At 48.7% G+C, this 71,767-nt stretch overlaps 1 protein-coding gene and 1 long non-coding RNA gene across 2 annotated transcripts; both read left to right on the forward strand.

The window, feature by feature from the left end:
* The first annotated feature begins 4,539 nt into the window (after positions 1–4,539).
* On the forward strand, positions 4,540–35,666 carry LOC140189919 (uncharacterized). The gene is made up of 4 exons (XM_072246265.1): positions 4,540–5,497; positions 20,650–20,699; positions 21,215–21,273; positions 31,404–35,666. Exons 1-4 carry the CDS (start codon positions 4,722–4,724, stop codon positions 32,412–32,414), a joined length of 1,896 nt encoding a protein of 631 aa, XP_072102366.1. The 5' UTR covers positions 4,540–4,721; the 3' UTR covers positions 32,415–35,666.
* A 22,696-nt stretch (positions 35,667–58,362) lies between these two features.
* Positions 58,363–60,234, forward strand: LOC140190120 (uncharacterized). The gene is made up of 2 exons (XR_011883538.1): positions 58,363–58,765; positions 60,183–60,234. It is a non-coding gene; the product is annotated as an uncharacterized lncRNA (long non-coding RNA).
* Positions 60,235–71,767: the final 11,533 nt, after the last annotated feature.

Genomic DNA, 71,767 nt, shown 5'->3' on the forward strand with positions numbered 1-71,767 from the left:
ATAACCAGCGTTTTATAGAGCTGCAACATTACTTCGCAGCTGTTGAGCTCAAATCTCCGACTAATGAAGCCCAACACCCCACACTTCTTAACCACCCAATCAACTTGCACGGCAATGTTGAATGATCTATGGACATAGACCACAAGATCCCCCTGTTCCTCCACACTGTTAAAAATCTTACCATTAACCCTGTAATCTGCCTTCAAATTTAACCTTCCAAAGTGAATCATTTTACACTTTTCTGAATTGAACTCTTATCTGCTTGCTTCCTGTCAATGTCTCATTGTAACCTACAACAACCTTCTACATTTTCTGCAACTCTACTAATCTTCATGTCATCTTCAAACTTACTAACCCACCCTTCCACTTCCTCATCCAAGTCATTTATATGAAATCACAAAGATCAGGGATCCCAGAACACCACTGGTCCCCAACCTCCAGGCAGAATACACTCCATCGTGAGGGGAGATCCCATTGAAACCTATTGAATATTGAATTGCCTAGATACAATGGACATGAAGAGGATGTTTCCAACTGGGGGAGTCTAGGACCAGACGGCACAGCCTCAGAATAGTAGGTTGTCCCTTTCGAACAGAGATGAGGAGGAATTTCTTTAGCCAGAGGGTGGTGAATCTGTGGAATTTATTGCCACAGGCGGTCATGAAGGCCAAGCGGAAGTTGATAGGTTCTTGATTAGTCAGGATGTCAAAGGATACCGGAAGAAGGTAGGAGAAGGGGGTTGAAAGGAATAATAACTCAGCCATTTATTACGGAATGGCAGAGCAGACTTGATGGGTGGAGTAGCCTATTATGCTCCTCTATTTATGGTCTACACTATCCTCTGCCTTTTGGGGCAAGCCAATTCTGTATCAATACAGCCAAGTTTCACTGGATTTTTTGTATAAGCCTACTAAGGGGAACCTTATCAAATGCCTTACTACTCTAACTTCATCAATGTGCTTTGTTACATCCTCAAAGTAATCATTCTCATGAGGCATGACCTGCCCTTCACATAGCCATACTGACTATCCTTCTCATTCTTGTAAATCTTGATTCTTAAGAATATTCTTCAATAATTTGCCCAGTGACTTAAGAGTCACTAGTCTATATTTCCCAGGGTTATCCCTACTCCCTTCCTTGAGCAAAGGAATAACATTTGCCATCCTCCAATCATCTGTTACTACTCCTGTGATCAGTGACGATGCAAAGATCATCACCAAAGATGCAGCAATCTCTTCCCTCACTTCCTGTAGTAACTTGACATATATTCTGTCCAACCCTGAGGACTTAGAAAGATTGACAAAAGGTGATTAGTATGGGAGGAGGATGCCTGTGGTACGTTTTTTCACACAGGGAGTGGTGGGTGTGTGGAAAGTGCTGTTAGCGATGGTGGTAGAGGCAGATACATTAGGGACATTTATGAGGCACATGGATGATAGAAAAGCTGGTGAGCAATGTGGGAGGGAAGGGTTACATTGACCTTAGACTAGGTTAAAAGATCAGGACAGGGGTCAAAGTCAGAATTTCTTGTGTTTATGAGTTGTAGACTTGTTGAGAATGAGTGCAGAGGTTGTGGAGTCAGTTCAGAGTTGAGCTTAGTGAAGTTACCCACACTGGTTTAAGAGTAATAACTGTTTGTGAACCTGGTGGTGTGGGACCTAAGTCAATGTGTGTTTCTCAACCCTTCATTAGCATCTTTATCTCATGTCTTTTGTTTCATCCTGTACAAGGGGGCAGATTATTCTGGCTGTACGCTATCTTAACCCTTGCTGTGCCACACCTTCCACGACAGGAAGTGGTTGGAAGACAGTAGTTGGTGAGACTGCAGACGTGGGAGAATTCAGCCACCACAGTGTGGAGCATCGCAGGATATGTCGGAGATACTCGGTGGGTAACATGCCTCCTACCCTTCCATCTGCACACCCACTCCTCCCATGGGGGGGGGGTGGAAACCGCATCTCCTCTTCCCTCCCTCCCTTATTTCCCTGGCCCACCTTCCCCTCCTACCAGACTCTGCCACCTGCAGACCTTGTCACCCCACTCCTTCACCATCCAGCCTCTGTTCTCACTCCCTCACCTTCCTTCATCCACCTGCCCGCTCTCCTCGTCTGGATCCATCCATCACCTCCCAGCCTCTGTTCTCACTCTTCCCTCCTCCATCTGCCAATCCCTCCTTGTTACCTGGATCCACCCGTCACCTCCCAGCCTCTGTTCCCACTCCTTCCCGCTCACCTGGATCCAACCATCACCTCCCAACCTCTATTTCCATTCCTCCCTCCTCCATCCACCTGCCCGCCCTCCTTGTCTGGATCCACCCATCACCTCCCAGCCTCTGTTCTCACTCTTCCCTCCTCCATCTGCCAATCCCTCCTTGTTACCTGGATCCACCCGTCACCTCCCAGCCTCTGTTCGCACTCCCCCTCCCCTGGATGCACCCATCACCTCCCAGCTACTGTAGCTTTATATTGGCTTTCTCCATTCTGTCTTTCAATCTAGTGAAGGGTCTCAGCCTGAGATGTTGACTGTCCAGCCCCCTCCACAGATGCTGCCACTACCCCCCCCCCAACAGATGCTGCCTGACCGGCCGAATTCACCAGCATTCTGCCCAGAGTATTGATGAAACGGACAGAAATGAGGTTAACTCCTCTGGCGGAGGAGGCCTCGTCATCCTGCAGCATTAACTCCATTCCTTCCCTCACAGATGCTGCCTGCCCTGCCGTCTGACACCAGGACCACCTGCACTCATTTTGGAGGTGGAACGGCAGACCTGGAAGCTGAGGAGGGAACAGTTGCTCCGGGTTGCAACAAGGAAAGGGAAGGTGCGGCTGGAATATGCCAGAAGGTACGCCATGAATCAAATCAGAATCAGTGTTATTATCACTGATGTGTCATGAAATTACTATGTTACAATGTGAAATGTAAGTACATAAATAGTGCAAAAAGAGCAAAATAGAGGCTATTGTCAGGTCACCTCACATTCCGTCTGGTAGCCTACAACCTGACATCATAAACGTCAACTTCTCCAACTTCCATAAACTTCTCCTCCTTCTTTCTCTACCTTTCCATTCCCCATTCCAGTTCCCTCTCAACCCTTCTCATCACCTCATCTGCCCATCACTCCCTCCCCTTCTCCCTTGGTTCAGTCTCTTCTATCAGATTTCTTCTTCTTCAGTGCTTTATCTCTTCCACCTATCACCTCCCAGCTTTTCACTTCGTCCTCCACCTCCCCCAACAACCTGGTCTTACCTATCACCCGCCAGTTGTATTCTTTTCCTCCCCCTCCCCCACTTTCCTTTCCAGTCCTGATCGGCCCCAAAACGTCGGCTGTTTACTCCACTCCCACGATGCTGCCTGACCTGCTGAATGCCTTCAGAACCTTGCGTTACAAAATAGCGAGGCAGATTGACGGGCCGTTCAGAAATCTGATGGCAGGGGGAAGGTTCCTAAAACGTTTAATGTGTGCCTTCGGTCTCCCGCACTGCCTCCACGATGGTTGTAACGAGAAGAGGGCAAGACCCTCATGGTGAGGGTCTTTAATGCTTGGAAGGGATAAGTATCAGGAAAACACTATCCGTGCTCGGGGTCGGCAAGAGAGGAGGTGATTCACTGCCCCTTTCCTGATGAAGGCAATCGGCCCAAAGCACCGACTGTCCCCTCCGTGGATGCTGCCTGACCTGCAGAGTTCCTCCAACAGGAGTGGCCAACCTTTTACATTCCATGCGTCAATTTTTTCACTCATGAGTTCAGGTGCGCCATACAACTCTTGTACCCCCATTCAATTATTGTTAAAGTATGTTAACATAGAACTCGTGCGTGAAGAAATTAACGCATGGAATGTAACAGGTTGGCCACCCTTGCTCCAACAGTTTGTGTGTGTTGCTCAACATTTCCAGCATCTGCACAATCTCTTGGGGTTAGACTGTTGCAGGCTGTGTTCCCGCAGATAAATTTGTGCAGTACTGTATCTACATTCAGTAATTTCGTTCCTGGATCTGCTCTGATTAGTCACTTACACCCAAACCTCACATTTCCACAGGCCCCCCGTATTTTGCAGCCCGCGAATGGTTATTATTATTGGCATTGTTGCTACGATGATACTGTTATGTGCTCCCATAGGCTAAAAGTCACAGGCGTTGGATCCTATTGGTTAATTGTGGACCCAGACTGCGCTTTTATTGGTAGATTATGGCAGACAAATGATGCCAGTGGATTGATGTGTTCAACCTCTGGATTGAGGGCTTGCTGGTGAATGCGGTGATCTCATTGGTGTCTGTTTCCTATTGATGAAAACTGCCTAGACGGCGCTGACTCCTGCCGAAGGGTTTCAACCCGACAATAGTCTTTTCCATAGACGCTGCCTGGCCTGCTGAGTTCCTCCAGCACTTAGGGAGTGTTGCTCCGATGGCGCTGATCCTATTCGTTATGTTCTGACTCTGGGCTGAATGCCTATTGGTGAACGCTGCTCAGCTGGCGGGGATTCCATTGGTGCCTCCGGTCCCGCATCCGGGCTTTGCAAATGCTCGGAGCCTATTGGCCTGTTGCCCTTCTGGAACCGCCTACTTCGCCAAGTGCCGCCACTCATTGGCTCAGCCGTGCTGTGATTGACAGGGAGCGAGGGGGAGGCTCCCGGACAGTGTGATTGATAGAAAGCGCTGCGCCGTCCGTGATATTTGCCCGGTACCCCCGGGAGCGGACGGGAAGACGGCGCTGGGGTTGGGCAAATGAGTGGTTCGGGGCTGCTACGGGTGCCCGAGGGGACAGGGCTGGAGGGAGGGGGAGAGGACGAAGAGGGGGAAGAGGAAGAGGAAGAGGATGAATTTAAAGTGCACCTGATTCTCAGGTCCTCACCAACTCCGAGGAGGAGAGACAGGAGCTGTGATGAGGCGGAGGAGCCCTCCCTGGGCCGTAAGGTCCGCTTTGCAGACACCTGTGGGCTGGACCTGGTGCACCTGCAGTACTATAGCCAATTCGAACCTCTGGAGCCCCTGGAGCCAGAGGGTAAGGAAGGAGAGGAGCACCGGTTCAGCATCCACCTAGACTTCGCCCTGCCCTCCTCACACTGCCAACTGCTGGAGCGGGTGGAGGAGTATGGTGTGGAGTTGGAGTCCATCCAGCCATTAGTCGACCCGCTGTCAGTGCGTGGGCTGATCCGGGTGCTGAACCTGGCCTTCCAGAAGACGGTGCAGGTGAGGGCCACCCTGGATGACTGGGCTACCTTCTATGACCACCCGGCTGAGTATGTGGAGACAGCGGCAGATGGCCACACCGACCTCTTCGCCTTCGTCCTGTCCATCCCCTGGCCCTGTGCCCGCCCTGGGGCCAGGCTGGACTTCGTGGTGCGCTACCAGACCCCTGGCAATGTCTACTGGGCCAATAATGGGGGTGCCAACTACTCATTGGTGTGCAAGGTCAAGGGGGTTGAGGAAGAGGGGCCTGTTTGTACCACCAGCCAGGAGGGCAGGGGTCTACGCAGCTGCCTGAAGACTGCTTCGCTCAGGTAGGAGGAAAAGGGGTGTCTGGGGTGGGAGTGGGTTTGGCATAGGTTCCACATCCACCCAGACCGCCCTGCCCTCCTCACCCTGCCAGCCTAAAGAGAGTGAGAGGCACAGCCCAGAAACGTGTCCTACAGACGTATGTTATCATGGGAAGGGAGGAGACAGGACCTACCCATCCCATGAAATTTATCCCTCCCCTGCCCGTTGGAATGGTGACCATCGTCAAACTCTGGTGGTGAGAGAATGGGCTGAGCAGGTGGGCCAATTGGTCTGCTCCCCAGCTGTCAGAATGAACAGCTTGCTCAGGGTCCCTGCCCATCATGTTTCACCCCCCACCCCAACACCCCACTATCCATTTGTCTCGCTTGTTACCCACAGCCTGGAGGTACCTGCCAAAGCTCACCATTAATGGCCCCTTGAAAAGGTGGGGGGGGGGGGACGAGTCTTTGTGGGACAGTGATGGAAATCCTGGTCGGGAGCCCCACCCAGTCGCATGACCCAGAGAGAGGGGTGGAAAAGATTCATTCGAGGGCTCGAGTTACACTGGAAAGGCTGGACAGGCTGGGACTGTTTTCTCTAGAGCGAGGAAGGCTGAGGGGGTGACCTTAAGGAGGTTTATAATATCACAAATGATGTGGGTAAGGTCACAGCCTTCCCCAGGAGAGGGGGAGTCTGGGTCTAGAAGGCACAGGTTTAAAGTGAGAGGGGATCAGAGTGGTGGGGGGGGGGGGTAACAAGTCAGATGGAGGGGTTGAGGCAGGCACAGTTACAGCAAATGTCATGTCTGTAATGCACCGTGCTGCTTATGGCATTTCAACATTGGGTATGTCTGCCTTCGACAGTAACCTTCTACATAAAGACATATGGCTTGTTGAGCCTGCTCTGCCGGTCAGTAAAACCACGACTGATCTGACCGTGGACTCAGCTCCACCTACCCACCTTTTCCTCATAACCCTTGAATTCCCCTGCTGAGCAAAAATCCATTGAACTGTCTTAATTCTATTGAATGAGGTGGCCTCTACTGCTTCCCTAGGCACAGAATTCCACATATTTCACGGCATCTGGGAAAAGCAGTTTCTCCTCATCTCTGTCCTAAAACCTATCCCCCTGAATCTTGAGGCTGTGCGCCTAGAGGTAGTGTAACAGTGTAACACTTTACAGTGGCAGCGATCACCGATTGGCACTCGATACCCACCTCTCTGCAAGGAGTTTGTCCATTCTCTCCCATGGCACGTGGGTTTCCTCTGGGTGCTCCGATTTCCTCCTGCAGTCCAGAGACGTACCGTTTGTAGGTTAATCGGTCATTGTAAATTGTCGCACGATTAGGCTAAGGTTAAACTGGGGGGGTTGCCGGGCAGTGCGGCTCACAGGGCCGGAAGGGCCTGCCCCACACTGTAAATCAATAAATACATAAAATAATCTCCTCATCTGTCCGAAACCTATCTTCCTGAATCTCGAGGCTGTGCGCCTAGAGGTAGTGTAATGGTTAGTGCACCAGTTCCCTCCCACATTCCAAGGATGTACCTGTTTGAGTTAGCAAGTCCTGAGCATGCTGTATTGATGCAGGAAGCGTGACGACACTTGCGCTGGGGGCAGCCCTCTTCCTCAAAGAGTGTTTGTTGTTGAAATACTTCATTGTACCAATGAGGAAAATAAACACTTCCCTCTAACTCACTGAAATGCTCCCACACACATAACCTTTGTTGCTGTACACTGGACTTTTCTTTTATATAACGTTTTATGAAAGTGCCTCACAGTTTTCAGGCCGTGTAAACAGTTTGCTGCTCAGAGCAATGGTTGGTCTTCGCAGCTGTTTTAAAAAAAAATTAGAGGAAACATTGCACATAAGGCTATTCTTTTGTGGTTCTAGTCTCACCAGCGGGAAAGATTTTCCCGCCTCTATCTTATCTATCGTTTTCATCATTTTATGTTTGTATAAGATCCTCTCTCATCCGTGGATAGGAAATGTTTAGTGGGATACAGGTGAGTTGGATCAGCTTGGGTAGACAGCTGGGTCAGAACAGGCAAGCTGGGCTGAAGGGCCTGCACCACTAGGGAGGCCAAGAGTAGCAGGCACAGAAGCAAGCCACCTCATCCTGACATGGAACTTGTATCATCACTCCCTTGCCTTTCCAAGGTCAGTGTCCTCAGCTAACACTGTCTCATCTTTCGGCTGTCTCCAGTCTTGGCCACCCCGGAGGTATCCTGGCCACGTTCCCTCACTCTGACCTCCATCGCCACAAGTGCATTCAGTACTTGTTTTGGTCTGTGTCCAGTCTGACATCCTCTCTCCTCCTGGGTGGGCCAGCACTCAGAAAGAGACCTTTCTGTCTCTTAGGTCTTTATTAGCTCTACATAAAAGCAGCCCAGTGCCTCTTGTCTCTTCCGCACAGCCTTGCAAGTTTCCTCCTGTCAGATTCCTCTCCAGCCTCGTGAACCTTACCATCAAAAGTCTCCCTTAGTCCCCCCCTCTGCACTGGCTACCCTTAACTCCAATCTCTCATTCCTGTTCCCAGCCGCTCATGGTGGAATAGCTTACTCCCCGTGTTGTGCTTGGTCTACTTGCTCTGTGTCCGCCACATCAATCCTCCTACATTCACTTTGGGTCACCCTGCGAAAGAGTGTAGAGGAGATTTACGGGACTTGAGAGCTGAGTTGTGGAGAGAGATTGAGCAGGTTGGGACTTTTCTTATTGAATGAATTGTATAAAATCATGAGGGGCATAGTTATGGTGAATGCACATATTCTTCAAAAATTAGAGGGTATGGGGGAGAGGATTAACAGGGACCTTTTCACCCAGAGGGAGGTGGCCAGAGGAAATTAAACCAAAAGATTCGTCCATTCGAGTCTGCTCTGCCATTTCATCATGGCTGATTATTATCCTTCTAAGCCCCATTCTCCTTCCTTCTGCCTATAACCTTTAACGCCCTGACTAATCAAGAACCTATCGACCTTCACTTTAAATATACCCAATAACTTGGCCTCCACAGCTATCTGTGGCAATGAATTCCATAGATTTGCCATCCTCTGGCCAAAGGAATTCCTCCTCATCTCTGTTTTAAAAATATGTCCCTCTATTCTGAGGCTGTGCCCTCTGGTCTTAGACTCTCCCACTATAGGAAACATCCTCTCAATATCCACTCTATCTAGACCTTTCAATATAACGGTAGGTTTTGATGAGATCCCCCCCGCCCCCAAACTTGGACAGGAAAGGTTAAGATTCTAGAGGAAGGTTTCTCATCTGGGGTTTCACGGAACCCTAGTTGTCTGTTAGAGGTCACTGGGGGATCCGCGAGAGATCGTGATTTTTAAAAAAAAAACGTGGTTTTTGAACTTCATGCAATGCACAATGCTAATACTCACAGTGGTGGGCAGTGACCAAGCAGCCCTGTTAGCAATTTTAGCCCAGTATGGCAGTGTGCAGTTAGACCGTGTTTATTTGGTTGGGTCCATTCTCAGTTTTTGACACAAGATAGGGGAGGTCGTTGATAATTGGTGAGTGCTCTATTGCACAGTGGGCTTTTGAGCATGAAGTGCATTTTCCGAGCATTGAAGGACTTGTCCAACTTGGGCTGTGATGTCAGCCTCTCCCTCCCGCAATTTCCCCTTATGTGCCACCGACTGACTTATGGGAGCAAACAAACTACCAGTGTAGTAGAAAATTGGAGGGACATTTTCATTCTAAAATCAGTCCAGTGTGGTTCTTTTTGAAGAGGAGGTGTGAGATGGAAGAAGAGGATTCTAGGCCTAGGCCTACAGACAATTCAGATAAGGTTAATGATGAAGAATTACAATATTCTGAGTCATTTCCCTGCACTAGTGCAACAACGGACACAAAAAAATGTCCATCTTTACAATGAAAGCCCTTCTCAATGGGTTTTACATGGATTGGTAATCCAAGCTGTCCTGTTCCTTTGTGCCTAGTCTGTGGCAAACAACTTACAAATGTAGCAATGGCTCTGGCAAAATTGAAAAGACTCTTAACTACAAATCACAGCCATTTGATACATAAAAGTGTTAATTATTTTAAACGACTATTGAAATCGCAAAACAAGCAGATTAAAGCTTTTGAAAATAAAGTCACAGTCAGTAAAAGGGTTCAGGAAGCAAGTTATTTAGTAGCTTTAAGACCAGTTCACTCGAGAATGTTTTAAAAAAACACGTGAAAGCCTGGAAAAAGAGCATACCAGTCTCCTGCTACATACAGAAAACTGGTGGCTTAGCAGGGGGAGAGTTCTCAACAGGGGTTTGAGCAGAAAACTGAATTGCAGGATTATTTTCAAGAAAATAGTAAGCCAGAGTTTGGTGAGTGATTTGAAGACAAAGAATGGCTGCAGAAACTACCCTACTTAACAGACATTTTTCATCATTTGAATAAGTCTCTGCAAGGCCCTGGAGAAAATGTTTCGACTTCAAGGGACAAGATTCTTGGATATAAAAGGAAACTGAATCTTTGGGAAAATCCTGTTGCTAAAGGAAATCTTAAAATGTTTCCACTGCTGCTTGGGCTTGAGAGTGAGGAAGGATATCAGAAAGTCTCGAGTCTTATTGAAAACCACCTGGAAGAACTGCAGAACAAAATTAAACAGTAATTTTCCTCTCTTTCAACACAAGTGTATGTCTGGGTGAGGGATCCTTTCTCTGAATCTTCTGCTCAGCCTGAGAACTTGATTTTGAGGGGAGAGGAAGAACTTAGTGAACTGCACTCTGATCATGCAGTCAACATGAGATTTACTGACCCGCCCCTGGACAAGTTCTAGATTTCTGTGAAAGAAGAGTATTCTGCCATTCCAAGGAAAGCAATAAGTATTTTGCTGTAGTTTTCAACTTCTTACACATGTGAACAAGCTTTTCCTTGTTTAACGAACATCAAGAGCAAGGATAGAGTTTTCAGTTGAAGGTGAAATCCATGTGTGCTTATCTCAGGTTCGACTCAGAATTGAGAAATTTATCGCGTTTACCTTATGAGTTTTTAAAATTGATGAAAAAGAATGAAAGATCTCTACTCGAGCATTGACAATTATTTTTGGATTATTATATCTACAACTTGTTGATCACACTAAGTGTACAGTGTAGCTATAATAATTTTTATTTAGGGGTTCCCTGAGACCTGAACATTATTTCCAGGGTTACTACAGGGCAAAAAGGTTGAGAAAGGCTGCTGTAGAGGGATATGGGCCAAACAGGAGATGGGAAGCTTGGTCAGTATAGATCAATTATGCAGATGGGCCTGTTTTGTGACTTCACCCAGAATCCACACTATTTTTCACTAAGCAGCCCCCACCAGTCCAAGTGACTGCTTGTTCCCAGGCCTGAGGGTAAACTCAGCACTCCGTGATTGCTAGGTTTACCCTGAAGGCCTCCATGGGACAAGGGTGCAATACTTACCATGCTCTCTGGTCCCCAGACACTACCCCCAGACCTTCTGATGTTGCCACACAATGGGGCAGTACTTCTGGAATCCTCGCCCTTACTTCCTTGGGGAATATCCTTCCAGTGTGTCCAATCCCTCCTTGTGAACCCATCCACAGTGTTACCCAGTGAAGATACATGTACAGTCCTTAGCCCATCCTTCAGCCTCCTCTCTGGTCATTGGCCAGTCCCTCTATCCTTTCCTCTCTGCTTCACCCCTCCCCCTCCATCCTTGGGGTTGTGTGTTCCCTTTCTTCTTTGCTGGTGTTTCCTTCATAATTCCCACCCAACTCTGCCTGTGCTCCTCTCTCTGTCTCTTACACCTCCCTCTTTTTCTCTCTCCAATTCTCTCTTGCTCTTCCTGTCTCCCCCTCATACTCCCCTCAGTCAACCCCGCCCTCCTCTTTGTCTCTGTCTCCCCTTTCACCTCTATCTCACATCATTGATCCCGCCCCACTGTGCTGTGTCTCCCCCCCACCACTCGTCGCACACCGTCTCTTCCTTCTCCCCACCCACCTGCCGTGCTCTGACTCTTTCCGCCCCCCACCAACCCCTCCCTCTTTTTCCCTCTCCCTACCCTGTTGCCCCTGGAACTGGCCTGTTCATGAGTCAGTCTGCCAGCCCCCCAGCCCTAGCCAGCTCTCTCTCCTTCTGAACATTCTCAGGGAACTCGATCGCTAGCTTCCCTTCTGTTTAGTGGGACTCCAGCTGACTCATCTTCAGTTTATTAAAGGTCTCCATGCCTCCGTCACTTTTTCCTACTGAGCATTGATCCTAGTTTACCCCTGCCAGCTCTTTTCTCATCCTATTCACACTGGCTCCTCTCCAGCTGAGTATTTTTACCAAAGGAGAGCTCTATGTTCCACAGCCACTCTCAGTAATGATACTCTGATCACTGATGATAAGGACTCTATCAGTCCTGGCTTCCTGCCTAGCAGCCAGCTGAGCCTTCCTCGCTGGAACAGAAAAGGACTGGTGAAAAATTCTCCTGACTCCAAATGCCCCAATGCCCCCTTTGCACCTGAGTTTACAGGGACCTTGTTTTTAAGTTCCTCCACTGCATGATGTTTTCTCTCTGAAAGTGACTGCACAGGTTGATAGGGTGGTAAGGAAGACATATGGCTTGCTTGCCTTTATTACTCGAGGTACTGAGTTCAAGAGTCAGGAAGTTATAAAAGTCTAGTCGTGCCGCATCTGGCGGATTGCATACAGTTCTGGTCGCCCCATTACAAGAAGGGTGTAGAAGAGGTTTACCAGGATGCTGCCCAAATTAGAGGGTATGAGCTACAAGGAGAGGTTGGACTAACTTGGTTTGTTTTCTCCCGAGTGGTGAAGGTTGAAGAGAGAACTGAGGGAGGTTCATAAGATTGTGATAAAGATTAGAGATTAAATTCGTCACACGTACATCGACACATAAAGTGAAATGCATTGTTTACATCAACGACCAACACAGATTGAAGATTGTGCTGAGCAGGCCGCCATGTTGCCAAGCTTCCGGTGCCAACAGCTCACTAATCCTAACCGCTATGTCTTTGGAAGGTGGGAGGGAACTGTATCACCCGGAGGAAACCCACACGGTCATGGTGAAAAGGTATAAACACCTTACAGACAGCAGCAAGAATTGAACCCTGAACACTGGTGCTGTAAAGCAATACACCAACCACTACACCATAGATAGAGTAGATAGCTGGTATATTTTCCCAGGATTGAAATGACTAATACCAGAGGACGTGCATTTCTGGTGATAAGAGTTAGGTTCGAAGGTGATAGACGTATGGATGTGTGAGAAATGGAGGGATAGAGACATTGTTCAGGCAGAAGGGACTAGTTTAGCTAGGCAGTTATTACTAATTTAATTGTTACATCAAAGGTCCTGTTTTTGTGTTGTTCCAGCACACTGCAATTTCTGCCCGCTTGCTCAACGTCCTGACGGCTGCCCAGGGTCAGGTCTCGGTGATGCAATCACTCTGTCCTCTCTCCGAGGCACTCAGTATTCTACTTCACTAGCCAGCCCCTCTCCAAGTCACTGTACCCAAGGGCAAGTAAAACCAGCTCATTCCCCCACCCCACCCCCTCATCATACCCCCAGGAGTGAACAGTGTCCACAGCTCCATGTTGTGTAATCTGCCTCTGTACACTCCCCCTTCCTGTCTGCTTCCGTCCTAATACTGCTTCTTATTCCCAATCCATTCGCCTCTTATCCAGGACCTACTCAACACCAAACCCTCAGCTCATCACTGAGCAACACCCTGAAACCCCTCGCCATCTCTGTAATCTCTTCCTGCCTTACACCTTAACACGTCTCTGTAATCCCTCCCTATACTATACTCCCCATCTCTGGAACACCTCTGGCCCCTACATCCTGCCCCAATCTGTAATCCCGACACCCCTCTGTGTCTCCGTAATCCCTCCCTCCCCTACATCCCTCCGCGTCTCTGTAATCCCTCCCTCCCCTACACCCCTCCGCATCTCTGTAATCCCTCCCTCTCCTACGCCCCTCCGTGTCTCCGTAATCCCTCCCTTCTCTACATCGCTCTGTGTCTCCGTAATCCCTGCCTCCCCTACACCCCTCCGCATCTCCGTGATCCCTTCCTCCCCTACACCCCTCCGTGTGTCCATGATTCCTCCCTCCCCTACACCCCTCTATGTCTCCGTGATACCTTTCTCCCCTACATCCTTCCGTGTGCTCGTGATCCCTCCCTTCCCTACACCCTTCCGTGTGCTCGTGATCCCTCCCTCCCCTACAACCCTCCGTGTGCTCGTGATCCCTCCCTCCCCTACATCCCTGCGTGTCTCCGTGATACCTTCCGCCCCTACATCCCTCTGCATCTCCGTAATCCCTCCCTCCCCTACACCCTTCCATGTCTCTGTAATCCCTCCCTGCGTGTCTCCGTAACCCCGCTCTCCCCTACACCCCTCCGCGTCTCCGTAATCCCTCCCTCCCCTACATCCCTCTGTATCTCCGTAATCCCTCCCTGCCCTACGCCTTTCCATGTCTCCGTAATCCCTCCCTCCCCTACATCCCTGTGTGTCTCTGTGATCCCTCTCTCCCCTACACCCCTCCGCGTCTCCATAATCCCTCCCTCCCCTACACCCCTCCGTGTCTCCGTAATCCTTCCCTCCCCTACACCCCTCTGTGTCTCTGTAATCCCTACACCCCTCTCTATCTCAGTAACACCTCCAGCCACTACACCCTTCCTCAATCTGTAATCCCACTCGCCCTTACACCCCTCCCCGTCTCTGTAATCCCATTCTTCCCTACACCTCACCCATCTCTGTAATCCCACCCTCCGCATCTCTAAAACTCCCTCTTTTCCCTAATCCCCTCTGTGAACCCTATTCGCTCCATTCATCCAATCCTGTCTTGGTAAATTCTTTGGTCCATACATCCCAATACTTCTCTGTGAAACTCTCTGGTCCCTACACCCCTCACTGTCTGTGTAAACCTCTCTGGTTCCTGAGCATCACACTGTTTCTGTAAGCCTCTCTCATCCATACACTCCACTCCTCTGTAACCGTCTCTGCCAATCACTTTTGTCCATACAGCCACCCTGTCTCTGTAACCCACTACGGTCCCTACACACCTCCCCATCTCTGTAACCCACTACGGTCCCTACACGCCTCCCCATCTCTGTAACCCACTACGGTCCCTACACACCTCCCCATCTCTGTAACCCACTACAGTCCCTACATGCCTCACCATCTCTGTAACCCACTATGGTCTCTACACGCCTCCCCATCTCTGTAACCCACTATGGTCTCTACACACCTCCCCATCTCTGTAACCCACTACGGTCCCTACACACCTCCCCATCTCTGTAACCCACTATGGTCCCTACACACCTCCCCATCTCTGTAACCCACTACGGTCCCTACACACCTCCCCATCTCTGTAACTCACTACAGTCCCTACATGCCTCCCCATCTCTGTAACCCATTACGGTCCCTACACGCCTCCCCATCTCTGTAACCCACTATGGTCTCTACACGCCTCCCCATCTCTGTAACCCACTACGGTCCCTACACGCCTCCCCATCTCTGTAACCCACTATGGTCTCTACACGCCTCCCCATCTCTGTAACCCACTACGGTCCCTACACACCTCCCCATCTCTGTAACCCACTACGGTCCCTACATGCCTCCCCATCTCTGTAACCCACTACGGTCCCTACACGCCTCCCCATCTCTGTAACCCACTATGGTCTCTACGCGCCTCCCCATCTCTGTAACCCACTACGGTCCCTACACACCTCCCCATCTCTGTAACCCACTACGGTCCCTACATGCCTCCCCATCTCTGTAACCCACTATGGTCTCTACACTCCTCCCCGTCTCTGTTAGCCACTATGGACCCTACACTTCTCCATATCCCTGCAACTCCCTCCAACCTCCTACACCCTTGCCCATATCTGTGACCCCCGCCCCCGCCGCCTCTGATCCATACACCTCAACCCATCTCTGTCAGTCCTTCTGGTCAATATAGCTCAACCGATTTTAGTAAGCCTCTCTGGGCCATTCATTCCACCCTGTGTCTGTAAGCCGCTGGTTCCTACATCCCACCCTCTCTCTGTAAGGCGCTCTGGTCTATTCATCTCACCCCTACCCTGTCTAAAAACCCCTCACTGTCTGTGTAAGCCTCTCTGGTTCATATAGCTGACACAGTCTCTGTAAGCCTCTCTGGTCCCAACACCCCTCACTGTCTCTGCAAGCTTCTCTCGTTCCTACACTTCATACCATCTCTGTTAGCCTCTCTAGTTGCTGCAGTCCTCACTGTCTCTGTAAGCCTCTCTGGTCCATACACCTGTCTCAGTATCTGTAAGCCTGTCTGGCCCCTATACTCCATGCTGCCTCTGTGACCCCCAGCCTGTATACCTTCCCCGTCTCTGTGACCCCCACCGGCCTGTATACCCTCCCTGGCTCATGTCTCCTTCCAGTTCCAGCATAACTCCTCGACTCTGCAACTCCCTCCAGCCCCTCCGTACACATCTCCCCATTGCTGTGAGCCCCTCTGGGGCATGCAGCCCACCCTTTCTCTGTAAGCTTCTTTGGTCCATACATCCTTCCCTGTCTCTATGAAACTGGTTGGTCCCTACACCCTTCACCATCTGTGTAAGCCTCTCTGGTCTATACACCCCAACATGTGTCTGTAAAACTGTCTGGTCCCAACTCCCCTCACCATCTATATAAGCCTTTCTGATCCTTACACCACTCACCGCCCCTGTAAGCCCTACAGGTCAATACACCCCTCGCCCCCAATCAAGCTTTTAAAGGCAGAGTTTCGCAGCAGTTTCTCTGAGTTGAGCGACCGATCAGCAAGGAGCAGTGTGTAAAAAGAGCTACCTTTCAGTCAGGTCTGCGTTCAAGATTTAAAAAGCAGAGTTTCGAGTCAGTTTTCTCTGAGTTGGGACAGTCCATACCAGGGGTGCATTGACTACTTTTTAATCAGGTCAATGAACAAGTTTTTAAAGTCAGAGTTTTGCAGCCGTTCTCTGAGTTGAGGAGTGACCAATCAGCAAGAGGGATTCATTAGAAAGGGTCACTAAGAGTAATTCAAGTGCCATTCTTTTGGCTTTGGCCCATCCGGCTTGGGTGAGGTAGTGTCTTATAAGTTACTCTCTCTGTGTTCTTATTTGTTTGTTGAATCATTGTGGATAGAGCTAAGGAACTGCAAGGGTAAAAAGACCCTGTTGGGAGTTTTATTCAGACCCACAAACGGTAGTAAGGATGTGGTCCACAAGTTAACAATGGGAGGTGGAAAATGTATGCCAAAAGGGCAATATTACAATAGTCATGGAGGATTTCAATATGCAGGTACATTGGGAAAATCAAGTCAGTATGGGATTCCAAGAGGGGGTATTTTCAGAATGCCCATGAGATGGCTTTTTAGAGCAGCTGGTGGTTGACCCCACTAGGGGTGTTGTGCAATAAACCGGAATTGATTGAAGAGCTTAAGGTAAAAGAAAGTGATCGTAATATGATCAAATTCACCCTGAAATTTGAGAAGGGGAAGCTAAAGTCAGACATATCAGTATTACAGTGGAGTAAAGGAAATCACAGAGGCATGAGGGAGCAGTTGGACAGAATTGATTGGAAAAGAACACTGGTAAGGATGAAGGCAGAACAGCCGTGGATGAAATTTCTGGAAGCAATTCGGAAGGCATGGGATATTTACATCCAAAAGAGGAAGAAGTATTCTAAAGGTAAGATGACACAACCATGGCTAACAAGAGAAGTCAAAGTCAGAATAGAAGCCGAAGAACGGGCATGTGATGGAGGAAAATTTAGTGTGAATTTGGAGGATTGAGAAGGTTTTATATAACAACAGAGCTAAAAAAAAAAGTAATTAAAAAGGTAAAGATGGAATTCAAAGTAAGCTAGCCAATAATATTAAAGAGGATACCAAATGTTTCTTCAGATACAAAAAATATAAAAAAGAGGTGAGATTGGAAGTGGACTGCTGGAAATATGCTGGAGAGGTAGCAATGGGGGACCAGGAAAAGGCAGACAAACTGACTAAGTATTTTGCATCAGTCTTCACTGTAGAAGACACTAGCAGTATGGTGGAAGTTCTAGGTGTCGGGTCATGAAGTATGTGAAGTCACCATTACTAGACAGAATGTGCTTGGGAAACTGAAAGGTCTGAAGATAGATAAGTCACCTGGACCAGATGGTGCACACTTCAGTGTTCTGAAAGAGGTGGCTGAAGAGATTGTGGGTCTTTAAAGAATCATTAGGTTCTGGAATGATTCTGGAAGACTGGAAAATTGCAAATGTCACTCCACTCTTTGAGAAGGGAGAGAAGCAGAAGAAAGGAAACTATAGGCCAGTTAGTTTGATCTCAGTAGTTGAGAAGTTGTTCAAGTCAATTATGAAGGATGAGGTCTTGGTACTTGAAGGCACATGATAAAATAGGCCGTAGTCAGCATGGTTTCTTCAAGGGAAAATCTTGCCTGACAAACCTGTTGGAATTATTTGAAAAAAATATAAGAAGGATAGACAAAGATCTATTGATGTTGTGCACTTGAGTTTTCAGAAAGCCTTTAACGAGGTATCACACATGAGGCTGCTTAACAAGCTATGAGCCCATTGTATTACAGGAAAGATTCTAGCATGGATAAAGCAATGGCTGATTGGCAGGAGGCAAACAGTGGGAATAAAGGGAGCCTTTTCTGGTTGACTGCCAGTGATTTTATGGATTTTGGTTTGCTGATCATGAAAATCACCATGAAATTTTCCAATCACACACTAGATTTTTTAAAAAATCGCCTATATTTGTTATTTCAATTTATAATTCAAGTCAGATTATCTGATACTATACCAAGATTAAGAAAAGCATTTTTGTTGGTTTACAAATCAAACAGGTCATCGATGACAGGCAATTCGAAGGACTTCTAGTGGGGCTAGAGAAAGTTACATAGTAGGCATTCAAGGATGTTGCTGAAAATTTTCTTGACACAGAGCACCAAACTACACACAGCTGGTTGACAACATGCTTCAAACATATTGTACAAAACCATGACTTGTCACTAAAGATTCATTTTCTGCGTTCCCATTTAGACTTCTTCCCTGAAAATCTTGGCGCTATCAGTGATGAGCATGGTGAAAGGTTTCACCAGGACATTGCGGTCATGGAGAAACGGTATCAGGGCAACTGGAATCCATCAATGCTGCCTGATTATTGTTGGACACTTATGCGAGAAGCCTCAAACACTGAGTATAAATGAAAATCATCAACAAAACATTTATAGCTTAGTTGAACTATTGCAAAGTGTCAGCGTTGTTTATACAATTAAATGCAATAAAAGTTTATTTCTTGTTTCTCCTAATTCCTACGTGATGCAAGTAGTCTGAAGTTGTATGACAGTATGGAGGTGAAGTGGTTAGCACAACACTCTACAGTACCAGTGACCTGGGTTCAATTGCTGCCTTTAAGGAGTTTGTATGTTCTCCCGGTGACCACATGGGTTTCTCTCTGGTGCTCCGGTTTCCTTCCGCGGTTCAAAGATGTACCAGTTGATAGGTTAATTGGTCATTGTAAATTGTCCCGTGATTAGGCTAGGGTTAAATTGGGGGACTGCTGGGCAGAGCGGCTTGAAGGGCCAGAAGGGCCTATTCCAATCTCTATCTAAATAAATAAAATAACATTTGTGCTCAGCTTCAAGGGTTCTTTCATAAACCAAAAAAAATTGAGGAAACAAAACTTCTGAAAAAAATTGTTGTCCAGTGTAATTGGATGAGGTATTAGGGGCACCTTAGCAATGAGAGTTGTAATGGGATTACCATTGAGTGCCAAAGACTCGTAGCACAGAAACAGGTTCTTCAGCCCATCTCCTTCATGCTCACCAAGATTAAATTCTAAACTAGTCCCATTGGCCCACAGCGGTCAGTGTAACACTGTATAGCACCGGTGACTGTTCAATTCCCACTGTTGTCTCTGAGGAGTTTGTATGCTCTCCCAATGACTATGTAGATTTCCTCCATGTGCTCTGGTTTCCTCCCACATTTCAAAGGCGTACGGATCAGGTTTAATTGTGCAATACAGCACAGAATAGGAGCTTCAGGCCCTTTGAGACGTGCTGTCCCAGCAACCCCAATTTAACCATAACCTGACCATGGAACAATTTACAATGACCAATTAACCTACTAACCAGTATTTCCGTGGACTGTGGGAGGAAACTGGAGTGCTAGGGGAAAACCCACATATTCCAGACTCCTTACAGATGATGTTGGAATTGAACTCTGAACTCTGAGCTGTAATAGTGTTGCACTAACTGCTATGCTAGCATGGTACCCAGTGAGTTGTGGGCATGTATGCTGACTAATCAAGCCAACCTTTAATCTTTCCTACCCATGTAGCTGCCCAAGTATCTGTAAATGTTACTAATGTACAGTAGCCTCCTCAACCACTTGCTCTGCAATTTGTTTCTAATACGGACTACCCTCACTTTAAACTTGCGCCCTTTAGTTCTCGATTGCCAAACCCTTGTTGTGCACATTCACTGTGTGTATGTATACATACTCTCTCTCATGATTTTATACACTTCTACAAGACCATCCCTCACTCTTCTACGCTGCATGAATAAAGTTAAAGATTCAAAATTGGGTTTATTTGTCGCATGTACATCAAAGTGTGTCATTTACATCAACAATCACAATTTACTAATGCTCATCCATACGTCTTTGGAATGTAGGGTCAGGGGAGGGGGGGACTGGAGTACCCAGGAAATGCATGGGGAGAACATAAAAATTCCTTATAGACAGCAGCAGGAGTTGAAGCCCTGTTCACTGGCAATGTGATAGCATAATTCTAACTGTCACACTACCAAAATCCTAACTGTTCAACCTCCCTCCATAACTCAGTCCTTCAAGTCTTACCAACTTCCTTGTAAATCTCCTGCACTCTTTTCTGCAGCAGCCTGACCAAAACTTCACACAACATTCCGAAGTGAAGGGTAGTTCATTTGATTGCCTGGTAGTTTAGTGGGGCCGAGCCCCTGTGTGAATATTATCCAGAGTTCAGTGCACACAGGCATGAGCTGCTTCACCTGGAGTGTGAATGGGATTGAGTACTGTGCCGCAGTTGGTGACTATCCTCACCCTGGACCCGAGATGGACAGACGGTTACTGATGAAGGAGTTGGAGGTAGCTGGCCTATGGTGGCCTTGTCGCCATGTTCTGGGACCTCCCATGCCCACCTGAGCAGCCTACACTGTGTTGACTATGTGCCTGTGGTATGTTGCAGGTACAGAGAGCGGGATGAGGACCCAGAGGAGCTGAACGCAGGGAATCATGGTACGCTTCTCCTTCCCGTGGTTGCTGCTGGTTCCGGGGATGGTGGGTGGGCGTACATCCTCATCCAGTGATCTCGACACTGACCTCACCCAGTGACACCAGGGTAGATGTTGACCTCATAGTAGGGCCTCTCCACACTACGGTGGAGGGCATGCTGTGACGTTACCACGTGGTGACATCACACACCAGCAGGAGATCAGCTCCAGACAGGTGGCTCACAGTTAAGCTGTGCTATGGGTTGGTGCTATGGCAACGCTGCGCTGTGGGAAGAGGTGGGCCAGACCCCCTCTTACATCTTACTGCCTGCAACACGTGGTGGCATAACTCCGCCAACACGGGGGGGTAAGGTCAGTGCTGAGGGGAGGGCAGTGTTGGGAAGGGAGGGGTGCTGGGGAGGCAAGGAGTGGGACGGGAGCTGGGGGGATAGAGTGGGCACTGCTTCATGTGGGATGGTCGGGGCAGTGAGATTGTGCACCAGCTAGGCTCTCACTCACCACCCTCTCCTGTTCCCACAGACTGGACCAATGACTCTGAGACGGCCAACCCCGCTCCTCCCGGGAACACTGCCCTACAGGTAAGACCACAGGCGCCTCTAGCTGCACAGCTCCCCAGATCATTTGTTCTTGTGCTCTGCAGTCCTCCTTGGTACTTCAGGGTCACAGCATGAAAACAACCCTTCTGCCCAACTCTGGGCTCGCAGGGCTCTTACTGGCCATTGAGCCCACTAAGTATGCTCCACCACTCAATGTTGGCTACCCATTCACCTGCCCTAACCCCTTACTCAACTCATTACCCCCCGACCCCCTTACGAATCAAGAGCCCATCATCCTCTGCCTTAAGTACACCCAGTGACTTAGCCTCCGCACCCATCAATGGCAACCGGTTCCACAGATTCACCGCCTTCTGGTTAAAGAAACTGCTCCTCATCTCTGTTCTAAAGGGGTGTCCCTCTGTTTTGAGGCTGTGCCCTTGGATCTTGGTTTCTCACCGTCCACTTTATCCAGGCCTTTCAGCATCTGGGAAATTTTAGAGAGATTCCAACCCCCCCTCCCCCCACATACTTCTCAGTTCCAAGTGAAATCCCAGAGACATCAAATGTTCCTCAGAGGTTAAGTCTTCCAACCTCCAAGACTGTTTTCGTAAACTTCCTGTGGACCCTCTCCAGGGCCAGTACATCCTTCCTCAGATATATATATGCATCCATTAGTCTCATGAGACCATGGATTTTGGAAGGTTTCCAGGGCAAGGTTGTATGGAAGACCAGCAGTTGCCCATGCTGCAAGTCTCCCCTCTTCCATGCCACCAATGTTGTCCAGGGGAAGGACATTAGGACCCATACAGCTTGGCACCGGTGTCGTCGCAGAGCACTGTGTGGTTAAGTGCCTTGTTCACCTTCAGATCACTAGATGAACACCTTAACCACTTGGCCACGCGCCAACACTTCCTCAGATACAGAGCCCAAAATCCCAGAGCAGTTGTTGATTCAATCCCACCTACAGTGTCCCTTTGCAACCCTCGTCTACTCACCAGTAGGTAGATGAGCTGGCCACCTGCACCAACCTACCTTGGGTTAACAGATACCACCATTCTCCACAATACTGATCCAGTAACAGAATCCTGGGGAGGTGGGGGGAGGGGGGGAAACTGATGTTGGTCTGCTCCAGGTCACAACTTGTCCAATCCTTGCCTTGGCACCACTTGCTTGCCTGTACTGTGCATCCTGAATTCCCCTCCACAGACCATTCATCCTGGCCTTTACCCACACAACTGGGGAATTCCAAGGTACAGGAGAAAATGTTCCTCCTCACCTCCATATTTGATAGGAGATCTTCCAATATTAGACCACCTCCACCCTGACCTGGTTGGGGAGATATTGGAGTCCATTACTAAGGATGAGGTTTCAGGGTACTTAGAGGCACCTGATAAAATAAGCCAAAGGCAGCAAGGTTTCCTTAAGGGGAAATCTTGCTTGACAAATCCATTGGAATTCTTTGAGGAAATAACAAGCAGGAGAGATAAGAGAGTCAGTGATGTTCTTTATTTGAGATTTCAGGCCTTTGTCAAGGTGTCACACATGAGGCTGCTTAGCAAGATAAGAATTCATGGTATTATAGGAAAAATATGAGCATGGACAGAAACTTGGCTGACTAGCAAGAAGCAAAGAATGGGAATAACACAGGCCTTTTCTCATTGGTTGCCAGTGATTTCCGGTATCAATGTTGGGACTGGCTTTTTCACATTATAAGTCAATCATTTGGATGACAGAATTGATAGCTTATGGCTGTCTGCAGGTGATACAAAGATAGAGCGTAGAACATAGAAACCTACAGCACATTACAGGCCCTTCAGCTCACAGTGTTGTGCTGACCATGTAGCCTACTCTAGAAACCGCCTAGAATTTCCCAACCTCATAGCCCTCTATTTGTCTAAGCTCCATGTACCTATCTAGGAGTCTCTTAAAAGACTCTATTCTATTCGTCTCTACCACCTTCACTGGCAATGCATTTCATGCACCCACCACTCTGCGAAAATTTACCCCTGACATCTCCTCTGTACCTACTTCCAAGCACCTTAAAACTATGCCTCCTCGTGTCAGCCATTTCAGCCCTGGGGAATAGCCTCTGGCTCTCCACAAGATCAATAGGTAGAGGGGCAAGTAATGTTGAGGAAGTAAGGAGTCTGCAGAAGATCTTGGAAGATTAGGAGAATAAGCTGAGGAGCGGCAGATGGAATACAATGTAGGGAAGTGTATGGTCATGCACTCTGGTAGAAGGACCTACCTGGGGGAAGCAACAATGGCTGTGCCTCTGGTAATGAGTCTGACCCTGTGGCTCAGAAGGGTAGGGAACTGAAGACTATGGCAGCAGTATTACGGGACTCTATAATCAGGGGGACAGATGGGCGATTCTGTGGACACGAAAAGGAAACACAGATGGTAGTTTGCCTCCCAAGTTCCAGGGTCGGTGATATTTTTGAATGTATCCACAATATCCTAAAAAGGGAGGCGGAGCAACCAAAAGTCTTTGTTCATATTGGTACCAACAGCACAGGCAGAAAAAGGGAGGAGGTCCTGAAGAAAGGATACAGGGAGTTAGGAAGGAAGCTGAGAAGCAGGACCTCAAGGTTAGTAATCTCAGGATTATGGCCTGTGCCGCGCGACAGTGAGGATAGCAATAGAATGACGTGGCAGTTAAGTGTGTGGCTGAAGAGTTGGAGCAAGGGGCAGGGATTCAGATTGTTGGATAAATGGGACCTGTACAAAAGGGACAGGTTGCACTTGAATCCGAGTGGGACCAAAATTCTTGCAGGCAGGTATACTGGAGCTGTTTGGAGTGGTTTAAACTAATATGGTAGGTGGATGAGTAAGATAGAGCTGAGGATGAGCCAGCAGGTTTACATGTAGATGATGGATATAACATGAATGTAAGGATGGACAAGCCAATGATTGGGTACAAATACAGACAGAGCAAAGAGTTAAGTTGTACCACAAAATTCAAAAGGGCGAAGAATGCAGGACTGAAGGTGCTGTATTTAAATGCACGTAGCATTTGGAATAAGGTGGACGAACTCATGGCACAACTACAGATTGGTTGGTATAACGTTGTGGGCATCACTGAGTTGTGGCTGAAAGAAGGTCATAGTTGGGAGCTTAATATCAAAGGACATATAGGCCATTAAATAGTAGCAAGCTGTAGGGTTGAGATTGCAAAGGGAGCTGGAAAATACATGTAATAAAGATAATGACATAATTGTAATGGGGGAGAGTTGATATTGGACCACTGGAAAATTATGATGGTAAGGAATAATGAGAGACAAAGAAATGGCCAATGAACTTAACAAGTATGTTTCATCATTCTTCACTGTGAAAGGCAATAGCAGTGTGCCAGAGGTCCGTGAGTGTCAGGGAGCAGGAGTGGGTGCCATTGCTATTACAAAAGAAAATGTGCTAGGCAAACTGAAAGGTCTGAAGTGAATAGGTCATCTGGACCTGATGGACTACATCCCAAAGTCCTGAGAGTTTACTGAAGAGATAATGGATGCATTGATCATGATCTTTCAGGAATCTCGGGATTACTGCTTGTGACATGCAACAGTGAGTATAGGAATAGAGTGAGGTGGTTAAATGTGTGGCTGAGAGATTGGAGCAGAGGGCAGGGATTCAGATTTCTGGATCATTGGGACCTCTTTTGGGGCATGTGTGACCTGTACAATAAGGATAGGTTGCACTTGAACCTGAGGAGGACCAATATCCTGGCAGGGAGGTTTGCTAAGGCTGTTGGGGAGAGTTTGCGGAGGAAAGGGCAGCTGGGCCCACAAATAGAGTAAGTTTGTAGGCAGTATGAGAGGGAGGATAGGCAGGTGATAGAGAAGGGATGCGTTCAGACTGATGGTTTGAGATGTGTGTATTTTGATACAAGGAGTATCGTGAACAAAGTGGATGAGCTTAGAGCGTGGGGGTCTGTACTTAGAGCTATGATGCTGTGTCCATTACAGAGACTTGGATGGCTCAGGGGCAGGAATGGCTACTTAGAGTGCCAGGCTTTAGATATTTCAGAAAGGACAGGGAGGCAAAAGAGGTGGGGGCTTGGCATTGCTGATCAGAGATAGTGTCACGGCGGCAGGAAAGGAAGAAGTCTTGGCGGGATTGTCTACTGAGTCTCTGTGGGTGGAAGTTAGAGAAAGGAAGGGGTCAATAATTCCACTGGGTGTTTTTTATGGACCACCCACCCCCAATAGTAACAAGGACATTGAGGAACAGATAGGGAGACAGATTCTGGAATGGTGTAATAATAATAATAGGGTTGTCATGGTGGGAGATTTTATTTTCCTAATATTGATTGGCATCTCCCTAGAGCAAGGGTCTTAGATGGGGTGGAGTTTGTTAGGTATGTTCAGGAAGGTTTCCTGACATCATTTAAACCTACAAGAGGAGAGGCTGTACTTCTACTTGGGAAATGAACCTGGTCAGGTGTGAGGTCTCTCAGTGGGAGAGCATTTTGGAGATAGTGATCACAATTCTGTCTCCTTTACCATAGCATTGGAGAGGGATAGGAACAGAAAAGTTAGTAAAGTGTCTAATTGGAGTAAGGGGAAATATGAAGCTATGAGGCAGAAACTTGAAAGCATAAATTGGGAGCATATTTCTCGGGGAAATGTATGGCAGAAATGTGGCAAATGTTCGGGGGATATTTGCGTGGTGTTCTGCACACGTACGTTCCAAAGAGACGGAAAGAATGGCAGGGTATCGGAACCGTGGTGTACAAAGGCTATTGATAATCTAGTCAAGAAGAAAAGAAAAGCTTAAGGATTCAAAAAACTAGGTAATGATAGAGTCTAGCACATACTCTTTCTTAGTGTCTGTATGCTCAAGCTTTTCAGTCCACTGTCATCCCAACAATTGCCAAGGTCCTTTTCCATAGTGAATACTGAAGCAAAGTATTCATTAAGTACCTCCTCTACCTCCTCCGGTTCCATACACACTTTTCCACTGTCACACTTGATAGGTCGTATTTTCTCACGTCTTATCCTCTTGCTCTTCACATACTTGTAGAATGCCTTGGGATTTTTCTTAATCTTGCTTGCTAAGGCCTTCTCATGGCCCCTTCTGGCTCTCCTAATTTCATTCTTAAGCTCCTTCCTGTTAGTTGGATAAGTCACCGGGAAGGGATGAGATGTACCCCAGGCTACTGTGGGAGGTGAGGGAAGAGATTGATGAGCCTCTGGCAATGATCTTTGCTTCATCAATGGGGATGGGAGAGGTTCTGGAGGGTTGGAGGGTTGCAGATGTTGTTCCCTTATTCAAGAAAGGGAGTAGAGACAGCCCAGGAAATTATAGACCAGTGAGTCTTACTTCAGTGGTTGGTTAAGTTGATGGAAAAGATCCTGAGAGGCAGGATTTATGAACATTTGGAGAGGCATAATATGATTAGGAATAGTCAGCGTGGCTTTGTCAAAGGCAGCTCGTGCCTTACAAACCTGATTGAATTTTTTGAGGATGTGACTAAACACATTGATGATGGTAGAGCAGTAGATGTAGTTTATATGGATTTCAGCAAGGCATTTGATAAGATTCCCCATGCAAGGCTTATTGAGAAAGTAAGGAGGCATGGGATTCAAGGGGACCTTGCTTTGTGGATCCAGAATTGGCTTGCCCACAGAAGGCAAAGAGTGGTTGTAGACAGGTCATATTCTGCATGGAGGTCGGTGTGCCTCAGGGATCTGTTCTGGGACCCCTCTTCTTCGTGATATTTATAAATGCCCTGAGTGAGGAAGTGGAAGGATGGTTAGTAAATTTGCTGATGACACAAAGTTTGGGGGTGTTGTGAATAGTGTGGAGGGCTGTCAGAGGTTACAACGGGATATTGATAGGATGCAAAACTGGGCTGTGAAGTGGCAGATGGAGTTCAACGCAGATAAGTGTGAGGTGGTTCATTTTGGTAGGTCAAACATGATGGCAGAATATGGTATTAATGGTAAGACTCTTGGCAGTTTTACCAGTTTTATCAGAGGGATCTTGGGGTCCGAGTCCATAGGACACTGAAAGCTGCTGCGCAGGTTGACTGTGGTTAAGAAGGCATACGGTGTATTGGCCTTCATCAACCATGGGTTGGAGTTCAAGAACTGAGAGGTAATGTTACAGCTATATAGGACCCCGGTCAGACCCCACTTGGAGTACTGTGCTCAGTTCTGGTCAGCTCACTACAGGAAGGATGTGGAAACTATCGAAAGGTTGCAGAGGAGATTTACAAGGATGTTGCCTGGATTGGGGAGCATACCTTATGAGTATAGGTCGAGTGAGCTTAGCCTTTTCTATTTGGAGTGACGGAGGATGAGAGGTAACCTGTTAGAGGTGTATAAGATGATGAGAGGCATTGATTGTGTGGATAGTCAGAGGCTTTTCCTCAGGGCTGAAATGGTTAACATGAGACAGCACAACTTTAAGGTGCTTGGAAGTAGGTACAGAGGAGATGTCATGGGTAAGTTTTTATGCAGAAAGTGGTGAGTAGGTGGAATAAGCTGCTGGCGACAGTGGAGGTGGATACGATAGGGTTTTTTAAGAGACTCTTGGATAGGTAAATGGAGCTTAGAAAAATAGAGGGCTGTGGGTAACCCTGGGTAATTTCTGAGGTAAGGACATGTTCGGCACAGCGTTGTGGGCCGAAGGACCTGTATTGTGCCGTAGGTTTTCTATGTTTCTAATCACTTGATTTTAGCATGGTCCCAGAGGAGTGGAAGGTTGCAAATGTCACTCCACTTTCTAAGAAGGGAAGAAGGCAAAAGAAAGGAAATTATAGAACAGTTAGCCTAAACTCAGTGGTTGGGACAGTGTTGGAGTCTATTATTAAGGATGCAGTTTCAGTGTACTTGGAGGCTAATGATAAAATAAGTCCAAGTCAGCATGGTTTCTGTGTAGGGAAATCTTTCCTGACAAATCTGTTGGAGTTCTTCGAGGAAATAACAAGCAGGGTGAACAAAGGAGAGGCAGTGGATGTCATTTACTTGGATTTTCAGAAAGCATTTGATAAGATGCCACACATGAGGATGCTTAACAAGATAAAATCCTGTGGCATTACAGGAAAAACACTGGCATGGATAGAGGAATGGCAGACAAGCAGGAGGCAGTGAGTGGAAATAAAAGGGGCCTTTTCTAATTGGCTGCCAGTGACTAATGGTGTTCTTCAGTGGTCAGTATTGGGACTGCTACTTTTCACATTGTTTGTCAATGATTTGATAATGGAATTGATGGCTTTGTGCCAAAGTTTGTGGATAATATGAAGATAGGTGGAGCGGTAGGTAGTGCTGAGGAAGCAATGTGATTGCAGCAGGATTTAGACATATTGGAAGAATGGCCAAAAAAATGGCAGATGGAATACAGTGTTGGGAAAAGTATGATAATGCATTTTGGTAAAAGACAATAGACAATAGGCGCAGAAGTAGACCATTCGGCCCTTTGAGCCTGCACCGCCATTCTGAGATCATGGCTGATCATCTACTATCAATACCCGGTTCCTGCCTTGTCCCCATAACCCTTGATTCCCCTATCCATAAGATACCTACTAGCTCCTTCTTGAAAGCATCCAGAGAATTGACCTCCACTGCCTTCAGAGGCAGCGCGTTCCACACCTCCACAACTCTCTGGGAGAAGAAGTTCCTCCTCAACTCTGTCCTAAATGACCTACCCCTTGTTCTTAAACCATGCCCTCTGGTACTGGACTCTCCCAGCATCTGGAACATATTTCCTGCCTCTATCTTGTCCAATCCCTTAATAATCTTATATGTCTCAATCAGATCCCCCCTCAATCTCCTTAATTCCAGTGTGTACAAGCCCAGTCTCTCTAACCTCTCTGCGTAAGACAGTCCGAACATCCCAGGAATTAACCTAGTGAACCTATGCTGCACCTCCTCTACAGCCAGGATATCCTTCCTTAACCCTGGAGACCAAAAGGAAAAGTAGTGCGGACTATTTTCTAAATGGAGAGAATATTCAAACATCTGTCCCTCTCACTATACCCCTTGCCCATCCTCTGGGCTTCGCCCTCCCCCTTTTCTTTCTCCCTGGGCCTCCTGTCCCATGATCCTTTCATATCCCTTTTGCCAATCAACTGTCCAGCTCTTGACTCTATCCCTCCCCCTCCTGTCTTTTATCATTTCGGATCTCCCCCTCCCACTCTCAAATCTCTTACTATCTCTTCTTTCAGTTAGTCCTGACGAAGGGTCTCGGCCCAAAATGTCAACTGTACCTCTTCCTGTAGATGCTGCCTGGCCTGCTGCATTTACCAGCAACTTTTATGTGTGTTGAATGTTGAAAGGACTGGATAGGGTGGATGTTGAGAGGATGTTCCCTTTGGTGGGGGTATCCAGAACTAGAGGGCACAGCCTCAAATCTGAGGGGCAACCTTTAAAAACAGGTAAGGAAGAATTTTTTTAACCAGAGAACAGTGAATCAGTGGAATGCTCTGCCACAGACTACGGTGGAGGCTAAGTCCGTGAGTATACTTAAGGTGGAATTTGATAGTTTTCTGTTTGGTCAGGGCATCAAAGGATATGGTGAGAAGGCAGGTGTATGGGGTTGAGTGGGATCTGGGATCAACCATGATGGAATGGCGGAGCAGACTCGATGGGCTGAATGGCCTAATTCTGCTCCTATGTCTTACGGTTTTATGATTAAACAATGAGCAAATTGAAAGGCATTCATTTCAAAAGGACTAGAATATAAAAGCTGAGGCTATATAAGGCACCAGTCAGGCCACATTTGGAGTATTCTAAGCAGTTTTGGGCCCGTTATTAAAGTAAGGATGCGCTTACATTGACAGGGTCCAGAGGAGGTTCACAAGAATGATTTTGGGAATGATAGGGGCCTGTACTCGCTGGAATTTAGATTTAGATTTAGAAGGGTGATCTCATTGAAACCTTTCGAATGTTGAATGGCTTAAAGTGAGTGGAAGTGTATCCTATGGTGGTGGGGGCGGCGGGGAGCCTTGGACTAGAGGACCACAGCCTCTGAATAGAGGGATGTTCCGTTTAGAACAGGGATGAGGAGGAATTTCTTTAGCCAGAAGGTAGTGAATCTTGTGAAATTCATTGCCACAGGCATCTGTGGAGGCCAGGTCTTGGTGTATTTAAGGCAGAGGTTGATAGGTTCTTGATTAGTCGGGTGTGAATGGTTACGGGGAGAAGGCATGAGAATAGGACTGAGAGGGAAATAGCTCAGCCATGTTGAAATGGTGAAACAGACTCAGTGGGCTGAATGGCTTAGTTCTGCTCCCTCATCTTGTGTCTGTTTCTGGCAGCTCGTTCCAATATGCACCATCCTTTATGCGAAGAAGCTGCCACAAATGTCCCTGCCTCTGACCATAAACCAAACACCCTTTGCCTGGGAAAAAATCTCAGGTGCTTTCCCCCTGTCTGTGCCCCTCATGATGTTAAATTCCTCTATCAGGTCACCCTTCAATCTCCAACAGTCCAGGGAATAAAGTCTTGGTCAACACCACCTCACCTTGTAACTGCAGGCAACATCCTGGTACATCCTCTCTCACTCTTTCGTGTAACACTGTGACCGTGCTGTACAGAATACTGCAAGTGTGGCCTCATCAATGTCTTGTACAACTACAACACAGCTTTCCATCTCCTGTACTCGGTGCTTGGACTGTTGAATGCCAGCGTACCAAATGCCCGTGCTGTTCAAGATGGTCCCACTTGTCAGCATTTGGCTCATATCTTGCAAAACGTTTCCAATCCAAGTCCCTGCTTAAACGTCCTTTAAACACTAAATATACCGCTTACTCTGGCAGCTCATTCCATATACCCACTTTCTGTGTAAAACAAAGGTTTTATTTTATGGACCTTCGAGCATCGCTGTCCCCGATTTAATTCGAACCTAATCTCAGGATAATTTACAATGACCAATTAATCTATCCGTATGTCTTTGGGCAGTGGAGTGAAACCGGAGGACCCAGAGAAAACCCACACATCCCACAAGGATGACGTACAGAGGCTCTTCACAGAACTGTGGTGGAATTAAACTCCGAAGCTCTGGAATGCCCCATTACTGTGGCTGCTATAGGTGGCCCTCCTCGGTGAGGGGTGGGATCTGAAGGGTGTGAATGTGGGGGACTGGGATTGCATTGACATGATGCGCCAAAGGGTGCAGGCAAGACAGGATCCACCCATTCTGAAAGAGTTTCCATTCTCTGCTTACCACAGATTCCTAGGGTACAGGTCAGCCAGCTCCTGACACAGCCCCTCCCGGACGGAACAGTGGAGAGCGTCCCCCTGCCCAACACCTTTGCCTCTGCCGAAGAGGAGCTGGAGGTGGGGCACAGACCCCCAGCCAAGCAGCCTGACCCCCAGGGGCCTACCAGCGAGCCACAGGGCGGTGGGGCAGACATCCCAGGAGAGCAGAAGGACGGCAGCAATGGCGGTGGTCTCCCCGGAGCTGAGGAGCAGCCCCCGATTGGGGTCCCGGAAACGCCGCCCCACTCTCCCCCTGCAGGAACAGACTGTGGCAGAGGGGAGTGGCTGGGAGAGTGGAGGAACAGCGGTGACAATGGCAGTGATCTCCTTGCAGCCGAAGGGTGGGTTCAAATGGGAGTCCCAGAACCCCCACCCTCCTCTCCCCTCGAGGGAGTAAGCTGTGGTGGAGGGGAGTGGTCGGGAGAGGAAGCGGGGAGCCATTCGGAAGCAGGAAGTGAACCCTCTGCCCCCTCCCCTCCTCCCTCTGCCCCCTCCCCTCCTCCCTCTGCCCCCTCCCCTCCTCCCACTGTCCACTCACTTCCTCCCTCTGCCCCCTCACCTCCTCCCTCTGCCCCCTCACCTCCTCCCTCTGGCCCCTCCCCTCCTCCCTCTGCCCCCTCCCCTCCTCCCACTCCCCGTTCCCCCCCTCTCTTTCCTCCTCCTCTGCAGCCAGAAGGTATGGCCCAGGAAGAGGAGCGTCCTGAGGGGGAGGGAGAAACAGGGAGCGGACAGCAGGAGGCCAGAGTCAGGGAGGGCATGTCCAGGGAGCAGGGCTGTCCTGAGGGTGAAGGTGATATGGCAGGACAGCCAGAGGCTGGAGCTGGGGAGCAGCCTGACCTGGAGTCCCTGGCGGCCCTGAAGGAAGTGGCTGCTCTGGCCTCCCGCTCTCTCCAGGTACTGATCTTCCTGAGGGTGGCCATGGACAGTGCAGGCTCCCTGCTCTGCTGCACCCTTTATCTACTCTCCACCTTCCTGCCCTAGGACCACCACCTCCCGGCACTGTGATACAGATCACCTCCAGAGCACGTGTCTCTCCCTCCCCTCTCAACCCCAGCTCTCCCTCCCTCTTAACCCCATCTTTCCCTCTTTTCACTCCCTCCCCCACCTCTCCCAGTCCTGCCCCAATCTCCCTCCTCTCTCCCTCCCCCTTACACCCCCTCTCTCTCATAACCCCTCACACCCCTCTCTCTCCCTCCCCCTTCCCTACCTCCCTCACTCCACTCACCTTCTCCCTTCCCTCTCTTCTGTCTCCCCCCCCCCACCTTACTCCTCCCAATTCAGTGCCTTTTGGAAGCCTGCGAAGACTCCTTCCACCCCACAAAATGCTGATCCCCGTTACACAATCCCTCCCCCCTCTCTGATCTCCTCTTTAACCTTAGAGTCACCAACCCCTTCCATTTTCTTCCCAAAGTCCCATCCATGGGTTTTTCACCGTGAATGTGGACAACAAGAAACACAGTTCAAATCCCGCTCTGGACAAACAATAGGGATAGGGACCCTCTCACGGAGATGCCCCTTCCCTAGACTTATTAGTATTTAGGTAGGGAAGGGGGGGGGGGTTTGTTGGGGGATCCATCAGCCTTGCTAATATCCCCTGCCACCTTTCTCTGGTTTGGGTCTTGAGACGCATCTGCCAGCTCCCACCCCAGCCCTCTTTAACTCATTCTCACCAAGGCTTGGGTCCCCTTCTGCTGCAGAAGCAGGGAAGAGCTGCTCCCGTTTCCCCACCACGGTCTTAAGGGCAGTCAGGCAGGCTCCTATGGGGAGAGCGCTTGGAGAGCTGGACGGAAAGGGAGGGTTGCTGATGACTATGAGAGGGGTGGATGGGGAGACCAGCGTATAAATCCCCTGCACTCCAGTCAGCACAGCATTGGCCTCAACACTACCCCGCCCTCAGCAGACCCCAAATATTCTCACGCCAGCCCACTGTGTGTATTAATGTGTGTGTATATACTGTATGTGTGTGTGTGAGTGTGTGTCCCATGAAACCTGTACCATTTTAACCAAAGGTAAATAAAGCGTTGGCAGGTAATCTGGTGTCCTGGCTGTTTGTCACCACCCCGTCTGCTCTTGATCAACCCTCGCACTTCCCTGTGTCACATCTTCCTTCAACACTGTCCAGACTCGTAATCTCTGGTTCCCAACCATTGAACCTTTCACTGTGTCCGATCCCTGTCCACACACCGTTAAATGTAATGTACCAAGCAGGAGCTTTCACTGCCCAGTCACCCCAGGGTTTGGGGGGGGGTGGAATCAGCTAATGTTCCTGTACCCCATCACTTCCCAGTAACCCTTGTTAGAGAGAGAGGGAGAGGGATCAGCCAGTGTTCCTGCTCCCCATCACAGTCCAGTGACCCTGGGGTTTGAGAGAGGTGGGGAGGAATTAGCCAGGTTTCTTGCTCCCCATCATTGCCCAGTGTCCCTGGGGTTAGAGAGAGAGGGGAACTTAGCCAGGAACTTTACTCCCCATCACTGCCCAGGTACCCCAGTGTGGTGGGGGGGGCGGAATTAGCCAGGATTTTTTGTTCTTCATCTTTGTCCAGTGACCTGGGGTTAGAGAGAGGAGGGTATTTGCCAGGGTTCCTGCTCCTCATCACTGACTAATGACCCTGGGGTTAGAAAGTGTTTATTTTCTACAATGGTCAGGTAATGGATGATCATATGAGCAGCCATGCATATCACAAGTCCTAGTTATGTGACTACTGACACCAGGCAGACGATCTCTGAAGAGTAGTGTATTGATAATGGCTGGAGTCACCTGTCTTGTAAAGACACTGTTTCAGAAGAAGGTAATGGCAAACCACTTATGTAAGAAAAAGTCGCCAAGAACAATCATGGTGATGGAAAGACCATGCTAGCCCATGACAATACATAATGATAATGTCATACCACATAGCACACAATGACAAAGATGACGCAAAGTGAGCAATAATGGGCTTTGGATTACCGGGTCACTTAGTGTGTTGGGTGAAGTGGGACTGTACAGGCTGAGCCAGAATGGTTCTGGCATCCATATTTGCTTGTGTTTTTGGGAGGAATACAAGTGTGCATGTACCGTTGGGGATCAGGGTAGAGTCAAATATAGAAAGAAAAGGGTGAGCTAGGGGTTTTCTCTTTGGAGTGAAGGAGAATCAGAGCTGACTTGATAAAGATGTATAAGATAATAGGAGACATCAGAGTGGATAGCCAGAGGCTTTTCCCAGGGAAAATGGTTAATATGAGGGGGCATAATTTTAAGGTGATTGGAGGAAAGTATAGGGCAATTGTGAGAGGTAAGTTTTTCACACGGGGAGTGGTGGATGTGTGGTACACAACGCCAGAGACATTGGATTTAAAATGTTGAACTCGAGTGGGTCAAGGACGGTGGAAGCAGACAGATCAATTGTCTTTGTTCCTGCCATGGAGGCTACCATTTTGTGGAACTGTTTTACATCCTCCATTTTGTGAGATGGAGTTGCTTTGCTTTCTATGTTTTAAAGTAGGCACAACGATGTTCCTATTAATCTGCTGGACTAGAGATCATTTCCAAATAAGGAGTTATTTGTGAGGTGCTCTTTGGTATAACATAACATGCAGATTTGCGAATGTTGGGGTTGGTGTCTGCTTGAAGTGATTGGAGCTGATTACGGAAGAGAACAAAGAGCCATAAATTACCCATTGTCACTTCCTGGGGAGAGGGTGATAAATGGATGCCGACCTGGAGCAGAGCCAATAAAAAGGTGTTAAAGGTCAGACACAACCTACAGCCAATGACACTGGAATGCAATATTTGAACTGGTAAGGAGCAAGTATAAAAGTGAGCATTTCGAGTGTGCTATCGGCAATAACTCTGTTAAGAGACCCACAATCACAAGAAAGAACCCCCATGACGGGCTGGTCATAGAAAGGATCGATCATCTGGCCAGTGGAGATCCCCTGTTTTGGTTTTATGAATTGGAAAAAGTGGTCTCAGTGGGTATTGATACAGAGGGAACAGTAGAGTTCATGTTCTAAGCTGTTGGCCCAGGGTCAACATAGTTACGTTGTTTGTACAGAAACAATAAAGTGTGAGCTCCAACCAACTATGAGTTGTGTAGTGAATTTCCTAACCTAATTCCTTTGACAAATGGTCAACAGAGGCAGATACATTAGGGACATTTAAGAAACTCTTAGATAGGCACGTGGATGATAGAAAAAGCGGAGGGCTACATGAGAGAGAATGGTTAGATTAATTTTAAGAGTAGATTAAAAAGTTGACACAGCATTGTTGGCTGAAAGGACTGTCATTAAGAATGCTTACCATGTTGTTCCACACCCACACTTTAGAAAGCCTGATCATCTGGCTATACTTCTACTCCCAGTTTACAGGCAGAGACTAAAGACTGTGATATCAGTGGTGAGGACCAAGAAGGTATGGGAGGCAGAGGGGCACCTATAGGACAGCTTCGAGTTGGTAGATTGTACAATATTCTGGGATTAATCTTTGAGTCTGAATGAATACGCCACAGTTATCACCAACTTCATCGAAACCTGTGTGGATGAGTGTGTGCCTTTGAAAACATACCAGGCATACCCAAATCAGAAGCCATGAATGAACCTGGAAATTCATAGTCTGCTGAAGGCTAGATCTGTGGCATTAAAGTTTGGTGACACAGAAGGCCATGTACAATTTAAGGAGAGCTATCTCAAAGTCAAAGTCAAAAGAACAATTCCAATTGAGGCTGGAGGCATATTTGGGTGCATGTCAACTCTGGCAGGGTTTGCAGGTCATTACTTCCTACAAATCAAAACCTAACCATGAATGGCTGTGATGTTTCACCCCCAGATGAGATCAATAATTTTAATGCATACTTAGAAAGGGAGAATAAAACCACACCTGTGCAAATCCCCGCAGCATCTGGTGCCCCTGTGATCTCTGTCTTGGAGACAGACATCAACGTCTTTCAAGAGGCGTCAGGCCCTGATGGTGTACTTGGTAGAGCACTGAAAGCCTGTGCCAACCAACTGGTGGGTGTATTCAAAATCATCTTCAATCTCTTAGTGCTACAGTCGGAAGTTCCCACCTGCTTCAAAAGGGCAACAAGAAGGACAGGGTGAGCTGCTTCAACTATTATTGCTCAGTGTCATTCAAATCTACTGTGATGAAGTGCTTTGAGAGATTGGTTATGGCTAGAATCAACTCCTGCCTAAGCAAGGATGTGGACTCACTGCAATTTGCCTATCGCCACAATAGGTCTGCATGGATGCAATCTCACCTGGACAACAGCAGTCAAGCTGGTTTTTTTAAATTGATTACAGCTTAGCATTCATCACTTTCATCTCCTCAGTTTTAATCAACAAGCTCCAAAAAAACTGGGCCTCTGTACCTCCTTCTGCAACTGGATCTTTCACTTTCTCACCAGGAGACTACAGTCTGCGGATTGAATCTCCTCCTCGCTGACAATCAACACTACTGCACCTCAGAGATGTGTGCTTAGCCCACTGCTGTACTCTCTACACCCACACCTGTGTGGACAGGCATAGCTCAAATGCCATCTGCAAATTTGCTGATGGTACAACTGTCATTGACAGAATTTCAGATGGTGATGAGGTGGTGTACAGGAGTGAGATATATTCAGCTGCTTGAGTGGTGTCACAGCAACAATCTTGCACTTAATGTCAGTAAGACCAAGGATTTGATTGCAGACCAGGAAGGCTAAGTCAAGGCAACACACACCAGTCACCATCGAGAGGCCAGCAGTGGAAAGGATGAGCAGTTTCAAGTTCCTGGATGTCAACGTCTTTGAGGATCTCTCCTGGGCCCAACATACTGATGCAATTATAGAAGGCACGACAGCGGCTACACTTCATCAGGAGTTTGAGAAGATTTGGTATGTCACGTCAGACAATCACAGATTTCTACAGATAGACTGTAGAGAGCATTCTAACTGGTTGTGGAGGCGCCACTACACAGAATTGGAAAAAGTTGCAGGAAATTGTGAACTGACGGTTCCATCATGGGCACAAACCTCCCCAGCATCCAGAATGCCTTCAAAAGGAAATGCCACAAAAAGGCAGCATCCATCTTGAAGGACCCCCATCACACAAGACATGCTTTCTTCTCATTGCTTACCATCAAGGAGGAGGTGCAGGAGCCTGAAGACATGCCCTCAATGTTTCAGGAACAGCATCTTTCCCTCCACCATCAAATCTCTGAATGGGCAATGAATCCATGAAGACTATCTCAGTATTCTTTTCCTCTCTCTTTGTATTACTAAGTTAATTTAATTTTTTTTTAATATACGGTGCTGTATTTGGCTAGGGTCCCTAAATCTGGCAGAGGCAAAGGACATTGGGAATGGCGAGGGTGGAGCACCGCGGGAGGGGTGTGGGACAGGTGGCAGAGAAGGAGTCCCAGGGGTAGGGTTTAGTGCAGGTGCAAGCATACCCACCTCCTGAGACACCGGGCAAGTTCATTTGATTCCAAACAGTTGGTTTATTGATCATTACAGAATGTCCCTCTGGTGCCTCCCACTCCCCTCTCCCTTCCCCTTCCCACTTTCAGTTCACAATCATCATCACTGTCATAATGTGCCATGTCGCATGACATGGTGATCGTTCTTGGCAAATTTTTCTACAGAAGTGGTTTGCCATTGCCTTCTCCTGGGTAGTCTTTACAAGACGGGTGACCCTAGCCATTATCAGTACTCTTCAGAGATTGTCTGCCTGGCGTCCAGTGGTCACATAACCAGGACTTGTGATCTGCACTGGCTGCTCATACGACCATCCACCACCTGCTCCCATGACTTCACATGACCTTGAGCTGGGGGGCTAAGCAGGTGCTACACCTTGTCCAAGGGTGACCTGCAGACTAGGGGAGGGAAGGAGCCTTACACCTCCTTTGGTGGAGACGTATGTTCAGCCTGTCATCCACACTCCACAGTAGACCCATATCAGAATCTGGTTTATCATCACTCACATATGTCATGAAATTTGTTTTTTTTTGCAGTAGCAGTACAATGCAATGCATAAAATTACTGCAGTACTGTGCAAAGTTCTTAGGCACCATAGCTATATACATATATGTGCCTAAGACTTTTGCAGAGTACTGTAAATACTTATTGTACTTTATAATTTTTATTATGTATTGCAACGTATATAATATACTAAACCTGATTCTGTTCTGTGCTGCTCTATATAAAGCAGGGCGAGGAAACAGCAGAGTTGGGTGAGGTTGGGGATGTTGGCGGTCTAGAGGAGAGTCTGACTGTGAAGGCAGATGAACTGTGGGCACTGACCAGCACATGAAATATTGTTGCTGTCACAGAGATGAGCTTGAATGAACAGCGATCAGATCTGACACCAACATCCTGACGGGGAGCGGGGGGGCGGGCAGGTGGAATGGTGATAAGTCCAAGGATGTGCTGCCGATACAGTGTCAAGGTTGTAAATGGTATAAGTTCAAAGTAAGTTTATTACCAAAGCACATATATGTTAGTATATACAACCTTAAGATTAATTTTATTTTAGGCATACACAGTAAATCCAAGAAACACAATAAATCCAAGAAGCACAATAGAATCAAAGAAAGAGCACACCAAAGAAGATGGACCAACAGCCAATGTGCAAAAGATAACCAACTGTGCAAATGTAAAAGAAAAAAAATGTAATAATAAACAACAAGAACATGAGATGAAGAGTCCTTGAAAGTGAGTTCACAGGTTGTTGTAACAGTTCAGTGATGGGGTGAATGAAGTTATCCCTGTTGGCTAAGGGGTAATGACTGTTCCTGAACCTGAGGGTGCGAGTCCTGAGGCTCCTGTACCTTCTTTCTGATGGCAGCAGCTAGAAGAGAGCGTGCCCTGAGTGGTGGGAGTCCCTGGTGATGGATTCTGCTTTCATGCAACAGCACTCCGTGTAGATGTGCTCAATGGTGGGGAGGGCTTTGATGTTAAATTTACTTTGAACTTTGAGGCAGCGGGAAGTGTAGACAGAGTCTATGGAGGGGTGGCTGGTTTGTGTGATGGACAAGAGAAAAGGAAAGCATGTGATTTGGTTTGTGTAGAAAGTGGGAGTAGAGAAAGCACGGGAGGACTTTCACACATAGATATAATAATTATATTTATCGAGCACAATGTAGTTCAAAGTGCTTTACAATGGGATAAAGTGCAAACATAAAACTAAAGTAAAAATAAACATGAAAATAAAAGACAAAAAGATGGTTATAAGCAAGGTTAAATAGGTCTTGAGCCAGTGTTTAGAAGTGTCAACTGATTCTGCATCCATTACAGTTCCACCATTTAAGAGTGTAGTTTAAAATAGCTGACTTGCTAATTATCTTCTGACTTTAAATTTAAGAGACCGGCAGAAGAAGACTTGAGAGCTTGAGCAGGATTATAAAACAAAAACAATTCTGTGACGTACTCCGATCTCCGATTAATAACAAGTAAGAGAACTTTAAGATCAATTGTAAAGGATACTGGAAGCAAGGACGGGAATGATCCTGATTTTAGCTAAATGTTTAGCAGCGATGTTCTGAATGTGGTAAAGTTTGTCAATCAATTGATTTTGAAGGCCAGTATAAAACGCATTGCAGTAATATAGTCTATTCAATATAAAGAATGTAAGATATAGAAGCAGAATTAGGCCATTTGGCCCATCAACTGTGCTCTACCATTTCATCATGGCTGATCCATTTTCTTTTTCAGCCCCAATCTCCTGCCTTCTCCCCATATCTCTTCATGCCCTGACTAATCAAGAATCTATCAACATCTGCCTTAAATATACCCAATAACTTGGCCTCCATAGCTGCCCGTGACAATGATTCCACAGATTCACCACCCTCTGGCGAAAGAAATTCCTCCTTATCTCTGTTCTAAATGGATGTCACTATTCTGAGGCTGTCCCTTCTGACCTTACATTTCCCTGCCATAGGAAACATCCTCACCACATCCACTCTAACGAGGCCTTTCAACATTCGATAGTTTTCACTGAGATCCCACCTCATTCTTCTGAATTCCAGTGAGTACAAGCTCAGAGCCATCAAGCGTTCCTCATATGACAAGCCTTTCAATCCCACTTGAATTAGTTTTAATAGCACATTTGAACAGTGTGGAATTCTAACTGTATTGACCAGGACTGCCACAGGGCAGAGAGCCTGACGGGTGGAATTTGTTAATTGTGTCCAGGGAAGTTTTCTCATACTGTACATAGATGGCTGTAATAGAGAGAAGGGAAACACTGGACATTCTGTTGGGGAATGAGGTGTCTGTGCGGGAGCACTTTGTAAACATTGTGTGCTGTTCTGGTCACCTACTTACAGGAAAGGTATCAATAAGATTGAAGGAGTAGAGAGAAAATTTACGAGGATGTTGCCAGGGCTTTACCTGAGTTATAGGGAAAGGTTGAATCAGTTAAGACTTCATTCTCTGGAGTGCAGGAACATGAGGGGGGGTGACCTCATAGTCATTTATAAAATCACGAGGGGTACGGATAAGGTGGATGGTAATTGTCTTTTCCTCAGAGTCAGGAAGTCCAAAATTAGAGAGCACAGATAACAAAGGACTAGGAGCAGGAATCGGCCATCGGACCCGTCAAGCCTGCTCCACCTTTCAATAAAATCATGACTAATGTGACTGTGGACTCAGTTCCACCTACCCACCTTTTCCCCAGAACCCTGAATTCCCCTGTTGTGCAAAAATCTATCGAACTATGTTATAAGTCTATTTAATGAGGTTGTTTCTGCCGTTTCGCTGGGCAGAGAATTCCACACATTCACTACTCTCAGGGAAAACCAATTTCTCCTCATCGACATCCTAATTCTACTTCCCCGAATCTTAAAGCAATGCCTTCTAGTTCTCATCTCACCCACCAGTGGAAACAACTTTCCTACCTCTATCTTATCCATCTCTCTTCATAACTTTGTTTCGTTAAGATCCCCTTGCATTCCTCCAAATTCCAGCAAGTATAGTCCAAGACAACTCAACCACTGGCCAACCCACTCATCCCCAGAATCAACCTGGTGACCATCCTCTGCGCGGCCTCCAAAGTCAGTGTGTAAGGAGACCAGAACGGCATGCGGCCTCACTAATACCCTGCACAGTTGCAACATAACCTCCCTGCTCTGAAATTCAATCCCTTTAACATTCCATTTGCCTTCTTGATAACCTGTTGCACCTGGAAACCAGCCTTTTGCGATTCATACACAGGAGAGAGAGTGAGTTTAAAAGAGACCTGAGGGCTTAACTTCTTTACTCAGAGGTTAGTGAGTGCCTGGAAGGGGCTGCCAGAGGGAGTGGGCAAGGAGGGTACAATTGTAACAGGTGAGAGGTACTTGCAGAGGGCTGTAACCTCAGCCAGCTCCACAGTCGGGTCTAACCTCTGCAACATTGAGGACATCTTCACTTAAGACAGAATCTATTCTGAAGGACCATCACAACTGGGACAAGCCCTTTTCTCTTTACTACCATCAGGGAGGAGGTTCAGGAGCCTGAAGACACGCACTCAACATTTTAGGTAGGTTCTTGCCCTCTGAATAGACTGAATTATCTCACTATTTTGCTCTTTTGTTTTATTTACTTATAACTTACATTGTTACTGGTGTTACAAAACAGCAAATTGCATGACATATGTCAGTGATAGTAAACCTGATTCTGATTTTGGGGTACGTAGAGGGGAGGGGTTTGGAAGCCGACCGGTCCAATGTGGCGGACAACTGGGATTAACAGTCGCAGTTCTAGAGCAATCAAGTTCGTCAAGTTTATTGTAATTTAACTATATGCATGTATACCGCCAAATGAGACAACCAGGGTGTAAAGCACAGTAGTACGCATAACACACAATAACTTAGTAAAGTAAGATTTAAATCTGAAAATGCATTATATATCGATAAACAAAGGAAAGTGCATAAACTAAATATTGTGGGGTACGGTACAGATTATCCTAATTCAGCAGCAAGAGGTATCTGTAAACAAAGGAGACACTGTACACATGTTAAAGGTTATAAAAGAGTACTTGATTGGACCTGGTCCCTCAATATCACCCCACCCCCTGAATAGGAAGGCACAGCAGCACTTCCTGGGGAAATTGAGGCAAGCGAGGCTCCTCCTTCCCCCCCCCCCCACGCCCCCGCCAATCTTCACTGAATTTTACAGGAGCACCATCGAGAGCAGCCTGACAAGCTACATCTCCATCTGGTGTGGGAACGACCGAGCTTCGGACTGGAAGACCCTACAAAGGGCTGTGAAAATGGCTGGGAGCATCACGGAGGTCTTCCTACCATCCATCGAGGACATTTATCAGGAGCGCTGCACATGCGGGGCCTTGGTATTATTGAGGATCCCACCCATCCATCCAGCATCCTCTTTGACTTTCTACCATCCATCAGGAGACTCTGATACATAAGTAGAGCTGCTAGGACTTGAAGTTTCAATCCCTATGGTAGGTTGGCACTCTCAATGTTGGCAGTGGGCTTGGAGTGGTGACAAGGAGGGAGGGTAAGTACATCATCGGGGTCATCAGGTGAACACCCTCCTTCTTTGACATTTCCTTGATAAGCCCACGACATCTCCACAGGGCTCGACTGTGCTACCTGGCGTCCCAGATACACCCCCCTCAGTTCCATACCCTCCTGTCTTCATCTTGCAGCCCAGTTGTTGCCTTTCCTTTTAATCCAAATCCAATTGCAGCTTTCTTCTGCTGCATTTGACAAGGACTTGATTTCTTGTTGGAGGGAGTGACCCCTCACCCCCATCTTCTTCAATAGACTAGTCGTAGATAAAGACAAGAACAGTCAGGACGGGAAACAGTTTCTTCCCTCAGGCCATTAGGCTTCTGAACTCCCTGCCACATTGTGTTCAAAGTGCCATCAGTTTATATGTACTGCACCCTACAATATTTAATTTATGCACTTTACTTTGTATATCTATATATAATTAACTTGTAGATTTAATTCTTCCTTTCCCAAGTTATTGTGTGTTACTGTGCTTTACACCCTGCTCCAGGGAAGTGTCTCATTTGACGGTATACATGTATAGTTAAATAATAATAAACTTGACTTAAAGTTGAAAATAAATTTATTATCAAGGTACATATATGTCACCATATACAACGGTGAGATTCATTTTCATGTAGGCATACTCAATAAATCTAAAGAATAATAACTATACTTTATACTTTATTGTCACCATACAATTGATACTAGAACGTACAATCATCAGAGCGATATTTGATTCTGCACTTCCCGCTCCCTGGATTACAAATCGATAGTAAATATTAAAAATTTAAATTATAAATCATAAATAGAAAATAGAAAAATGGAAAGTAAGGTAGTGCAAAAAAACCGAGAGACAGGTCCGGCTATTTGGAGGGTACGGCCCAGATCCGGGTCAGGATCCGTTCAGCAGTCTTATCACAGTTGGAAAGAAGCTGTCCCAAATCTGGCCGTACGAGTCTTCGAGCTCCTGAGCCTTCTCCCGGAGGGAAGAGGGACAAAAAGTGTGTTGGCTGGGTGGGTCGTGTCCTTGATTATCCTGGCAGCACTGCTCCGACAGCGTGTGGTGTAAAGTGACAGAATCAATGAAAGACCACCCAACTAGGGTGTTCAATCAGAGTACAGAAGACAACAAACTGTAAATACAAAAAGAAGAATAAATAAATAAATAGACAATAAGTATTGAGAACATGAGATGAAGAGTCCTTGAAAGTGAGCCCACTGGTTGTGAGAACATTTCAGTGATGGGACAAACTGCACCGATGCAACAGGAGTGTTCCCGCGCAGGTCTGACAAAGTGTTTTTAAAAACCCAGTCTCTGTAAAAGAGAGGTACGGCCTAGTCAACGTCGGAGTAATCTTGAGTCAGAGCTTTGGCTCTGTGAGAACAGGGGGACTCCAGGTAAGTTCGTTCCTTATTCAACCCTAGAGAGAAGTGGCAGAAGTGAGAGTTCAGAGGCGGTCTGAGGCAGAACCTTTACCTTCAGGGTATGGTTGCAACCTGAGACACACTGTCTCAAGGCATGGTGCAGACAGTCTCCGTAGAAACAAGCCCTACAGCCTAACTCGTCCATGCCAACCAAAATTCCCATCTTTGGCCTGTAGCCCTCTAAATTAGGGGCTCCCAACCTGATTACGTATGCCATTCATGTACTTGGTACAAAGAACCACAGTGAATTATTGAAAGAAAGAATGCTTAATCCAAACTATAGATTTGCAATATTACTCAAACATTAAACACACTGCTCTCCTCCAATTCCTGTACTGGTCCAGGTATCTTTTAAATATTGATTCTCACAATCTTTCTGTTCTCTTCCCAACCAGACAAACATCTCTCATTGTCTTGTTAGCCCTCCCCGTCACATTGAACACCCTCCCTCCCTGTCTCTGTAACCCTCTCCCTCCCTGACACTCCTCCCTGTCTCAGAGACACCCCACCCCCCACCTCCTCGACACTTCTTCCCGTCTCTATGACTCTCCTCTCTCCAGTACACCTCTTTCAGTCTCTGGGCCCTGGACAGCCCTCTAACACCACCCCATCTCTATGACTCCCTCTGTCCCCTACATCCCTCCCCATATCTGTGACTCCTCCCTCCACTACAGCTCTTCCCCCTACACTCCTCCCCATCTCTGTGACCCCCCCTTCCCTACAACACACTGTCTCTGTAACCCCTCCTACCCGCTCCTGTGATACTTTCTGGTCCCTGCAACTGCTCCCTATCTCTGGCCCCTGGGATTAATGACTCTGGCCCCAGAACTGATCGTGTTTAATGAATACCGCCTGTGGAGTTTATGCCGAGTTCCTTCGGCATTTGGTCTTTGCGGAGGTGGGGGGGTGGGGGATATTGATTGGAGTTCCTGGGTCATTCGGTCCGAATAGACCAGGACAGGGCACCATGACTTTGTGTCTGTAGTGCCGCGTACACGGGAATCAAACCTGAAGCCCAGGCTGGGCCGAACTGGTCCGGCGAACGGGGGTACACGGGTGCGGTACGGCACTGGCGGCCAGAGCTGCTTGTGGAAGCGAGTGATCCCCGAACCCCGGCTAATACCATCTATCCTCCTCCGCGTGTCTGTTATTCTCCGTGTCTGTAACCCCCGATAACACTCCCCATGTCTGTAACCCCTACACACCTTCCTGTGTCTGTAACCCCTACACCCTCCCCAAGTCTGTAACCCACTACACCCATCCCCATGTCTGTAACCCCTACACCCCTCCTTATGTCTATAACCCCCTGCACCCCTCGTCATGTCTGTAACCCCTACACCCCTCCCCATGTCTGTAACCCCTACACCCCTCCTCATGTCTGTAACCCCCTGCACCCCTCGACGTGTCTGTAACCCCTACACCCCTCCCCATGTCTGTAACCCCTACACCCCTTCCTGTGTCTGTAACCCCTACACCCCTCCTCATGTCTGTAACCCCCTACACCCCTTGACGTGTCTGTAACCCCTACACCCCTTCCTATGTCTGTAACCCCTACACCCCTCCCCATGTCTGTAACCCCCTGCACCCCTCGATGTGTCTATAACCCCTACACCCTTTCCTGTGTCTGTAACCCTTACACCCTCGACGTGTCTGTAACCCCTACACCCCTTCCTATGTCTGTAACCCCTACACCCCTCCCCATGTCTGTAACCCTCTGCACCCCTCGATGTGTCTATAACCCCTACACCCTTTCCTGTGTCTGTAACCCTTACACCCTCGTCGTGTCTGTAACCCCTACACCCCTCCCCATGTCTGTAGCCCCTACACCCCTCCCCATGTCTGTAACCCCCTGCACCCCTCGACGGGTCTGTAACCCCTACACCCTCGTCGTGTCTGTTACCCCTACACCCCTCCCCATGTCTGTAACCCCTACACCCCTTCCTGTGTCTGTAACCCACTACACCCATCCCCATGTCTGTAACCCCTACACCCTCGTTGTGTCTGTTACCCCTACACCCATCCCCATGTCTGTAACCCCTACACCCCTCCCCATGCCTGTAACCCCTACACCCCTTCCTGTGTCTGTAACCCCTACACCCCTCCCCATGTCTGTAACCCCCTGCACCCCTTCCTGTGTCTGTAACCCCTACACCCCTTCCTGTGTCTGTAACCCACTACACCCCTCCATGTCTGTAACCTGCTACACCCCTTCCTGTGTCTGTAACCCCTATACCCCTTCCTGTGTCTGTAACCCCTACACCCTCGTCGTGTCTGTTACCCCTACACCCCTCCCCATATCTGTAACCCCCCTCCCCATATCTGTAACCCCCTGCACCCCTCGGCGTGTCTGTAACCCCTACACCCCTTCTTGTATCTGTAACCCACTACACCTCTCTGTGTCTGTAACCCACTACACCCATCCCCGTGTCTGTAACCCACTACACCCTTCCTGTGTCTGTAACCCCTACACCCTCGTTGTGTCTGTTACCCCTACACCCCTCCCCATGTCTATAACCTCCTGCACCCCTCATCGTGTCTGTAACCCCCTACACCCATCTCTGTCACTGAGCAGTCATGTCCACCTCTCCCCACTCTCCCTCCCTCTCTCCCTTCTCTCCTTCTCCCCCTCCCCCTCTCTCCCTCTCCCTCCTCTCCCTCTCCCTCCCCCCACCCCTCTGGGCAGTGATAGGCAGCAGGTCCCTGGCTGACTCCCCCCCAGCCCTCCCTAGCTCTAACCCACCACTCAGAGTCCCAGACCCGTCCCCGTCTCTCTCCAGACCCGTCCCCCTCTCTCTCCAGACCCATCGTCTCTCTCCAGACCTCTCTGCTATCAGACTCAGGTGTATTATAAGTGGTGCAGACTGTGAAATTTGTTGTTTTGTGAGAGTGGGCCAGTGCAAAGCCTGAAAATACTCACTGTCCCAAACCCTTGGCCGTACGGGCACGCGCCGTCCAGACCCCTCGGCCGTGTGGACACTCACCGTCCGGACTCCTCGGATGTACAGACACGCACCGTCTGGACCCCTCGGCCGTATGGACACTCACCGTCCGGACCCCTCGGCCGTACGGACACTCACCGTCTGGACCCCTCAGCCGTATGGACACTCACCGTCCGGACCCTCGCCGTCCAGACCCCTCGGCCATCCGGACCCTCACCGTCTGGACCCCTGGGCCGTACGGACCCTCGCCGTCCGGACTCCTCGGCCATATGGACACTCACTGTCCAGCCCCCTCGGCCGTACAGACCCTCGCCGTATGGACCCTCGCCATCCGGACCCCTCGGCCGTACGGACCCTCACCGTCCGGACTTCTCGGCCGTACGGACACTCACTGTCCAGCTCCCTCAGCCCACAACGTCATTTATTCATTGATTTACTGAGATACAGGGGCAGAATCGGCCCTTCCTGCCCTTCAAGCCCCATCGCCCCAGCAACCCTAGAGTGAACCCTGGCCTAGTCACCGGACAATTTGCAAGGACCAATTAACCCTCCAACCTGGAGTGTACGTCTTCAGACTGTGGAGAATTTACAATCCCCCGCAGGCAGTGGTGGCTGGGAATTCATCCGGGTCAGCTGCATTGTGAAGTGTTGTGGTCACCTCCATGTTGCCACGCCACCCTAACCTTTTAACCAAGATCAGTCTCATGCTTCCCTCCTGCAACTGTGTGCTTCCCTAAAATCCCTGACGTAGCACCCCACCCACCCCCCAGCAGGGCTGTTCCTACAAACTCACCACTCTCCGTGTAAAGAACTTACCTCTTACATACTCACTCTCCTTTTCTCCAAATACCTTAAATTTATGTCCCCTCTTGTTCGCTGTCAGCTCACAAAATAAATGACTCAACTAATTAAACTAAGCTCATGCCAAAGAGGTGTCGTGAGCAAGTGTTCGTGGGTTCAAAGAGCATTTGGACACCTGATGCTGCCACACAAGGGAACCTCCTGGTTATTTGGGTCTACAACCTGCAAGGCATGCGTGACAAGGAGCCGTCTCCCGGGGTGGCGAAAGGAGCACGGGGGTGTGTCACCGGAGGGGTGGGGGTGCAGAGAAAGTTAATACCCTGGGCGACAGCTGTTAGGGCAGGCATGTCTGATCTCACCCTGCATTCATTCTTGCCTTGCCGTCTCCATTCCAGCCCCAAGGCCTGCTGTGCATATTGAATCCGACTCCAACCTCTGCTGGCTATTAATAAATCAGCCTTTGCAGAGACACAAGACATTGGAGCAGAATTAGGCCATTCTGTCAATCTATCATGGCTGATTTACTATCCCCCTCAACCCCATTCTCCTGCATTCTCCCCGTATCCTTACTAATCAATCATTACTTTAAATATACCCAATAGCTTGGTCTCCGCAGCTGTTTGTGGACATAAATTCCACAGGTTCACACCCTCTGGTTAAAGGAATTCTTCCTCATCTCTGTCCCAAAGGGATGTCCCTGTATTCTGAGGCTGTGCCCTCTGGTTCTAGACTCCCCCTACATCGGAAATGTCCACTCCACATCCACTCTGTCGAGGCCTTTCAAAATTCGATAGGTTTCAATGACATCTCCCCTCATTCTTCTAACCTGCAGCCAGTACAGGCCCAGAGCCACCAAATTCTCCTCATATGTTAAGCCTTTCATTCCCAGATTCTTCTGGTGAACCTCCTCTGGAGCCTCTCCGATGTCAGCATATCCTGGACCAAAATCACTCACAACGCTCCAAGTGAGGCCTCACCAGTTCCTTATTAGGTCTCAGCATTACATCCTTGCCTTTATATTCTAGTCCTCATGAAATGAATGCTAACATAGCAAAGAAAGCCCAGCAGCGTCTCTACTTTCTGTGAAGGCTGAGAAAAGTCCATCTCCCACCCCCCATCCTCACCACATTCTACAGAGGTTGTATTGAGAGCATCCTGAGCAGCTGCATCACTGCCTGGTTCCGAATTTGCACCATCTCGGATCACAAGACCCTGCAGCGGATAGTGAGGTCAACTGAGAAGATTATCGGGGTCTCTCTTCCCGCCATCTCAGACATTTACACCACACGCTGCATCCGTAAAGCAAACAGCATTATGAAAGACCCCACGCACCCCTCATATAAACTCTTCTCCCTCCCGTCATCTGGCAAAAGGCACCGAAGCATTCGGGCTCTCACGACCAGACTATGCAACTGTTTCTTCCCCCAAGCCATCAGACTTCTCAATACCCAAAGCCTGGACTAATCTACTGCCCTCTACTGTGCCTATTGTCTTGTTTATTATTTATTGTAATGCCTGCACTGTTTTGTGCACTTTATGCAGTCCTGGGTAGGTCTGTAGTCTCGTGTAGTTTTGTGTTGTTTTACGTAGTTCAGTGTAGTTTTTGTATTGTTTCATGTAGCACCATGGTCCTGGAAAACTTCTCGTTTTTACTGTGTTCTGTACCAGCAGTTATGGTCGAAATGACAATAAAAAGTGACTGACTTGACTGGACATGACTTGAACATTGCTCTTGGTTTCCTTACCACTCTCTCTGGGTGGACGGATAGAGATACATCTCTACCAAAGGCTCTCCTTCCCTCCCCTGGCCTGCAGCTCAACCTTGGGCAAAGTGTACCACCTGCCTAGACAACGACTTCCCCCCATTGACCCCAGTCAGGGTCAATTCAAGCCACAGGATCAGGTCTGTGGAAAAATTTGCCAAGGACAATCGTTGTCAAGTGAATGATTGCCCACATCATACAAAATGGCACAGAAGGAATGAATGGCCACTATCTCAACCTGCAAGTTCACCTTCAGGGAATCCTGCATGAGCTCTTCCAAGTCCCTTTGCACCTCAGATTTCTGAATTTCCACCCCCTCTCCCCCCACCCCGTTTAGAAAATAGTCGATGCCTTTATTCCTTCTACTAAAGTGCATGACCGTACACTTCCCTACACGATATTCCTGAAGAAGGGTCTCGGCCCAAAACATAAACTGATTAATAATTCCCTTGGATGTCATCTGACATGCTGAGTTCCTCCAGCATTTTGTGAGTGTTCTCTAGATTCCCAGAATCTGCAGAATCTCTTGTTTACTCTATTCCATCTGCCACTTTTTTGTCCATTCTCCTAATCAGTCCAAACCCTTCTGCAGGCTCCCTTGTTCCTCAACACTGCCTGCCCCTCTGCCTATTGTTATATCCTCTATGATCACGCAAGGAGGTAAGGATAAACTTGCAAATAGGGTCTAAACATGAGTGACGTGGAGGGGTAAGGTGACGGGGAGGGGGGGAGTGTCGACGGGGAGGGTTAAGGTGACGGGATGGGGGAGAGTCGACAGGGAGGGGTAAGGTGACGGGGATGGGGGAGAGTCGAAAGGTGACGGGGAGGAGGGAGAGTTGACGGGGAGGGGTGAGGGGAGGGGGGAGAGTGGAAAGGTGACGGGGAGGAGGGAGAGTTGACGGGGAGGGGTGAGGTGACAGGGAGGGGGGAGAGTCGACGGGGAGGGGTAAGGTGACGGGGCGAGTTGAAAAGGAGGGGTAAGGTGACGGGGAGGGGGGAGGGTCGACGGGGAGGGGTAAGGTGACAGGGAGGGGGGTGAGTTGACGGGGGGAGGGTTAAGGTGACGGAGAGGGGTAAGATGACGGGGAGGGGTATGGTGATGGGGTGAGTTCACATTTCTCATTTCACTTGTTCCAACAAGGGTCCTTGTTTGGGAATACTAACTCATATCTTCCCCCCTCCTCCATTACCGGAGCTATCTGGGAATTAACCCCTCAACCAACAGGACAGGCTGCCAAATCTCGGGCTGTTTGTCGATGACTCAACCCCGTTTTGAACGTTCAACCCCAGCACCCTAGGTTAACCCTTTCCACATACCTTGACCTCTGCCAATATTCTTGTTCCTGACACTGTCGCACAGTGACCTGCATTAACATCTTACCGCGTCCTTTTGCCCAGGTTAGCCTTGTTCAATTAACTCTTTCCTGAAACCCTTGTCGGGATTAACCCTTTGCTGGACTAACTCCAGTGTACCTGGGTTAACCCTTTGCTGGACTAACTAACTCCAATGTATCTGGATTAACCCTTTACTGGACTAACTCCATTGTATCTGGGTTAGTCTTTCCTTCTGCCTAGTCTGGTTTAACCCCTTCATGCACATCTTGATGGATTAACCTTTTAACATTAAGATTGAGATAGGCTTTATTTGTCACATGCATGGTACTATGGTACTATGCAATGCCTTAGGCACATATATATAGCTGGGATGCCTCAGGCTTTTGCACAGTACTGTATGTTGTGAAATTTGTTGTTTTGCAGCAGCAGTACAGTGCAATTTTAGGCCAGGGTCGACAATGGATGTTGTGTATGCAAGCCAGGACAGCACAATATGGAGAGCAAGCTGTTGTCTATGTAGCAAGCTCCCCCTCTCCACGTATCTGATGAATTCAAAGGAAAGGCAGAGACCGATACAGTTCAGCACCAGAGACGCTGCGGGAGTTGTCAGTCAGCATTGTACTCAACGTAGCGCTAAGAGGAGAGGGAAAATACGGAGGTAGAGTTCAAATGGACACTGTGGAAAAAGCCTTAGGCACCTAACTATCTCTCTTTCTCTGTTGCCATGCTTTTGCCCGATGTGGCATGCCCACAACTTGTAACCCTAACCTGCTTGACTTTGGACTGAGGGAGCACCCAGAGGTAAACTGCGCGGTCACTGGGAGAGAGTGCAAACGTCTCGCAGACAGACAGCGGTGAGTATTGAACCTGGGTCACAAGCGCTCTAATAGAGTCATGCCAACTGCTGCTCTACCGTGCCGTCCCGTTTCACACGTCTCAGCCAGTGTTCATCCGTTTTCACACACCACACCCTGTGTACTCCCCAGGTTAACCCTTCCATCTCCCTTTCTCCCCTTACCTGCTGGAGGTGAATCTTTTCGCATTCTCTGGGGAAAAGACTGCTACCATCCACCTTATCTGTGCCTATCATAGCTTTAAACATTTCCATCAGGTCAGCACTTAGTTTCCTCTGTTCCAAGAAATAAAGTCACATCCTGGCCACCCTCTGTCTTTAAACTTAAGCCTTTCGGTGCTGGGAACATTCTTGTTAATCTTTTCGACACTCTTTCCAGTTTAACCACGTCTTTTCTGTAGCAGGGTGACCAAAACTGTACACAGTGCACAGAAATGTTCAGGTGCGGGCAGACATTAACACAGACCCACAAACACTTCAAGTGATTTCAAGATTGTTTAATGTTATTTCCTGTGCACAAGTGTAAAGGAGATCAAAATCATTGTTACTCTGGATACGATGCAGCATAAAAAACACACAATAAGATAAAGAACACAATAATAATGAAAAACACAATAAATATAAATACTTAAGAAAACTTATGCATGAATTGTATGTCCACAAAGTGATGCTAGGCACAGCAGTCTCTGTGCATAAGGTAACTGACAGGAAATGATAAAGTAGTGGTGGTTGGGGATGTGGTGGGGTGAGTTATAGAGTCGTAGAAAAGTACAGCACAGAAACAGGCCCTTCAGCCCATCTAGTCTGTGCCAAAATATTTAAACTGCCTAGTCCCATTGGCCTGCACCCGGACCATAGCATCCATGTCCGTACCGCCCATGTACCTATCCAAACTGCTCTTACATGTTGAAATCAACATCACATCCACCCCTCACATTGACAGCTTGGTCTACACTCTCACCACCCTCTGAGTGAACAACTTTCCCCTCATGTTCCCCTTAAACTTTTCACCCTTAACCCCTTTCCTCTCTTTGTAGTCTCTCTCAACCTCAGCGGAGAGAGCCTATCTATACCCTTCATAATTTTGTATACCTCTATCAAATCTTCTCTCAATCTTCTATGTTCCAAGGAATAAAGTCCTAACCTATTCATAAAGTAACAGGCATAAAAGTTGCTGGTGAACACAACAGGCCAGGCAGCAACTCTAGGAAGAGGTACAGTTGATGTTTCGGGCCGAGACCCTTCGTCAGGACTAACTGAAGGAGGAGCTAGTAAGAGATTTGAAAGTGGGAGGGGGAGGGGGAGATCCAAAATGATAGGAGAAGACAGGAGGGGGAGGGATGGAGCCAAGAGCTGGACAGGTGATTGGCAAAGGGGATATGAGAGGATCATGAGACGGGAGGCCCAGGGAGAAAGAAAGGGGGAGGGGGGGAAACCCAGAGGATGGGCAAGGGGTATAGTGAGAGGGACAGAGGGAGAAAAAGGAGAGAGAGAGAGAAAGAATGTGTGTATATAAATAAATAATGGATGGGGTACGAGAGGGAGGTGGGGCATTAGCGGAAGATAGAGAAGTCAATGTTCATGCCATCAGATTGGAGGCTACCCAGACGGAATATAAGGTGTTGTTCCTCCAACCTGACTGTGGCTTCATCTTAACAGTAGAGGAGGCCGTGGATAGACATGTCAGAATGGAAATGGGACATGGAATTAAAATGTGTGGCCACTGGGAGATCCTGCTTTCTCTGGCGGACAGAGTGTAGGTGTTCCATCTCTCACCTTGTCAAATGCCTCACTAAAGTCCGTGTAGACAGCATCCACTGTGTTGCCTTCATCTACATTCCCAGTAACTTCCTCACAAAGTTCTATAGATTGGTTAGACACGACTTAGCACACAAAAAAGCCATATTGACTCTCCCTAATCAGTCCCTGTCTATCCAAAAACTTATCTATCCGGTCCCTTAGAATACTGTCTAATAACTTTTGCACTACTGATGTCAGGCTCATCAGCCTATAATTTTCTGTTTTATTTTTAGATCTTTTCTTAAATAGTGGAACAAAATTGGCTATCCTTAATCCTTCGGTACCTCACCTTTTGCTAGGGTGATTTATTTAATTGAATTGACTTTATTTCTTACATCCTTTACATACACGAGGAGTAAAAATCTTTACGTTACATCTCCATCTAAATGTGCAATATGCAATCATAGTAATTTATAATAATTTATAATAAATAGAACAGTCAATGTAATATAGAGTACACTCAAACCAGTGAGTTCATCAGTCTGAGACCCGGTGGAAGAAGCTGTCCTGGAGCCTGTTGGTCCTGGCTTTGGTACTGCAGTACCGCTTCCCAGATGGTAGCGGCTGGAACGGATTGTGGTTGGGGTCACTTGGGTCCCCAATGATCCTGCTGGCCCTTTTTACACACCTATCCTTGTAAATATCTCTGCTAGGGCCCCTGCAGTTTCTGCACTTGCCTCTCCCAGGGTCTCAGGCCCTGGGGATTTATCCACCCTCATTTGCTTTAAGACAGCAAACACCTCCTCCTCTGTTGTCAGTGTATAGTCAATGATCTTGCTGCTGCCTTGCCTCACATCTATAGACTCTGCATCCATCTCCCATGTAAACACAGATGCAAAAAATCCATTTGAGATCTCCCTCATCTACTTTGGCTCCACATAGATTACCACTCTGATCTCTCAGAGGACCAATTTTGACCTTTGCTATCCTTTTATCCTTAGGACTCTAATTCATCTTGTCTGCTAAGGCAACCTCGTGGCTCCTTTTAGCCTTCCAGTTTCTTTTTAAAGTGTTCTCTTCAGTTTATTGTACTCCATAAGTACCTCATTTGTTCCTATCTGCCTATACCTACTAAACTTCCATTTTTTCCTTAATGAGAATCTCAATATTCTCGAAAACCGAAGTTTTCTAAACCTGTTATCTTAACCTTTCATTCTGACAGACACATAGAGCTATGTACTCTCAAAATATCACTTTTGAAGGCCTCCCACTTACTCAGTTAGAACCTCAACCCGTGGGCCAGACCTATCTTTTTCCATGTTTACTTTGAAACTAATGCATTGTGATCACCAGATGCAAAGTGTTCCCCGACACAAACTTTTGTCACCTGCCCTGTCTCATTGCCTAATAGCAGATCCGGTCTCGCACACTCTCTCATTGGGACTTCTACGTCAGGAAACTTTCCCGAACACATTTGACAAACTCGATCCTATCTAGTCCTTTTACAGTTTGGGAGTCCCAGTCAAAATGTGGAAAGTTAAAATCACCCACCATAACAATGTTATGTTTCCTGCAACAGTCTGTGATCTCTCTGTAAATTTGTTCCTCTAAATCTCATGGGCTGTTGTGTGGTCTGTAATATAACGTGACTATACCATTCTTATTTCTCAGTTTCCCCCTGAACGCCTCCGTAGACGAGTTCTTCAGTCTGTCCTGACTGAGAACTGCTGTGGTCCCTCCCCCTTTAATCCTTCCCACACTCGTGTCTAAAACAGCATAACCCTGGAGTACTGAGCTGCCAGTCCTGCCCCTCCGCAACCGAGTCCCACTAACGGCTACAATATCACCATTGCAGGTGCTGATCCCTGCCCCGAGCTTGTCTGCCTGTCCTACAGTACTTCTTGCACTGAAATATACACAGCTCAGGACTTCACTTGCACCATGCTCAACCTTTTGATCCTGACTTTGTCTGAGGTCTTATCTGTCTCCACAACCTCTCCACTGTCTGTCTGGCACTCTGGTTCCCACCCCCCTTGAAAATCTTACACCCTCCCTCCCGCACCTACACTTTAGCCACGTGTTAATCTGTATAATCTTCCTATTTCTGGCCTTACTACAACATGCTATGGGTAACAATCCTGAGATCACAACTCTGGCGGTCCTGCCCTTCAACTTAGCACCTAACTCCCTGAACTCCCTATGCAGAACCTCGTCACTCGTCCTACCCATGTCCTTTGTACCTACGTGAACCTCGGGCTGTTCACCCTCCCACTTAAAACTGCTGAGGATCTGATCGGAGATGTCCGGGACCCTGGAACCCAGGAGGCACCACACTATCCAGAGCCTCACACTCACCCACAGAACCTCCTTTCGGTTCCCCTAACTAATGAATCCCCTATCACCACAGTTCACCTCTTCTCCCTCTTCCCATCTGAGCCAGAGACCTGACCGCTGTGACTTTCCTCTGCTAGGTCGATCCTCCCTCCCCACCCAACGCTGTCCAAAGTGATATACCTGTTGTTGAGGGGGATGGCCACAGAGGGACTCTACACTGGGTGCTTAACCCAGTCTCCCAGTCACCCATTCTCCCATGTCCTGCACCTTGAGCGTAACTACCTCTGTCTATGTCCTATCTATTCAGCCTCCCGGAAGCTCTGGAGTTTATCCATTTCCAGCTCCAACTCCTTTTTAGTCAGTTAGAAGCTGCAGCTGGATGCATTTCTCACAGTTATAGCCATCAGGGACACTGAAGGTCTCCCTGCCCACCCACATCCTGGAAGAGAGGCATTCATCTATCCTGCCCGACATCTCTACTATTCTATCTGAGCAGATATAAAGAAGGAAAACAATAAATAAACTTTTTTTTTTAATTTACCTGCAGTTTTTTTGCCTTCTCTCACTCAAGCCTCTCCTCGCTGAAGCCTCCAAGAGCTAAAGCCTCAGAATCTCCGCTCCAACACTGTCCGCGCCAACACTGGCCGCTCCGACACTGGCCGCGCCGACACTGGCCGCGCCGACACTGGCCGCGCCGACACTGCCCGCTCCGACACTGCCCGCTCCAACACTGCCTGCGCCAACACTGGCCGCTCCAACACTGGCCGCTCCAACAATGGCCGCTCCAACACTGCCCGCTCCAACAATGATCGCTCAGCTTGACCCTGCCTTACCTTAATTTGTTCTTGCCAGTCAATCCTGATCGCTGCTCAAAACACCAGACTTAAATTGATGCCCTATGCACTGAGTCGGCGAAGCTGAGCGAACTGTGCTCACGCTTCAGATGCTGCTCATAAAGCCAGCGGGTGGAAGTATTGATCAGCCTTACTCCTTGGGGAAAGTAACTGTGTGTTAGTCTGGTGGTCCTGGTGTGGATGCTAAGTAGCCTCCTCCCTGATGGGAGTGGGACAAACAGTCCATGAGCAGGGTGGGTGGGATCCTTTATGATGTTACAGGCCCCTTTCCGGAAACTTTCTGTGTATATGTCCTTGATGGCGGGACGGGTGGTGCTGATAATGTATTTGGCAGTTTTAGCCCATCTCGGTGCAGTTCCCGTACCACACAGCGGTGCACCATGTCCGGATGCTCTCTACTGCAGCTTTGTAGAATGATGCGAGTATTGACACAGGAAGTCAGGCTCCCTCCAGCCTCCTCAGAACGTAGAGGCAATGGTGAGCTTTCCTGACCATGTAGGATGTGTTTTGGGATTGTGAGGATCCAGCCCCGAGAGCAAGGAACGAGCTGATTATGTGCCAGGGCAGACTGGAAAGACCAGGGTGTCAGGGCCGGAGGCGAGGGACGGGCCAGTGTTCAGATTCTTGATCCACGAGGTCTACTCGCCTCTGTGCTAAGCTGAGGCCGTGGCCAGCAACTGATGGGCTCCTGGACTGGTCGCGGCAATGAACTGACTTTGTGTCCGTGGGCTCACTTTCAGGAACTTCCATTCAGAGGCGGACTGTTTGCACCAGTTTACGCACATTGGGTCTTGATTCAAATGGGTTCTTTTGTGTTTCTTTGTTTAGTGGCTGCCTGCAAGGAGACAAACCTCAAGGTTGTATAATGTATACACACTTTGATAATAAATATACTTTGAACATTGAAATTTTGAGAGGCAGTGAGAGATGTGCACTCCCAGTTTGAAACTGCTCGTGGTTTCCACTGCTCTGCCGCCAATGTAGAGAGGGGTGAGAGCTCTCCTCAGGTTGGTAACCATTTCTTTTGTCAAACTGACATTGAGGAAGAGGTGATTTCCTGGCACCACACCTCGAGCTCGTCCCCGCCTCCCCGTAGGCCGTTGGTGATGAGCTCCACCATAATACACTAGTCAAACACACACACACATGCACACAAATGCATACCATGCATCCACACTTGCACGGACACACACACAAATGCATGCCATGCTTGCACGCACACACACACACACACACAAATGCATGCCATGCATCCACACTTGCACACACAGACACACACACACACACACACACACACACACACACACACACACACACACACACACACACACAAACACACAGAGTCAGTTCCTCCTGTCTATCCACCCCATCCTACGTCACCCTGAGTATTACCCGGGTTACCTGCGTTGACACGGGGGTGGGGGGGGGTGGGGAAGGGGAACAGTCGGCTGTCTGTGGGTGCTCCAACACCCCGGCCCCTGGCCCCTTCTCTGCCCGGGTCCGGCACACAGCCGACCTTCCTTGGCCGTCAGCCGCGGGCAGGAAGTTCTGCAGCAGCCGGGAGTTTGGTGAGAGGAAGTGGTGAGGACAGGCGCTGCTGAAGGAGGGCGCTCTGCAGGGGAGGGGTGGGGGCCCAGCAGCTTCTGCACACCCCTGCTCCCCCCCCACCACCACCGCGGCTTCCGGCACGGAAGGCTCAGCGCCGGCGCTCAGCCGGAATCTCGGCTCCCTCATCTCGTCCACTGTAACATGCATCGGTGAGAGGCTCCACTCAACCATGGACACCATCGCCGAGGAATTTCTGGAGGGCAAGGATGGCGACGAGGGAGAGCCCAGGTAGGAGGGGGGCGGTGCCAGGGAGGAGGGAGCCAGGGGCAGGAAGCCCTCCAACTCTCCGTCCAGGATGGGGGGAAGCAGGGAGAGAGGATGCCGACAGGAAGCGCATTTCCTCCTGGCCCAGGAAGGGGTTGAGGGAGGGAGGCAGGGAGGAGGTTGGTTCTGAGGGAGCGAGGGAGGGAGCTGGTAGCAGAAAGCCTTCCATCACTTGATGTTTGAAGTAGTGGTGAGAGTCTAGGACCAGAGGGCCAGAGTGTCTGACTAAACGGATGGCCCATCAAAACTGAGATGAGGAAGGTGGTGCAGGGGCAGGGAGGGCACCAGGTGGTGAGCGAGGCGCGGGTGGGGGTGGAAGAGGGGTAATGAGGGAGAAGATGAAAAGAGGTGACCTAATAGAGGTGTTTTTAATAGATTTTGAGAGGCATTGATCATGTGGATAGTCAGAGGCTTTTCCCAGGGCTAAAATGGTTAGCACGAGAGGGCACAGTTTTAAGGTGCTTGGAAGTAGGTACAGAGGAGATGTCAGGGGTCAGTTTTTTTACTCAGAGAGTGGTGAGTGCGTGGAATGGGCTGCCGGCAATGGTGGTGGAGGTGGATACGATAGGGTCTTTTAAGAGGCTCCTGGACGGGTACATGGAGCTTAGAGAAATAGAGGGCTATGGGTAACCCAAGGTAATTTCTAAAGTAGGTACATGTTCAGCACAGCATTGTGGGCCAAAGGGCCTGATTTGTGCTGTAGGTTTTCTGTGTTTCTAAGAGGAAGGCAGGAAGAAGTTAGGATGGTGGGGAGTGAGGGAGAGGAGGAGGAGGAGGAAGAGCTGGTAGTGAGGAGGGGAGGAAGGGTAGAAGGAGGGGGTGGTACTGAGGGAGGGTGGAGGAAAGTGGGGGGTGGGGGTGATGATCGCTGAAGGTACAGGCAGCTCGGATGGGGAGGGGCTTTCTGTTGCATCAAACTGCAGGCAGTGCAGATCCCAGAGAGACTCCGGCCCAGGGGTGAAGGTCCCATCAGTAGAGCAGACGGTGAGAGTGAATGGGAAGGGGTGGGGTCCCATTGGGAGTGAAGGAGAAAGGGTGGGGTCCCATTGGGAGTGTGGATCGTGGGGTTGAATGGGGTGCGGTGTGAGCCCCATTGGGAGTGAATGGGAAGCGGTGGGATCCCATTGGGAGTGTGGACAGAGGGAGTGAATGGGAAGGGGTGGGGTCCCATTGGGAGTGTGGACAGAGGGAGTGAATGGGAAGGGGTGGGGTCCCATTGGGAGTGTGGACGGTGGGAGTGAATAGGAAGGAGTGGGTCCCATTGGGAGTGTGAACAGTGGGAGTGTGCCCTGCAATGTTTGGACATATTTTCACTGTGCGCATTTCCTGTGGGTTTTAAACACATTTCCCGTGTAACAATAGATGTCTATCCCAATTACAGTTTTGTCCCAAGAGAGAGGTCGTATACCTCGGGCTCTCTGTCGGATCTGGGGGTGAGTAATGGGGCATCAGTGGGTGGGAATCACTGGGCAATGGAAATTGAACTGGACCAGGTGATACACAGATCAGGAGAGCTCTCCACTGTCCAACCAATGGTGGTGTGTGACCAGTATATAGAGTTACTAGTGTACAGTGTTACCGGAGTACAGTGTCACAGTGTACAGTCTTACTGAAGTACAGTCTTCCTGATGTACAGTGTTTCCAGCGTGCAGTGTGATACATGTCCACAGTTTCATTTTCCTGGGAGTCCATAGTTTCGTTTCTGTGAGCGTTACCTTATGACGTATGCCGACGGTATAAAAGAAATGTGGTCATAGTGCTGAGAAGGAGTCGAAGGAAAGAGAGAGCAAGTGAAGACTGCACTTCGAGCTATCCGGGAACAGCTCACAAATGAGAAGGGTAAAGTCTAATGCTTACCCAAACCCAAAGGACTGGGTTAATCAGTGGCACACTGTGCATTGTGGAGACGCGTCTGTTCTTCATATGATCCATGGGTGTCGATTTCGTGACAGTCACTTTGTGAAATCGCTCTTCGTGGACTTCGGTACAGTATTCCTCGGCTGGGATCTCCGGTAACCACTTCTTTGTTCGCTCGCCGTGGAATCTTTGGAATTCGTCATGATCGTCTTGTCGCTGCATTGCGAATCCACAAGTCTTACCTCTCACCCATTTTGTGAATTACTGGGACTCTCTGATCTGCCACTTTAAGAGTGTGCTTGAGTAAGATTTGTGAAGAACGGGTTCTAAGTTTGACTGTAAGGGAGCTATAGACACATAACACTGTTAACTTCTGTTTAAGAAAGTAGTTTATTGAATTTTCTATATTTTTGAGTAGATGTAAGTATAGTGGTTTTAATAACAACTTGTCATCTCTTGCTGCTGGTATGTTATGAAGTCGTAACAAGTGATACTGAAGGACAGTGTTACTGGAATACAGCATCACCAGAGTACAGTGTACAGTGTTACTGAACACAGATCATGAGAGCTCTCCACTGTCCAACCAATAGTGGTGTGTGACCAGTATATAGAGTTACTAGTGTACGGTGTTATCAGAGTATAGTGTTACCAGTGTGCAGTGATACTAGAGGACAGTGTTAGCAGAGTACAGTGTTAATGAAATAGTGTTTACAGTGTTACAGGCGTAGATAGATAGATACTTTATAAATCCCAAAGGAAAATACAGTGTCACAGTAGTATTACAAGTATAAATATTAGAAGAGAAGTAAGAAAGAATGAGAAATAAGTTACCTCAAACAGTCTAAGAGGAGGGAGTCATCACTTCCCTGGCTATAGGTTGACTCATTATAGAGCCGAATGGCTGAGGGTAAGAATGACCTCATATGGTACTCTTTGGAGTAACGCATTTGTCTTAGTCTGTTACTGAAGGTGCTTCTCTGTTCAGCCAAGGTGGCACGCAGAGGGTGAAAAATATTGTCTAGGATTGCCAGGATTTTCTGTGGGGTCCTTTGCTCTACCACAGCCTCCAGTGTGTCCAGTTTGACTCCCATAACAGAGCCAGTCTTTCTGATCAGTTTATTGAGCCTGTTGGCATCACCCATGTTGATGCCATTGCCCCAGCACACCATCCCATAGAAGATTGTACTGGTGAGAACAGACTGGTAGACATGTGAAGGAGAGGTCTGTATACTCCAAAGCACCTCAGTCTCCTCAGGAAGCAGGGGTGACTCTGGCCCTTCTTGTATACAGCGTGTGTGTTGGTGCTCCACTCAAGTCTGTCATCCAGGTGCACCCCCAGGTACCTGTAGATCCTCACCACCTCCATGTCCTTACCATCAATAGTATCAGGGAGCAGTGCAGGCTCAGTCTTCCTAATGTCCATCACCATCTCCTTCGTCTGACTGATGTTGAGCTGCAGATGATTCAGCTTGCACCATTTGACATTTGTAGTGTTACCAGTATAAGGTGTTACTGGAGTACAGTGTTACCAGTGTATAGACCATAAGACACGGGAGCAGAATTAGGCCATTTGGCCCATCAAATCTGCTCCGCCATTCAATCATGGCTGATCCTTTTGCCCCCTCCTCAGTCCCGCTCCCTGGCCTTCTCCCCGTAACCTTTGATGCTGTGGCCAATCAAGAACCTATCAATCTCCACCTTAAATAAACCCAACAACCTGGCCTCCATAGCTGCCTGTGGTAACAAGTTCCACAAATTCACCACCCTCTGACCAAGGAAATTACTCTGCATCTCCGTTTTAAATTAACACCACTCTATCCCGAGGCTGTGCCCTCTTGTCCTAGACACCCCAACCATGGGAAACATCCTTACCTCATCTCTGTTCAGCACTCGAAAAGTTTCAGTGAGATCCCTCTCATCCTTCTAAATTCCAGCGAGTACAGACCCAGAGACATCAAATGTTTCTTAAATGATAACCCTTTCATTCCTGGAATCATCCTTGTGAACCTCCTCTGAACCCTCTCCCATGACAGCACGTCTTTTCTTAGATGAGGAACCCAAAACTGTTCAAAATATTCAAGCATTATAAGGCCTTACCAATGCTTTATAAAGCCTCAGCATCACATCCCTGCTCTTGTATTCTAGACTTCTTGAAATGAATGCTAACATTGCATTTGCCTTCCTCACCACCGACTCAACCTGCATTAACCTTTAGGGTGTTCTGCACAAGTCCCTTTGCACCTCAGATTCTTAGGTTTACTCCCCGTTTAGAAAAAGCCAGCACATTTATTTCTTCTATCAAAGTGTATGACCATGTATTTTCCAACATTGTATTTCATTTGCCACTTTCTCGCCTGTGCTAACTCATTGATACTGTATACAGCATAAAAAGAAGCAGTCCCAATGCTGACCCCTGTGGAACACCACAAGTCACTGGCTGTTGGTAAGGCAAACAGACAAGGATCCTTTTATTCTCACTCACTGCCTCCTACCAATCAGCCAATGCTCTAACCATCCCAGTAGCTTTCCTGTAATACCATGGGCTCCTAACTTGGTAAGCAGCCTCATGTGTGGCACCTTGTCAGAGGTCTTTTGAAAATCCAAATATACAGCTTCCACTGCCTCCCCTTCATCTCTCCTACTTGTAATCTCCTCAAAGAATTCCAACTGGTCTGTCAGACAGGAATTTCCCTGAAGGAACCTGTGCTGACTTTGTCCTGCCTTGTACTGTGTCACCAAGTACTCCATCACCTCATCCTTAACAATTGACTCCAACATCTTCCCAGCCACTGAGGTCAGGCTAACTGGTCTATAATTTCCTTTCTGCTGCCTCTCTCCTTTCTTAAAGAGTGGAGTGACATTTGCAATTTTCCAGTCCTCTGGCACCATGGCAGAGACCAATGATTCTTGAAGGATCACTACTAATGCCTTCACAATCTCTACCAATACGTTTTTCAGAATCCTAAGGTGCAGTTCATCTGATCCAGGTGACTTAACTATCCTTGGGTACCCTTAGATCTTTCAGCTTTGTGAGCACCTTCTCCCTTGTAATAGTAACTACACTCACTTCTCTTCCCTCACACCTTTCAACATCTGGCACACTGCTAATGTCTTCCACCATGAAGACTGGTGCAAAACACTCATTTAGTTCATTGGTAATCTCCTTGTCCCCCCATTATTACTTCTCCAGCCTAGTTTTCTAGCGGTCCGATATCCACTCTCATCTCTGTTTTATTTTTCACATACTTGAAAAAGCTTTTTCTGTCCATTTTCATACTGTTTGCTAGCTTGCTTTCAGATTTTTTCTATCCCCTCCTTATGATTCTTTTAGTTGCTCTCTGTAGGTTTTTAAAAGCTTCCCAATCCTCTATCTTCCTAATAATTTTTGCTTTGTTGTATGACCTCCCTTTTGCTTTTACATTACCTCTGACTTCCCTTGTCGGCCACAGTGTACGGTGTGACCAAATTGTGGTACAGTGTACAGTGTGACAGAAGGTGTGATGGTATTTACAGGGCATCCTGGGTGAGTTTGTCAGTGTTTAAAGGGGCTCCCGGGAAGTGTGTCAGTATTTACAGGGGGTCCCGGAGAAGGTGTTACTATTAACAGGGGGTTCAGGGAAGTGTGTCTGTATTTACAGAGGTTTCCGGGAAGTATGTCTGTATTTACAGGGGGGTCCCGGGGAGTCTGACTGTATATACAGGGGGGGTCCCGGGGAGTATGTCAGTATTTACAGGGGGTCCCAGGGAATGTGTCAGTATTTACAGGGATCCTGGGAAGTGTGTCTCTATTTACAGGGTGTCCCAGGGAGTGTGTCAGTATTTACAGGGGGTCTCGGGGAGTGTGTCAGTATTTACAGGGGTCCCGGGGAGTGTGTCAGTATATACAAGGGGTCCCGGGAAGTGTGTCTGTATTTACATGGGGTCCCGGTGAGTGTGTCAGTATTTACAGGGGGTCTCGGGGAGTGTGTCAGTATTTACAGGGCATCCCAGGAAGTGTGTTTGTATTTACAGGGTGTCCCGGGGAGTGTGTCAGTATTTACAGGGGTCCCGGGGAGTGTGTCAGTGTTTACAAGGGGTCCCAGGGAGTGTGTCAGTATTTACAAGGGGTCCCGGGAAGTGTGTCTGTATTTACATGGGATCCCGGTGAGTGTGTCAGTATTTCCAAGGGGTCCCGGGGAGTGTGTCTATATTTATACGGGGTCTCAGGGAGTGTGTCAGTATTTACTGGGGGTCCCAGGGAGAGTGTTTGTGTAAACAGGGGGTCCCGGGGAGTGTGCCGGTAATTACATGGGGTCCCAGGGATCCTGTCAGTATTTACAAGGGGTTCTGGGGAGTGTGTCAGTTTTTACATGGGGTCATGGGGAGTGTGTCTGTATCTACAAGGAGTCCCGGGGAGTGTGTCAGTATTTACAGGTGGTCCCGGGGAGTGTGTCAGTATTTACAGGTGGTCCCGGGGAGTTTGTCAGTATTTACAGGAGGTCCCGGGGAGTGTGTCTGTATTTACACAGGGTCATGGGGAGTGTGTCAGTATTTGCAGGGGGTCCCAGGGAGTGTGTCGGTATTTACAGGGGGTCCGGGAGAGTGTGTCTGTATTGACAAGGGGGTCCCGGGGAGTGTGTCAGTATTGACAGGGGGTCCTGGGAAGTGGTTCAGTATTTACAGGGGATCCCGGAGATTGTGTCAGTATTTACAGGGGGTCCGGGGAGTGTGTCTGTATTTACAGGGGGTCCCAGGGAGAGTGTCAGTATTTACAGGGGTTCCGGAGAGTGTGTCAATATTTACAGGGGGTCCCGGAGAGGGCGTCTGTATTTACAAGGGGTCTCGGTGAGTGTCTCTGCATTTACAGGGGGTCCCGGGGAGTGTGTCTGTATTTACAGGGGGTCTCGGGAAGCGCGTCAGCATTCACTGGGGGTCCCGGGGAGTGTGTCAGTGTAAACAGGGGGTCCCGGGGAGTGTGTCGGTAATTACAGGGGGTCCCGGGGATCCTGTCAGTATTTACAGTGGGTTCTGGGGAGTGTGTCAGTAATTACAGGGGGTCCTGGGGAGTGTGTCTGTATCTACAGGGAGTCCCAGGGAGTGTGTCAGTGTTTACAGGGGGTCCCAGGGAATCTGTCAGTATTTACAGGGATCCCGGGAAGTGTGTCTGTATTTACAGGGTGTCCCGGGGAGTGTGTCAGTATTTACAGGGGGTCTCAAGGAGTGTGTCAGTATTTACAGGGGTCCCGGGGAGTGTGTCAGTATTTACAAGGGATCCCAGGGAGTGTGTCAGTATTTACAAGGGGTCCCGGGAAGTGTGTCTGTATTTACATGGGATCCCGGTGAGTGTGTCAGTATTTCCAAGGGGTCCCGGGGAGTGTGTCTATATTTACAGGGGGTCTCAGGGAGTGTGTCAGTATTTACTGGGGGTCCCGGGGAGAGTGTTTGTGTAAACAGGGGGTCCCGGGGAGTGTGCCGGTAATTACATGGGGTCCCAGGGATCCTGTCAGTATTTACAAGGGGTTCTGGGGAGTGTGTCAGTTTTTACATGGGGTCCCAGGGAGTGTGTCAGTATTTACAGGTGGTCCCGGGGAGTGTATCTGTATTTACAGGGGTCCCGGGGAGTGTGTAGGTATTTACAGGGGGTCCCAGGGAGCCTGTCAGTATTTACAAGGGGTTCTGGGGAGTGTGTCAGTAGTTACAGGGGGTCCCGGGGACTGTGTCAGTATTTACAGAGGGTCCCGGGGAGTCTGTCAATATTTACAGGGGGTCCCGGGGAGTGTGTCTGTATTTACAGGGGGTCCCGGGGAGTGTGTCTGTATTTAAAGGTGGTCCCGGGGAGTGTGTCAGTATTTACTGGGGATCCCGGGGAGTTTGTCAGTATTTACAGGAGGTCCCGGGGAGTGTGTCTGTATTTACACAGGGTCATGGGGAGTGTGTTGGTATTTACAGGGGGTCCCGGGGAGTGTGTCGGTATTTACAGGGGGTCCGGGAGAGTGTGTCTGTATTGACAAGGGGGTCCCGGGGAGTGTGTCTGTATTTACAGGGGATCCCAGGGAGTGTGTCAGTATTGACAGGGGGTCCTGAAAAGTGGTTCAGTATTTACAGGGGATCCCGGAGATTGTGTCAGTATTTACAGGTGGTCCCGGGGAGTGTGTCTGTATTTACAGGGGGGTCCCGGGGGGTGTGTCAGTATTTACAGGGGGTCTCGGAGAGTGTGTCAGTCTTTACAGGGAGTCCCGGAGAGTGTGTCAGTATCTACAGGGGGTCCCGGGGAGTGTGTCAGTACTTACAGGGGTCCCGGGGAGCGTGTCTGTATTTACAGGGGGTCCCGGGGAGAGTGTCAGTATTTACAGGGGGTCCCGGGGAGTGTGTCAATATTTACAGGGGGTCCCGGAGAGGGTGTCTGTATTTACAAGGGGTCTCGGTGAGTGTCTCTGCATTTACAGGGGGTCCCGGGGAGTGTGTCTGTATTTACAGGGGGTCTCGGGAAGCGCGTCAGTATTCACTGGGGGTCCCGGGGAGTGTGACAGTGTAAACAGGGGGTCCCGGGGAGTGTGTCGGTAATTACAGGGGGTCCCGGGGATCCTGTCAGTATTTACAGTGGGTTCTGGGGAGTGTGTCAGTAATTACAGGGGGTCCTGGGGAGTGTGTCTGTATCTACAGGGAGTCCCAGGGAGTGTGTCAGTGTTTACAGGGGGTCCCAGGGAATCTGTCAGTATTTACAGGGATCCCGGGAAGTGTGTCTGTATTTACAGGGTGTCCCGGGGAGTGTGTCAGTATTTACAGGGGGTCTCAAGGAGTGTGTCAGTATTTACAGGGGTCCCGGGGAGTGTGTCAGTATTTACAAGGGATCCCAGGGAGTGTGTCAGTATTTACAAGGGGTCCCGGGAAGTGTGTCTGTATTTACATGGGATCCCGGTGAGTGTGTCAGTATTTCCAAGGGGTCCCGGGGAGTGTGTCTATATTTACAGGGGGTCTCAGGGAGTGTGTCAGTATTTACTGGGGGTCCCGGGGAGAGTGTTTGTGTAAACAGGGGGTCCCGGGGAGTGTGCCGGTAATTACATGGGGTCCCAGGGATCCTGTCAGTATTTACAAGGGGTTCTGGGGAGTGTGTCAGTTTTTACATGGGGTCCCGGGAAGTGTATCTGTATTTACAGGGGTCCCGGAGAGTGTGTAGGTATTTACAGGGGGTCCCAGGGATCCTGTCAGTATTTACAAGGGGTTCTGGGGAGTGTGTCAGTATTTACAGGGGGTCCTGGGGAGTGTGTCAGTAGTTACAGGGGGTCCCGGGGACTGTGTCAGTATTTACAGAGGGTCCCGGGGAGTGTGTCAATATTTACAGGGGGTCCCGGGGAGTGTGTCTGTATTTACAGGGGGTCCCGGGGAGTGTGTCTGTATTTAAAGGTGGTCCCGGGGAGTGTGTCAGTATTTACTGGGGATCCCGGGGAGTTTGTCAGTATTTACAGGAGGTCCCGGGGAGTGTGTCTGTATTTACACAGGGTCATGGGGAGTGTGTTGGTATTTACAGGGGGTCCCGGGGAGTGTGTCGGTATTTACAGGGGGTCCGGGAGAGTGTGTCTGTATTGACAAGGGGGTCCCGGGGAGTGTGTCTGTATTTACAGGGGATCCCAGGGAGTGTGTCAGTATTGACAGGGGGTCCTGAAAAGTGGTTCAGTATTTACAGGGGATCCCGGAGATTGTGTCAGTATTTACAGGTGGTCCCGGGGAGTGTGTCTGTATTTACAGGGGGGTCCCGGGGGGTGTGTCAGTATTTACAGGGGGTCTCGGAGAGTGTGTCAGTCTTTACAGGGAGTCCCGGAGAGTGTGTCAGTATCTACAGGGGGTCCCGGGGAGTGTGTCAGTACTTACAGGGGTCCCGGGGAGCGTGTCTGTATTTACAGGGGGTCCCGGGGAGAGTGTCAGTATTTACAGGGGGTCCCGGGGAGTGTGTCAATATTTACAGGGGGTCCCGGAGAGGGTGTCTGTATTTACAAGGGGTCTCGGTGAGTGTCTCTGCATTTACAGGGGGTCCCGGGGAGTGTGTCTGTATTTACAGGGGGTCTCGGGAAGCGCGTCAGTATTCACTGGGGGTCCCGGGGAGTGTGACAGTGTAAACAGGGGGTCCCGGGGAGTGTGTCGGTAATTACAGGGGGTCCCGGGGATCCTGTCAGTATTTACAGTGGGTTCTGGGGAGTGTGTCAGTAATTACAGGGGGTCCTGGGGAGTGTGTCTGTATCTACAGGGAGTCCCAGGGAGTGTGTCAGTGTTTACAGGGGGTCCCAGGGAATCTGTCAGTATTTACAGGGATCCCGGGAAGTGTGTCTGTATTTACAGGGTGTCCCGGGGAGTGTGTCAGTATTTACAGGGGGTCTCAAGGAGTGTGTCAGTATTTACAGGGGTCCCGGGGAGTGTGTCAGTATTTACAAGGGATCCCAGGGAGTGTGTCAGTATTTACAAGGGGTCCCGGGAAGTGTGTCTGTATTTACATGGGATCCCGGTGAGTGTGTCAGTATTTCCAAGGGGTCCCGGGGAGTGTGTCTATATTTACAGGGGGTCTCAGGGAGTGTGTCAGTATTTACTGGGGGTCCCGGGGAGAGTGTTTGTGTAAACAGGGGGTCCCGGGGAGTGTGCCGGTAATTACATGGGGTCCCAGGGATCCTGTCAGTATTTACAAGGGGTTCTGGGGAGTGTGTCAGTTTTTACATGGGGTCCCGGGAAGTGTATCTGTATTTACAGGGGTCCCGGAGAGTGTGTAGGTATTTACAGGGGGTCCCAGGGATCCTGTCAGTATTTACAAGGGGTTCTGGGGAGTGTGTCAGTATTTACAGGGGGTCCTGGGGAGTGTGTCAGTAGTTACAGGGGGTCCCGGGGACTGTGTCAGTATTTACAGAGGGTCCCGGGGAGTGTGTCAATATTTACAGGGGGTCCCGGGGAGTGTGTCTGTATTTACAGGGGGTCCCGGGGAGTGTGTCTGTATTTAAAGGTGGTCCCGGGGAGTGTGTCAGTATTTACTGGGGATCCCAGGGAGTGTGTCAGTATATACAGGTGGTCCGGGGAGTATGTCAGTATTTACAGGTGATCCCGGGGGGTGTGTCTGTATTTACAGGGGGTCCCGGGGAGTGTGTCAGTATTTACAGGGCATCCCAGGAAGTGTGTTTGTATTTACAGGGTGTCCCGGGGAGTGTGTCAGTATTTACAGGGGTCCCGGGGAGTGTGTCAGTGTTTACAAGGGGTCCCAGGGAGTGTGTCAGTATTTACAAGGGGTCCCGGGAAGTGTGTCTGTATTTACATGGGATCCCGGTGAGTGTGTCAGTATTTCCAAGGGGTCCCGGGGAGTGTGTCTATATTTATACGGGGTCTCAGGGAGTGTGTCAGTATTTACTGGGGGTCCCAGGGAGAGTGTTTGTGTAAACAGGGGGTCCCGGGGAGTGTGCCGGTAATTACATGGGGTCCCAGGGATCCTGTCAGTATTTACAAGGGGTTCTGGGGAGTGTGTCAGTTTTTACATGGGGTCATGGGGAGTGTGTCTGTATCTACAAGGAGTCCCGGGGAGTGTGTCAGTATTTACAGGTGGTCCCGGGGAGTGTGTCAGTATTTACAGGTGGTCCCGGGGAGTTTGTCAGTATTTACAGGAGGTCCCGGGGAGTGTGTCTGTATTTACACAGGGTCATGGGGAGTGTGTCAGTATTTGCAGGGGGTCCCAGGGAGTGTGTCGGTATTTACAGGGGGTCCGGGAGAGTGTGTCTGTATTGACAAGGGGGTCCCGGGGAGTGTGTCAGTATTGACAGGGGGTCCTGGGAAGTGGTTCAGTATTTACAGGGGATCCCGGAGATTGTGTCAGTATTTACAGGGGGTCCGGGGAGTGTGTCTGTATTTACAGGGGGTCCCAGGGAGAGTGTCAGTATTTACAGGGGTTCCGGAGAGTGTGTCAATATTTACAGGGGGTCCCGGAGAGGGCGTCTGTATTTACAAGGGGTCTCGGTGAGTGTCTCTGCATTTACAGGGGGTCCCGGGGAGTGTGTCTGTATTTACAGGGGGTCTCGGGAAGCGCGTCAGCATTCACTGGGGGTCCCGGGGAGTGTGTCAGTGTAAACAGGGGGTCCCGGGGAGTGTGTCGGTAATTACAGGGGGTCCCGGGGATCCTGTCAGTATTTACAGTGGGTTCTGGGGAGTGTGTCAGTAATTACAGGGGGTCCTGGGGAGTGTGTCTGTATCTACAGGGAGTCCCAGGGAGTGTGTCAGTATTTACAGGGGGTCCCAGGGAATGTGTCAGTATTTACAGGGATCCCGGGAGGTGTGTCTGTATTTACAGGGTGTCTCGGGGTGTGTGTCTGTATCTACAGGGAGTCCCGGGGAGTGTGTCAGTATTTACAGGGGGTCCCGGGGAGTGTGTCAGTATTTACAGGGGTCCCGGGGAGTGTGTAGTTACTTACAGGGGGTCCCAGGAAGTGTGTCTGTATTTACAGGGGGTCCCGGGGAGTGTGTCAGTATTTACATGGGGTCACGGAGAGGGTGTCTGTATTTACAAGGGGTCTCGGTGAGTGTCTCTGCATTTACTGGGGGTCCCGGGGAGTGTGTCGATAGATACAGGGGGCCCCGGGGAGGATGTCAGTATTTACAGGGGGTCCGGGGGGGATGTCAGCATTTACAGGGGGTCCCGGGGAGTGTGTCAGTAGTTACAGGGGGTCCCGGGGACTGTGTCAGTATTTACAGAGGGTCCCGGGGAGTGTGTCAATATTTACAGGGGGTCCCGGGGAGTGTGTCTGTATTTACAGGGGGTCCCGGGGAGTGTGTCTGTATTTAAAGGTGGTCCCGGGGAGTGTGTCAGTATTTACTGGGGATCCCAGGGAGTGTGTCAGTATATACAGGTGGTCCGGGGAGTATGTCAGTATTTACAGGTGATCCCGGGGGGTGTGTCTGTATTTACAGGGGGTCCCGGGGAGTGTGTCAGTATTTACAGGGCATCCCAGGAAGTGTGTTTGTATTTACAGGGTGTCCCGGGGAGTGTGTCAGTATTTACAGGGGTCCCGGGGAGTGTGTCAGTGTTTACAAGGGGTCCCAGGGAGTGTGTCAGTATTTACAAGGGGTCCCGGGAAGTGTGTCTGTATTTACATGGGATCCCGGTGAGTG

The sequence above is a fragment of the Mobula birostris genome, chromosome 29 (genome assembly GCF_030028105.1).
Source record: "Mobula birostris isolate sMobBir1 chromosome 29, sMobBir1.hap1, whole genome shotgun sequence".
NCBI classification, from domain to species: Eukaryota; Metazoa; Chordata; class Chondrichthyes; order Myliobatiformes; family Myliobatidae; genus Mobula; species Mobula birostris.

Bases quoted from the DNA above. Each gene is read 5' to 3' on its own strand.
- LOC140189919 (XM_072246265.1), top strand. From the start codon at position 4,722: ATGAGTGGTTCGGGGCTGCTACGGGTGCCCGAGGGGACAGGGCTGGAG. The intron at 5,498-20,649 runs GTAGGAGGAAAA...GGTATGTTGCAG, and splicing joins CTGAAGACTGCTTCGCTCAG to GTACAGAGAGCGGGATGAGG. The intron at 20,700-21,214 runs GTACGCTTCTCC...CTGTTCCCACAG, and splicing joins GCTGAACGCAGGGAATCATG to ACTGGACCAATGACTCTGAG.